Genomic DNA, 72089 nt, shown 5'->3' on the forward strand with positions numbered 1-72089 from the left:
AAGCGCATTGCAGGATTGCGCACTAACATGGTACATTAAGCATTTTAATGACCATCCAAATGCGGGGATCACAGATATCCAGGCTACGCTGAATAGGGAATTTAGCAGGCCAAAATCGGAGACACAATTGATTATCGGGTTTAAGGAAATTGTGATGCTTCCAGGCGAGACCCCATGGGATCTAGATCAGAGACTAAAGAGTATGATTCACGAAGCCAACATGACCTTGATGGATGGACATCACAACGCATGGTTTGTATCGTCACTAACGCCACATTTAAGGATGGTGCTGTAACAATAGAAGTTATCCACCCAGGCTGAAGCTTTGGAGATTGCAATGAGAATGCACGAGACCCCAATACAAGATCCTGGCCTGGGAGTCCAACAAATCCATGCACAACTGCAAAATTTGTGTTTGGAAATTTAGAGTTTGAACAGGACATGACAACTCACCCAGAAGCATGCGAGGAAGTATGGTGCATAAAATGCAAAGGCTAGGGGCATGACAAGGACCATTGTCTAGTATTTACAAACTACTTAGTGGCAGGAGGGCCAATGCCATTAAGACTAGAAGCACAAGTAGGGCCGAGCGCAGTGCCTGCATTATGGTGCGTGATTTGTCAGATAGGAGGCAAGCATGCTACGGATAGTTATCATCTATTACAGAAGTATACGCAGATGTCCCAACAATTATTCTGTAATTTCTGTAGGTCAGTAGGCCATGATGAACACACCTGTAGAAGTTATGAAATGATGATGGACCAGACTCCTGCCTACAGAGTGTAGACTGAAACACGAGCTCTCGATCCAAATGCAGGGATGGCTCGCGTTGGATTTCAGGGGCACAGATGAGGTCGAAGTGGAATGGACCAGGAAGGGGTCGTGGACATCTGATTTTTTACAATTGCGGAGGGCCAAGGCATTATGCTCGTGATTGTACAAATCCAATGAGAGCATCATGTTTATATTGTACTCATTTTGATCATGAGATGGAGAATTGCCCTACACTAATAGCAAGGATACGTGATAAAGGAATACTCCAGCCTCCCTCGACTCAGAATTTTCAAATGGCGAGGTTTGAGCCACACAAAGAGGATCCGAATGTAAACACCATGCTCCGAAGCGGTGTCACGATAGGAGATGACAAAGGTAAGGAGCCTGAAGAAAGTGCATGGGTTCGCAAGGCTCCTACAAAGGAACCTGAATTTGATTTGGAGCGTGCGAAGGAGACATTCATGGAAGTCGATCCGAATTGGATCCTAAAACACTCTCTATGTTTTCATGAACTCTATAAAATTCATGCCAAAGTTTCAAAGTCTTACAAAGAATGAGCTTATCAGAAATATCCTCGAAAGATTTGTAATTTGTGAACAGCGTGGAGCAACGGGGACCCTCATTCAAGCGCGTAGACCGTTGGCCCATGGTAACGTGCGCTATCACGAATTAGCAAAACAGGATGTCTTTTTGAGAAATGGGGGTGGTTTCTGATATGTGATTAGCGACAAGGAACCCCTCAGAGAAGTCGCTAATCACATATCGTCGGGAAAACCCCTTAGAGAAGGAAAAGCCCCAAGCGACCCAGACCTGAAAGGTTATAAACATAATGGATATCGCACCGATTTCATCAGAGGCGGGGTCCCACAAAACTGGCAGGATATTAGAAGGGCTTCGAGGCAATAAGTGGTTTCAACCAAGTCCCGCCTCATGCCACACAGCAAGTGACACGCATCCGATGGAAGAGAGAGAAAACTACTCACATCGGATGGGTAAACGTCTTGTCACTTACTCAACAGATATGAACGATGATCGTAGGATTTGGAGGCTCCAGAGCGATGGTGGAGACACAATACGATGGATGACCGAATTCAATGAGGTAAACATGTAGAGTTGTATAAGATTTGAAGTCCAACGTGGACGATGCGTTGGCAGAGGATCATGTTCACAGTGATTCTTGGAGTTAATGATAAAAATAGTCGTTTCAAAGAAATCCAAGAGAATTGACACTCAGTTCATTATGAAATAGGTGGCCACCTTCGTGTGAGGTGTTATACAATGATGGTGATGCAGAACAGAGGAATTCAAACGGACAGAGGCATGGGAACCGGAAAGCCGGGAAGTGGAAGCAAATAGTCAGAAAGCAGATTGGCTTTAAAGCCACAGACTGATAGAGAAAGGAAGAGGTGAGTTAGCAAGAGTTAGTTAGACACAGAAAGCTAAGAGCAGAGAAAAGAAACTGAGCTGACCTACAAAAGCAAAGGCAGCATTGAGCCAGACAGAGAGAGAGATTGTCAGAGAGTCTGTGTGCTCTAGAGAAGGCTTGAGAGGTTCAAGAAAACTCCTTTGTAAATACCTGTCATGTATTGAGTCTTAGATTGGGCTCCTACTACTATGACCAATAGAGGTCGAGTTTCAGTAAGAAGAGTTTGTGTACTCCAGAGACTTGGGGGATCCAAGTACAGTCTTACTGATTTATATCCACTAGGTGAGACTCATATTGAGCTCACTATTGTAAAAAATCTGCTTTGAAATAATTATAGAGAGGCCACCATTGAAGGCTAGACCAGGAGACGTAACCCCGGAGTGTTGGGTGAACTCCTTATTAAACTTGTTGTGTTCACATGTTTGCCTGTTATGTTTTCTCTAGCTGCTTCAGTGCCTGTGTATTTCGCAATCTTATCGATCCGTTACATAAAATAACGTAGGCACATCCATGCACATGAGTCTGTAATACCTTAATAATTTTTCTTAGATCAATTACAGATCAAGTGCTATCAGAGCTACTAGGTTACTAAGGTTAGACAAGCTTGTGTTGGATTCTTTTGTTGAATGATAACTAGATCAATGCTTAAATTAGGAGAAGGAGAGTTGGTCGAAGCTAACCCAGAAATCAGAAGAGTCTACCCTAAGAGGAAAATGTCAGAAGAAAATCCCTTGGAAACAGACTCCTAATTCATGGATAGTTTCATGACCATGAGAGCCATGGTTGAAGAAATGTATAGGGAATTTAAGAAAAGTAGAGAAGAAGATTCAAAAAACTCCAAAAAAGATAAAGGAGTAGAAGAATCTCTCCTCCATGACCATTGTAAAGGAAAAGGGAAAGAAGAACCTCTTCTAGTTGCCCACTCAGAAGGCAAAGGAAAAGAAGAGAAGCCCTCTCTACCATCTCCCCAATCATCACCTTCATCATCATCTTCTTCACACAAAGAAAGCCCTGAAAAGAAAAAGAAGAAATCTTGTTTGATTAAATTAGATGTGAATTTTGATTTGCCAGTTTATGACGAAGAATTGAATGTAAAAAAGCTAGATAACTGGATTAGACAAATCGATGTATATTGCAGAGTGCAAAACATTTATTCAGAAAGAAGAAAGATTCATCTGGCTAGCCTATACCTTGGAGGCACTGCCCTGATATGGTGGGAAGGCAGGACACAAGCTGATTTGAAGAAACATGGTAAAATTCTTTCTACCTAGCATGAATTTGTTTCTGCAATTAAAAAAAAATTCTATCCACTAGCATGCAACAAGCCATGATGAGTGAGCAAACTCTTCACCAATTGAAAGGGCAAAGTGTACAAAGCTACACCCAAGAATTTAGGAAAAGAGCTTTGATTCTAGGCATTTCTCTAGACTCACCTAAAACTTTGCTGAAGTATATAGGTGGTCTACATAGTTATTTAAGAAATAACATTCTCATGTTTAATCCCACTAGCATAGATGAGGTATCTATTCAGGCTACACATCTAGAGGCTAGAGGCAAGAATGTGAACCCAGAAGTTGGGGGATCATCAAAACCCACTGCAAGCAAAAACAAGGAAAAGAGAAAACAGAAATGGAAAGAGAGGAAGACAAATGTTGTACAAAAGACCAAGCCTTCATGCAATCACAGCAAGAAGGATGGACATGACGATGAACACTACTAGATTCTACATCCAAAGCTGATACCCAAGAAGCTCGATGGAAAAAAGAAGAAGACTGCTGCAGCTATTCAAAAGGATTTGGGGTCAGACTCAGGAAATGAAACAACAATCGCAGCCATAGGTATAAAAGGTAAAAATTCTGAAGCATCTACTAGTAATTCTGCACAATCTACTGATAATGAAGAAAATGAGAGGAAAAGACATGAGCTTTTTCATATTCGAGTTATTTCCAAGCATCAAAAGATTGGTACTTTGTTTGATAGTAGCTCAAAAGTAAATTTAATTTCTGAAGCAATTGTAAAAAAGCTAGGATTACTAACCACACCTCACAAGAAGCCATATCCATTAGGTTGGTTATGTTATAAAGAAAAGCTACAAGTGACTAGACAATGTATACTTAAGTTTTCTTTTGGGTTAGCATTTGTAGATGAGGTTGAGTTAGATATAGTTCCTTTGGATATATGTGGAATTGTTTTAGGAAGTCCTTACTTGTATGATAGGAAAGCTATTTTCTATAGAGATAAAAACAAGTATCAACTCGTTAAACATGGAATCAAATATATTGTAAGAGCTCATCAACTCAAAAATAATTATACTCTCATAAACTCAGGGCAGATGAAAAGAATTGTAAATTCATGCAAACAATTTTTACTGATGGTTGTAAAGGAAAAGAAACTTGATAAAACCAGTATATTTGAGGGTTGTAATGCTAAATAGCAAGGTGATTTAGAAAAAGTTGTTTCAGAATATGATATACTATTTCAAGAACCTAAAAGTCTACCACCCCAAAAGGAAATAGTACATGATATTAATTTGCAGTAAGATGCTCCATTGCCTAACATCGGAATGTACAGGTTGTTCGCTTTAGAGAATGCAGAAATCAAGAAGCAGGTACAAGAGCTGCTCGACAAAGGGAACATAAGACCTAGCACATCACCTTATGGGTCTCCAATTGTCTTGGTGAGAAAGAAAGATGGCTCATGGAGAATGTGCATTGATTACCGAACATTGAATAAGATAACGCTTGTGGGCCTCCAATTGTCTTGGTGAGAAAGAAAGATGGCTCATGGAGAATGTGCATTGATTACCGAGCACTGAATAAGATAACGATCAAAAATCGTTATCCCCTTCCTCGCATAGATGACCTATTAGTCCAGTTAAAAGAAGCTGTTTACTTTTCCAAGTTGGACTTGCATAATGGCTACCATCAAGTTAGAGTTACAGAGCAAGATGCATGGAAGACTACTTTCAAAACAAAGCAGGGATTGTATGAGTGGATATTTATGCCTTTTGCTGTAACTAATGCTCCTGCTACTTTCATGAGAGTAATGAATGATGTACTCAGACCTTTTATTGATGCTTTTTTCATTGTATATTTGGATGACATTCTTGTATTTAGTAAAACATGGGAAGAACATTTGAAGCATGTCAAGCAGATTCTAGATGTTTTGAAAAGAGAGATTCTCTATGTTAAGATCTCAAAATGTGAATTTGGCAAAACATCTTTGAATTATTTGGGTCATATTGCAGGGGGTGGTGAATTGAAGATAGATCATGTTGGAATTATGATTCAAGTGTTGTCCTTGATGGCAACTTACTCAGAAGTATGATACAAGTATTGTCCTTGAATGGAAACTCACTCATATGTCAAATCATAGTGTAGTAGGTCAAGAAAAAGATACACGCAGGTTGACCATGATGAAAGTGTGTATACACGCGGGTTAGCAGAGAAAAATGTGCGTATACGTACACACATAGGTTCGCTGAAGGAAAGGCGCGTACATGTAGGAAACCATGGTTTTGGTCCGTGGTATTTGGTCCATGGTATTTTGGTATTGGTCCATGGTATTTGGTCCGAAGTATCGACCCCTGGTATTGGGTCCAAGGTATTGGTTCTACATGGTTTTGGACCATGGTATTGAGAGAAGCCTAAACCTATATAAGGAGAAGATCATTAGGCCAAGAGGAGGGTGTGCATGTGATGAATATCTGATGAAGTGTAAGATCTAGATGCTGGTTATGGGTTGGTGATGCCTTACTTGATCTGAACCAAGGAGGCACTCATGTGAAGGATGATGAATGATGGATCGGGATCTTAAGGCTTGGAATTATTATCATTATATGGTTTTATTATGGATAGACTAGATCTATTGACACATGTTTATTGTATGAATATTATGATCTGGGTATGACTGATGTTTGGAATAGCTGCAATGTTATGAGTTAGAATTTGCAGATCTGTACGCGGGTTGTCTTTGGTAAAAGCACGTATACACGCAGGTTGGGTTCGTCCGAGTAGCGTATATAGTATGAAGTATGATATTTGAAGTTGCAGTTGGATCTGGTTGTTGTTGCAGAGTTATGTTGTATGTTCTGTGTTCTAGTGACTGTGTTGTTGACAGGGTTTCAGTATTGGGTGATTCAGAGATTGATGATACAGGTGTAGTTGATGATTGTATTGCAATGGTGATTGTTTTATGGATCCAGTATGAAAATGTATGAAATGTGGTCCATGGAAGATCGTAAAGTTTAGTAGGTTGACACCTACATACTGGTAAACATATTGGCCAATACAAGAGCCAGGGGGTTGTAGCTCCCTTCTAGGAGTAGCTGGAAAACAAGTGAAGGTTGGGTTGGCTAGTACAAGAGCTAAGAGGTTTGTAGCTCTCTGCAGGTTGCAGCCTGCGTGCTAGTAAAGGACTGCACCAATACATTGTAAAAGAAGTTTCTTATTGAAGGAAGATAGAAACAAATTGCAGCAGGTGGTTTTCACCCTCATTGGGTTTCCACCTTATATCATGGTGTTCATGTGTGTGGCTTATGTGTGATGATCTGTTCTGTTATATTGCTCCTGTTTACTATTAATATGGTTAATAACGTTCTGATGCATTCACTGAAGATAAACTAACTGAATCATAAGATTACTATCTGTACGCTAGTTTCATCTAACACAGTCGCGTATATACGCGGATATCCTGAACTGAAGCCGTGTATATGAATCTGAGTATGAAAATGAAAAAGTATCTGATTTTCTAATATTGATTCACCCCCCCATCTCAGTATTATTGCCAACAATTGGGATTGGAGAAGGTCCTTTGGTAGAAGCTTGATCGCTTGAAGGAGATCCGTAGAACAATGGGAAAGAAAGCGCGTCAAAAGAAGAAGACAACTCAAAAGAACAATGACAGCCTGCCGGTGAGTGGAAGTAAGTATTTAGATTCTGAATCACCTCAGATTGAAGATGGACAAGCAAATGAAGCATCAAATAAAATCATAGATCAAGAAGATCTACCTAGCAAAAGAGAGAGTGCCCTCAAAGAAAAAATTATCAGGTTAAAAGCTCAGTTGGAATGTGCCTCCAGAGTATGACAAATGTTGCAGGTGTTGAATGAAGAGCAAGAAAATGAGATTCTCAAACTAAGGCAGCAAGTGGAAGAAGGAAGAAAGTCTGAAGAAATTTTGAAGAAGCAATGTCTGGAAAAGGAAGAACATCATCAGGTTGAGGTAAATATTTTGAAAAGTAAATTAGAAGAAAAGGATAAACTATTGCGATTTCAAGATAGTATTAAGATCTTTGATGATATTCTTAGTAGTCAACGATCTTCTGCTATCAAAACTGGTCTTGGTTTTAATGAATCTGCTAAAGGTGAATCTAGCTCACAGGGTGAGGCAAGGAACTCTAATGAGAAATCAAAAATGATCAACAAGGAGATGAGAAGACAACCCCATCAACAGCCAAGGAAAGGAATTCCTCAAAGAAAATCTTTTGCTCCTAACTTTGGAAGTGATAGACGATTATTTCCTCCAATGAATAATGTTGAATGTTATGTATGTCATAATCTTGGACATGTTGTAGCCAGATGCAGAAGTAGAATGGTTCACGACCATCAAACAGAAAGATCATCACATTCCAGGTTCTTTAAGGGATATTGTTTTGTTTGCAATATGTTTGGTCACAAAGCCATTGACTATTTTAGGAGGAATATGAAACATGTAAGATGTTATGCATGCAACAAGCCTGGAAATATAGCAAAAGTATACAGGAGAAGATTGTGGACACCAAACCAAAAGAAGAAAACATCATCACAATTGAAGATATGGAAGAAAAAGGAAGTACAACCAGAAAGATGTGGCATAGCAGAGTACACAGACATGACAGATTTAGAGGAAGCTGGAAGTGTGGAACATCAGTGTTCTAAATCTCATACGCATGTTTCATGAAGACAAGTCGCGTATATACGCAAGTTATATGTTGCATAGTCGCATATATGATGTCCTGAAGAAAGGTAGCAACAGTACAGAAGTCTGATTCAGTCACTATTTTGATGGTGCAATGGCACAGGTTTAGGGGGAGCATATACTTCAAGTAATGCATTGTTGGCATTATGGTTAGAAGTCTTTGGTGATGATTCTTATTGACATATCTTGCTTGACCAAAAGAATGAATTGCAGGTTACAAGTCTGGATGCAAATGACAGATGCTTATGTGCAGATCATACATGGTGTATGTTAGATGTTGGTCTTGATTAGATTGCTGGTCTTTGTTTTGTTACCCCACTATGCATGGGATGGATAATGTAATGGTTCTTGTTGTTGAGTCATGTATAAACATTTGGTGTATTCCCACTTGATTGGGAGATTGATGTATGTATAGAGTCATGTTATGCTTTTGCAGACCTTGCATGTGCTCAGGGGGATCATGGACGGATTGGTACATCTTGGCATGTACAAAGGGGGAGCTCAATCAGAGATTTTAGCAGGTACTCAGGGGGAGTATGGACAGTAGATGGAGATCAAGAAGAGAATAGCTTGGTCCGCCCTTTGCCCTTGATATCAAAGGGGGGGAGTGACTTGGTGTGGTTGTTACCATCAAGTCCAAAGGGGGAGATTGTTGGCATTGTGATTCAAGTGTTGTCCTTGATGGCAACTTACTTAGAAGTATGATACAAGTATTGTCCTTGAATGGAAACTCACTCAGATGTCAAATCATAGTGCAGCAGTTCAAGAAAAAGATATACGCAGGTTGACCGTGATGAAAGTGCGTAGACATGCGAGTTAGTGGAGCAAAATGCGCGTATACATACACACGCAGGTTCGCTGAAGGAAAGGCGCGCACATGTCGGAAACCATGGTTTTGGTCCGTGGTATTTGGTCCATGGTATTTTGGTATTGGTCCATGGTATTTGGTCCGAAGTATCTACCCCTAGTATTGGGTCCAAGATATTGGTTCTACATGGTTTTGGACCATGGTATTGAGAGAAGCCTAAACCTATATAAGGAGAAGATCATTAGGCCAAGAGGAGGGTGTGCATGTGATGAATATCTGATGAAGTGTAAGATCTAGATGCTAGTTATGGGTTGGTGATGCCTTGCTTGATATGAACCAAGGAGGCACTCATGTGAAGGATGATGAATGATGGACCGAGATCTTAAGGCTTGGAATGATTATCATTATATGGTTTGATTATGGATAGACTAGATCTATTGACGCATGTTTATTGTATGAATGTTATGATCTGGGTATGACTGATGTTTGGAACAGTTGCAATGTTATGAGTTGGAATTTGCAGATCTTTACGCGGGTTTTCTTTGGTAAAAGTGCGTATACACGCAGGTTGGGTTTGTCCGAGTAGCATATACAGTATGAAGTATGATATTTGAAGTTACAGTTGGATCTGGTTGTTGTTGCAGAGTTATGTTGTCTGTTCTGTGTTCTGGTGACTGTGTTGTTGACAGGGTTTCAGTATTGGGTGATTTAGAGATTGATGATGCAGGTGTAGTTGATGATTGTATTGCAATGGTGATTGTTTTATGGATCCAGTATGAAAATGTATGAAACATGGTTTGTGGAAGATCGTAAAGTTCAGTAGGCCGGAACCTACGTACTGGTAAACATATCGGCCAGTACAAGAGCTAAGGGGTTGTAGCTCCCTTCCAGGAGCAACGGGAAAACAAGTGAAGGTTGGAGCCTTCAGTAGGTCGGTGCCTACGTACTAGTGAATGGATCGGCTAGTACAAGAGCTAAGAGGGTTGTAGCTCTTTGCAGGTTGCAGCCTGTGTGTTGGTAAAGGACTGCACCGGTACATTGTAAAAGGAGTTTCTTATTAAGGAAGATAGAAACAAATTGCAGTAGGTGGTTTTCACCCTCATTGGGTTTCCACCTTATATCATGGTGTTCATGTGTGTGGCTTATGTGTGATGATTTGTTATGTTACACTGCTCCTGTTTACTATTAATATGGTTAAGAATGTTCTGATGCATTCACTGAAGATAAACTAATTGAATCATAAGATTACTGTCTGTATGCTAGTTTCATCTAACAAAGTCGCATATATACACGGATATCCTGAACTGAAGCTGCGTATATGAATCTGAATATGAAAATGAAAAAGTATCTAATTTGCTAATATTGATTCACCCCCCCCCCCTCTCAGTATTATTTCCAACAGATCCCTCTAAGGTTGTAGTCATTGTAAACTGGCCTAAACCCAAATCTACTACAGAAGTTAGAAGCTTCCTATGAGCAGCACAGTATTAGAGAAAGTTTATTGCTAACTTTTCCTTGATTATAGCTAACTTACATGCTTTAACAGGATTGAACAAGGTGTTTTAGTGGGGAGGAAAACAACAGAAAGCCTTCGACACCTTAAAAGAAAAGATTAGTATAGCACTAGTACTAGAACTGCCTGATCTTCAAAGACCATTTGAGATTGAAACAGATGCCAGTGACTATGCCATGTTGTGTGTGGAGCATGATTGTTCAGAGGTCTTTGTTTCAGCCAGATGTAGACCCCAGGAAGTTTGTACGCCCCTCCACGTGGGGGGTCGCGGGGGGGGACTTGTCCCCCTCGCGGGGGTCCGAGGGGACTGATCCCCCCCAGCTGGGGGGTCCAAGGGCCAGCGGTCCCCCGACGGGGGCTCAGGGCCAACACCCCCGAAGCTAAAAACAGATGTAAAATTGCCTTGTAAAAGTATAGTAATTTCTAGTCAATCTGGGCTATTCATTAGGCGGATGATCTGATGGTAGAAATTATCTTTAGTTTAGGGTTTTTTGCCCTAGAAGGCAATCCCTCTCTTTGGATGAGGGCATTGTATTTGAGGCTGTGTAATAGATGTGTATTCTTTGAGCGAGAAATAGAGAGGTGAGACTGTGAGAGAAAATAGAGGATATTACAGCAGAACTGTTATAGGTTGTGTCTCTTCATTTTGCTGGATAATAGAAAGGAAGGACTGGCTATTCGGGGTGGACGTAGCCCAAACTGGGTGAACCACGTAAATCTGTGTCTCTCTTGTTTTATGTGTTTTCTGTGTTTATATTTTTGCAATATTTTATGTGTTCCATTGCTCCGTAATATATAATTTTCTAGCATGCCATGAGAGCAGTGTTGATGCAACACAGTAAACCCATACGTTATCATTCTGAGACATTTAATTTTGCAATAGTTAATTATCCCACATATGATAAGAAATTGTATGCATTAGTATAGAGTGTGAAAAAGTGGAAACATGATCTAATGTGCAAAGAGACAGTTATACATATTGATCATCAACCACTTCAATATTTACACTCACAAACTAAGTTGCAGCAATCAAGACACTATAGGTGGATGGGTTTTCTACAACAGTTTCATCTTGTGATAAGATATAAAAAGGGCATACACAATAAAGTTGCAGATATGTTGTCCAGACCAATCATAAATGCATCTACTATACTTAAGCATAATTCAGTATTGCATGAAAGCTACATTGAACAATATGCTGAAGATATATATTTTAAAGATGTATGCACAACTTTAAGTCATGGAAAACAAGTAGAAGAATTGGGTTATCATGTTAAGGACCAAATCTTGTATCATTTGGGAAAGTTATGCATTCCTCAAACCGAAAGAGTAAAGATAATTTGAGAAGCACACACTTCTATGATATCAGGTCATTGTGGTGTAAGTAAAACAGTTGCACAACTGCAACGATTTTGTTATTGGCCAAAAATGAATGCAACAATTTCTAGATATGTAAGAGGGTGTACTATGTGTGCTAAAAGCAAGCCCAGCAATAGAAAACTAGGCTTATACACTCCATTACCAGTTCCTTCTCATCCTTGGGAAAGTGTTTCCATGGACTTTGTTGGGGGACTGCCTAAATCTAGGAAAGGTCATGACTATTTATATGTTATTGTCGATAGGTTTAGCAAAACGTGTATTTTAATACCTTGTAACAAATAGATTATAGCTGGAAAACCTGCAAAGTTGTTCTTTCGACATGTATGAGTTCATTTTGGATTACCCACTTCCATTATATCTAATCAAGATACCCGATTTGTTGGGAAGTTTTGGTCAAGTCTGTGGGAATTGATGGACACTATACTGAAGAAGAGCATAGCCTTTCATCCACAAATAGATGGCCAAACAGAAGTGGTCAACAGGACAATGATCCAGTTGCTCAGAGGCTATTGTAGCAAGCATCCCAAGCTTTGGGATGAACATTTGTGTTATGTGCAGCATGCTTACAACCGAGCTAAACATTCTTCTACACAAAGATCTCCTTTTGAGACCTATTTTCGCTTCATACCAAGGTCTCCCTTGGATTTTGTCTTTGGTAAAGACATAGCGGTCAATGGACATAGTGATGTGGACAAGGAAACCAAGTTCATTGAACAAATCCAAGAGATTCGCCAAGCAGTACAGGAACAACTGGAAAAGAGCCAAGCCAAGTACAAGGCAATGCATGATAAGCATTTGACTGAGCATAGTTTCCAAGTTGGTGATCAAGTATGGTTGTATATCAGCAAAGACAGAATGAAAGGTGGAGGTAAGAAGCTGAAGCTGATAAGGTATGGACCTTTCAAGATACTTGAGAAAATCGGTGAGAATGATTTTCGCCTTGATTTACCAGCTTACATGCACATCTACTCAGTTGTCAATGCAGATACTTGAGACTATTTGAACCTTCATTGATTGAAGATCCCGAAGAGCAGAGTCACTTGCCTTCTATTGATGATCTGTTGCCTGAGTATCTCAATGAGTTGTAGGAAGATATAGTTTTGGACAAGAAGGTGAGAATTACTCGCAGAGGGGATGTTGAGTACCTTAGGATTGGGTTCAAAGGTTCGAAACCAAGAAGTGCAAAATGGATAGAAATTGGGCAAGCAAGGAATCTATACCCTCACTTGATTGATGCTTAAAAACCAAACTTTGGTGTTCCAAAAGATTTTTCAGTGAGAAGGCCGTGATCTGAATTGGATCCTAAAACACTCTCTAAATTTTCATAAACTCTGTAAAATTTATGCCAAAGTTTCAAAGTCTTACAAAGAATAATCTTATCAGAAATATCCTCGAAACAGTTAAAATTTTTTAAAAGCATAGAGTAACGAGGAGCCTTGGTCAAGCACGCAGACTGTTGGCCCGTGGTAACGCGCGCTATCATGAATTGGAAAAATGGGAGGTCTTTTTGAGAAACGAAGGTGGTTTTTGATATGTGATTAGCAACAAGGAATGCCTCAGAGAAGTCGCTAATCGCATATTGTCAGGAAAACCCCTCAAAGAAGGAAAAGCCCCTAGTGATCCAGACCTGAAAGGTTATAAGACATAATGGATATCACGCCGATTGCATCAGAGGTGGGGTCCCACAAAACTGGCAGGATATCAGAAGGGCTTCGAGGTGGTAAGTGGTTTCAACCAAGTCCCGCTTGATGCCACACAGGGAGTGACACGCGTCCAGTGGAAGAGAGAGAAAACCGCTCACATCGGACGAGTAAATGTCGTGTTACTTACTCGCCTGATATGAATGATGACCATAGGAACTGGAGGCTCTAGATCGATGGCAGAGACACAATCCGATGTATGAATGGATTCAACAGGGCAAACAGGCAAAGTTGTATAAGATTTGAAGTCCAACATGGACAATGCATTCACAGAGGATCATGTTCATGGGAATTCTTGAAGTTAACAGTAAAAACGATCATTTCAAAGACATCCAAGAGAACTAACACTCAGTTCTTTATGAAACAGGTGGCCACCTCCCTGTGAGGCATTATACAGTGATGATGACGAAGAACAGAGGAATTCAAACAGATAGAGGCAGGGGAACTGAAAAGCTGGGAAGTGGAAATTAACAGTCGAAAAGCAGATTGACTTTAAAGACACAGACTGATGGAGAAAGGAAGAGGTGAGTTAGCGAGAGTTAGTTAGATGTAGAAAGCTGAGAGCAGAGAGAAGAAGCTGAGCTGACCTACAGAAGCAAAGGCAACATCGAGCCAGATAGAAACAGAGAGAGTTAGAGAGTCTGTGTGCTCCAGAGAAGGCTTGAGAGGTTCAAGCAAACTCCTCTGTAAATACCTGTCATGTATTGAGTCTTAGATTGGGCTCATACTACTGTGACCAATAGAGGTTGAGTTTCAGTAAGGAGAGTTTGTGTACTCCAGAGACTTGGGGGATCCAAGTATAGTCTTATTGATTTATATCCGCTGGGTGAGACTCAAATTGAGCTCACTATTGTAAAAACTCTGCTTTGAAAACATAATAGAGAGGCCACCACTGAAGGCTGGACCAAGAGATGTAACCTAGGAGTGTTGGGTGAACTCCTTATTAAACTTGTTATGTTCACATGTTTGCCTATTATGTTTTCTCTAAATGCTTCAGTGCCTGTGTATTTCGCAATCTTATCAATCCGCAACATAAAATAACATAGGCACATCCATGCACATGAGTCTGTAATACCTTAATTATTTGTCTTAGATCAATTTTAGATCAGAAGCTAAGAAGAGCTTCATGGAAGCCTCCACTTCAGGTAGTAAGGATCAACTAGAGCTAGAGATGGATCCTTCAATGCTCACTACCTTTCTAGAGACATGCATGAAGTTGTTGTGCGATAGTAAGGCAGTGAAGGGACTGCAGGAACTTATCACTAGGTGTGTTGGGTCAAGAGAACCACGTGTAGTCTGGAATCACACATCGCGAACAGGAAGGGAAGTAAGGTTGACTGCGCAAATCGGAGAATATGAAATGGATCAAGTGATTCTAGATTTAGGATTATACGTGAATGTACTGCCAAAATAAACATGGGAGCACATGGGCAGGCCCACGTTACAATGGTCCCCTACCCAATTGCAAATGGAGAACCAACAGAAGATCCTGCCGATGGGAAGATTGCAGCGAATAACAGTAGACATCGAAGGTGCGAGCGCGCTTGCAGATTTTGAAGTGATACAGATTGTCAATGAAAGCAATCCCTATCCTATGCTACTGGGAATAGATTGGGCCACTGATATGAATAGAGTGATAAACCTGAAGAAGTGAAAAATGATTTTTGAGAAAAGGCACTGCGCGTAGTGGTACCTTTAGACCCAGTAGAAGGAGCACGCTACATAGAGCCACTGCACGACGACCAGAGCGATGATGAGCTAGACTTTATCTACAAGATAAACACTTGGGAATAGGATTGAGTTAATCCTACAACACATGACACGATTTCGTGGGAGCGTGAAAGCTCCTGCACATCAGATTCAGATGAGGAAATAGAACGATGGGATAACCAGTTACACGAGGTAACCACGCTCAATTGAAACATGATGGTAAGATCACTGCGCTACGTGACAATAGAGGTAAGGGATATGCCTATGTATGACAGGTTGACCATGGTGGATGAATTCCTGAATAAATTTGAAAGACAAGTGCCAGAACAAAAACATTTTGACGCTCTAAAATGGGCACTACGCACTACGCCTGCAAGGTGGTGGGGTATGCATCAAAGAATTTTTGAGGACTGGTGCGGATGTATAAGGATGATGCACCTACGATTTGGGAAACCATAGATATGGCTAGCCGAAAAGTATGATGGAAAAGATTATCCACGTACACACCTCACGAAATGGACCAAGGTCTACGGGGAAGAGCCACAACCTGAATGGGTGCATTTTTTCTGTCATACTCTGGATGTCCTACCCATGAATTGGTATATTAAGATGGAGCTTTGCCATGGCACGAGCGAATGGGACATCTTGCGTGAAGGATTCCTGCTAACCTTCACATTTGAATATTGTTGGTGGGATACTGTTGATGACACACTACAAGCAGTAAAAGCAGCTATCCTCAAAATACCCCAGGAACCAATGGAAGTGCTTCAGCCGGTATGGGCGACACAACCGAGCTACACACTGGAATGTTACAATGTAAATGTTGAGGAGGATGATGAGGACCCACGAAATATTAACATTCCAGAAACGGAAGGTTGTTGTGAGGTTCGAGGACCGTTGAATGAGGATCCCGACATCACTACGCTGCTAAAAATGAAGCAGGTAAACATTGGAATGGAGGCGGAACCAAAGTATGCAATGCTTGGAGACTATTGGGATGATGCCACGGTGGATAAGGTCACTGAGTTACTCTATGAATACCAAAGCTTATTCTTGACCAAAATTACGGATTTAAAAGGGATCGTTGGCGACTTAGGGATGATGAAGATTACACTAAAACCCGATGCGAAGCCGGTCAAGCAGAGCCCTTACTGCTTGAATCTAAAGTACAAGGAAAAGGTCTGCATAGAATTAGACAAAATGCTCGCAGCTAGAATTATTGAGCCAATGGAAGAATTCAACTGGGTCAGTCCTATGGTAGTATAGGAGAAAAAGCACAAGGGCGAAATAAGAATATGTGTGGACCTCAGGAAGTTGAACAATGCTTGTGTGCATGACCCATTCCCGAAACCATTCACAGATGAAGTATTGGAAAATGTTGGCGGAAAAGAAGCATACTCGTTCATGGATGGGTTCTCGGGGTACCACCAGATCAAGATCACGCCGGAAGACAGGAGCAAAACGACCTTCACAATGGAATGGGGCTGCTTTCAATACACCATTATGTCATTTGGATTGAAGAATGCACCAGCCATCGTTTCGTGTATCATTGTTGCCGCATTCAAGGAATACATCCACAAGTTCTTGGAGGTCTATCTGGATGATTGGACTATCTTCAGATTAGTTAAGCACCATGTAGCAAGTTTACGCTTGATGTTGGATACTTGCCGATGACACTAGATTGCGCTGAACCTTAAGAAGTGCACATTTGTCCTTCTCTTTGGAAACTTGTTGGGACATGTGGTCTGCAAGTAGGGACTAATGGTGGACCCTACAAAGATTGTTGTTATTCTAAATTTGGAAGCACCGCGAAGTGTCAAACAGCTACGTGCTACCTTGGGATACACCAGGTGTTACAGGGAAAAGTGTCTATATAGAACTGCTCTATCCCACTAAGGTGTGACAGCTGCCTTAGAAACAAATAGAGAAAAGCTACTTTCGTTTTTCTTTATGAATTATAGATAGAGAGGAACAGAAAGACCAACCTCTATCTTGCGCTAATATCCTGATTTGATTCCTCTCTTCTTTGATAGTCTTCAGCTACCTGCTCCCTTGCACGCCCAGCTTCACAATGTACCTGTAAGATCACAGAAGCATAGCACTATACAAAGACATGGATCTATAATCATAAACAATCTAGGACCAGATGTAAATTGTCCATACAAATGTAGCAAGCATCAATGACACAAAAGCATGGAGGAAAACTTGAATAGCTTTTATTGGTAAACAAGAAAAGAGCCAAGAGGAGTTACAACCAGTTGTTCTGACCCAGCATCAACCTCCCAGCAAAGAAGCCCCTCTTCACCTCAAACAAAGCTTAGATCACCCAACAATCTAATGTTTGTCTCAAGAAACCAACAACAATTCCTTACAATATGCAAAATTCCAGCCTCCGGATCTCTGGGATGAGGGATCCATATATAGATATCTGTAAGGGGGATGAGTTAGCTTGTGATTTGATTAGTGTCTTCCCTCTGATAGTTCTTGCTTCCACTTGGATATTGATGGTCTCTTACTCATCTTTGGTCGAATTCAGTGAGGCAAGTGTCACAGGAGAAGTTTCTGGAAGCTTCCATTGCCTCTCCACCTCGCGGAATGACACTGCCATTTGTCATTTCTCGCCCATCGCACCCCACAGAAGGGATTTTTGAAATGCAACGCACCCACACAGTGTATTTAGGTGAGATGCAACGCACTTAGCCAGTGGAGCAGCTGAAATGATCCTGTTTTGACCAATTCTGAGCAGTTTTTCATGGAGAACTTCTGGGAGAAGCTGTAATCTGTTGACCTTGTTCTTTTAGGGGTTAGAACAACACTTTTAGGGACTTAGGAGCCCTTGGCTTATGGACATTTCATGCTTGGGGTTGTAGGGCCCAAAAATGTCTATAACAGTTGTCCCCTAAAGCATGAGGCCGTTAATCTTTTGATGTCGGGTGAAATGCTTTATTATGAGGATCAGAAGTTCTTTCAATGCTAGGAGGAGACCTGTAATAAGATACAATACAATACATTATCTTCATAATATTTTCATGATCTAGCTGAGGCGGGCATTCCCATGCTCAGCATTATAAATTCATTTTCATGTACATAGGACAGACAATCGTCTGAGTGTAGACTGATGATTCTGATAGAGCCATCATCCTTTTGATTGGATGATTATCTGTGCAGCAATGATGTACATTTAATGTCTTTATTTCCCTGAATATATATCATAGCCCGGATGGATGAAACTAGATCCGGGGTCTTCAATCTCGTTCGATCTTCACTCGACGTACAAGTCGATCCATGTGAGAAATGCTCTGAAGTCGAACATGGAAAGACATCGCTTGATTACCAGTCAATGATGTAAACTGTTAACAAGCGCGAGAGGAATCACCGATAATGATAATGACCCTCAAGGTACTGCAGTACAATTCACGTGGTGTGAATAAAGGACTTGGCATCGAACACCACGTAAAATCTTTCGGTCGAAGGCCATTGATGTAAACCTGTCGCCGGAAGTGAGAAACTTGCCATTGAGGCATGCAAGCTTCAAAGTACTGAATGGGGTGTTCCTAGATCAACTTCTTGGATAATGAGTTGATGTTGACAAGAAGTGATCCATCACAGGAGGGCCTTAATGAATCCCACATCAATGACACGGAACGGAGCAAATGATTTTAATGGAGGTGAAAACCATCTGGTGATATAAGGTTCAGGGTGGCGGTCATGAAAGAATCGAGTATAAATGTATGGTAGTGGGTGAGACACAGGTGAATTCTCTGAATGAATTCTCTTGAACATATCGGCAACACTGATGTGATGGATTGGTAGAATTAACCCCAAATATGGATGGTATGATGGGACCATGGTGATGTGACCGGTGAATGAAACAACCCAACCCAACTCGGACGCGGAGTGGAAGTGTCATGTTCAAGAGCGACTTGCTACCAACAAAGTTTCTTCAAGTTTTCTTCCCCATTTTCCTCAGTCATTGCTGACCAGTACCTCTTTATTTTTGTCAAGATTGAGGAGGATAACATATGCTTGTTCTATAATTTTCCCTTCGGGCAAACCCATCGCTATGTTTTAACGAGCCTAGCGATAGTGAAACTCGTTCTCGTCTATAGACAAGTTTGTCGCTATTATACTTTTAACAAGTTTAACGACAAAGATAACTTGGTCCTTTTCAATTTTAGAGAGTCTGAAAAGAAACGTAAAGGTAACTCCAAAATTCCTTTTTCGTCATCTAATCCCTTAAGTCCGAAAAAGTATAAAACAATACAGAAGGGATGAATTTTTGATACTTTTAACGAGTCGAACAAAACAAGCGCTCGATCTTTTTGTGTAATAATCTCTCAGGTCCAAAAAGATTAAAATCTAGAGGAGAGATAGCACTTCCGGTCCCTTTAACGAGCTGGAGAGGCCAATGGCTCGGCAATCTTTTCATATTTTACGAGTCAGTTGAAAAGAGCTTAAAGGAGACTCGTCTTTATAGGAACAAGTGATAAAATGGGTAGCAACTGATTCCAGGTAAGGTTTGGAATTTTCCAATCACGGCAGTGTTACAAGAATGGCTAGTGAAATCACTCTTCACAACTGTTCCTCAAAATGGGTAAACAATCAAATGGGGGTGAATGATCGGCCAATGCAAAAGTGGAGGTGACGGTGCAAACACGACCAAGGCTTTAATGGCTGAAGTACTACATTCATGATGGTTATTTACCGGGGAATAGCTCATTTTTTAATGAGCTTAAATGCGGGGGGAAACATTTTCTCATGCCTTATGTTTATTTTTTAACGAGCTTGAACTATGTGCTAAAACTACTCGATTAATCCAGTCGTGTGATAAGAATGTCTCATATATAAAACGACAACTTTTAGAGTTTTGCCCCACATCCTTTCATTATGCAAGTTAGGAAATGACCCATCCTACGAGTTTAAAGGGTTAGAGGACCTACAAATTTAAAAAAAAAAAATAATCACTCTTCGCTTCCATGCCATAAGGTTTGCATGCCCCCAGGTATAAAACAGAGCTTCAAGGTCACCTTTTATTCGAGCTGACAAAACATTTGTTTTATCAGGAAAGGTATACCTCTTTCAGGTTACCAAAGATTGTTCTATTCACAACGCAAACAAAACACTTCTTTCGTGATGTCTACCGAAATAGACAAAGGTGAGTGAAGGAGGCTACCCCACTCACATAACTTTGACAAGAGAATCTTGTTCCAGAATAACCCCCTCTTCAAATCACGGATGGGAGTACAGACTAGTCATATTCTCTCGCGGAAACCTACCTTATACCTGAAGTTTTCCTGCTGAAGCAGACCAGGGTGCATGCCCCCTGGGTTTCAGTCATCTCTCCCCGAATCACTCGTGCTCATCGGGTGGATGGACTAGGGATTGAGACATTTCTTGCGTGAAAAGACCATTCAGGGATGGTATATGACTATTCGCTATGCGTGATTCGGGAAATGAAAGCTGGTCTACGAGCTTGAACACTCTTCCTTCATGCGGAAAGCACATCACTCTAAAGAGTGATGAGACAATGGCTCTCATGAAATAAATATAGTCTCGTCCAAGGAGTAGATTGTAATCCAGGGGTCCTTGAACTACCATTACGTTCATGTGAACGGTTTTCCCTCTCAATGTTATGGGCACATTGGGAAGGATCCCTAACGGTCGACTGGTTCCTTTATCAAAGCCCGTTAGATTTCTCATCTCAGGCAAAAGCGATGGCGAACCAAGCACTTTCCAAGCAGTTGAGGAAAGGATACTCACAAAAGCCCCTTCATCTATGATGGTACCAGCCATAACCATTCTATATATTTGAACAATGATTCGGAATGGTATACTAGCCGGTAAACGGGGTCTGCCTAGTTGATTCCGGTCGAAGGAGACAACTAGGTTGCTTGGAGGTGGGACCGAATAGACGGCCGGGTATGACTCTGACGAACTTCCTTCCTGCGGTAAAGGAATGGGTAAATTGCCCCCATGTTCGTTGGAGTCTGTGCTTATGAAAAGAATTTGGACGGTGTCATCCTTGTTCTCTTCGGTGATTGTATCATCTGAAGATGGAACCTCTGAAGGCAAGACCGGGTCAACTGCTGCCTCGACCTGTTGACTTTCATCTGGTATGGGATCAGATGGTTTGTCTTCAATGATAGATGCTTCTGCCGACCACCTGAGCGGGCCAGCCGGATTTTCAACTAGTGACAGACTTGGCAAGAGTTTTTTATATCCAGGAGGAAGTCGTAACGGTGAAACCGGACGATCATCCAAAACTCTTTTAGCCTCATCTAAGAAGGGACAATGGTGGACGGCATGATCTCCTTCGCACAGTTTACAAGGAAATCTATATTTTCCTTTTTGTCCTGGGGCTTCACTTTCACTAGTTTATGGTGCGTTTTCAACATGATCATCAGAGGTTGACGACACCGGGTTGTGCAAATGAGGAGACCAGTATCTTAAGATCCGAGGGATGCAAGGACAATATCTGTGATAGTGGTCTCCTTTGCAAATGACACATGGCGATTTAGGCCTGGTCAGTGCAGTGTGTGGATTTTTGCTAGATGACACTCGTTTGCCCCCATTCGCTTTTGGCTCCTTCTTCTTCTTCTCTTTCTTCTTCTTTTCCTTCTTCTCCTTAGGTACTTGAATTTTGGCTTTACCAACCCCATCAAGCGAAGAGGAAGGAGGAGAGGAAGAATTAGAGGAAGTAGAAGGTTGGTGGGTAACTCTGGACTCGTCTAGTTGTTGGTTCGATTGTTCAGGAATTGTGGTGTTCTGAACAACAGAGGTTGAGAAGAGCCATACAGGCAAACCGATTGTCAGTCCTGGAAGCGACAATGTGGCCATATGGGGTGCACCAACATCTCCCCAAGAGGAGAAGGGACTAGGATTTCCTCCAAGGGGAATTCTTGGTTGGTGGATTCCATTTTCTCAACCCAAGATCAACGTAGGAAAGGGGGTAATGAGTATTCCGTTTAAAATAAATTTTAGACGCTTTGACACAACTTGTTTTTTCAATTTTTAAGAGTCGAGAAAAAACAAAAGATGACTCTAGTCTCCTTCAATTTTTAATGAGCCTGAAGTGACAAGTGCTTATATGGACCTTTTCTGTTACGGAGTCTGAAAAGGAACGAAAGGGACTGCTCTTGAAATATAGGTAGAGGGATTACCAAACCAATCGCAAAATTGTAGAATACTTTTTACGGTACGGCAGTCAATCTTCCCAAATGCTGTGTTCAGTGCATTGCGATCGATAGGGCGGTAGACATGGCTTCCTATGGATAAAGGATTAAGCCTATTGGGGTCTCCCAAAATATACTCGACGGTACATGGGAGCACAAGTCCGTACTGGCACTTATCGTCTCAAAGTGGAGGAATCACCCAACCATGAGTGAGAACAACAGTTACCAGGCTTTACGACGTCGGAATACGTCTCTAGCCTAGACTTCTAAATGTTGTGCGTTAAGTTCCAAAGCATTGTTAGATTCATTGAATTTATTTTAAGTTGATCTTGTTTATGAAGTTTTCCTCTCAGGTTCACCACGAGATGTAGATGTAATTCCTAAAATGCAATCTAAGATGATAAACAAACTTTTTATCTTCTTTGTGCAATGAAAATCCTAGCTACTAAGGAAAAGAAAGACAGAATCTTTTCACAAAGAGCAAAGAGCACACTCTAAATGCACTTTCCTAAATCAAGCCAATCAGACTATATATATGCAAATTCACATGCATGTATTTGTTTTTGACTTTATTAGTATATGAATGCTAAAAAGAAAGTTGATGCACAAATCTGAATTTCTTTTCAAGTGACAATATCAACAAGTTTCTTTTCGAAATCAAAAATGGAGACGAACACAACACCTTAGGATTTTGAAATGAATACTTGTTCTTGACACTAGAAAATTACAAATTCAGACCAAAAGCAATAGTAACAGGATAATCGACCATCAACAGCAATCAAAATCTTTCCTACAATTGAAATCGACACTTGCAACAGTTTCAAATCAAAGGACGATAGTACGATTATGCTACTTTTGCAAAGGAGAACTGTAAATGACTCAACAAACACACAAAAACATCTGCAGTTCTTTTGTACAAAGGAGGTGGAATAATAGAAAGGAAAAGGGGTTTCAAAGAGACATATACTGATCACAGGCAGCAAAATTCAGGAATAGAAATGGAAAGAATGAATCACAGAAGCCAAAACTGCACAGAGCTAGTCTGATCAGCGCACCTGTAACACAGAGAATTTTAAATGCAGCACAGCTTGTCCACTCGGGAAGTGCGCTGAAATTCAAATTCTCTGAACAGTACCTGCGCTGGGCCAGAAATGAGACTCTGTTTGGGTTTCGGGTCACAGTTTGCAGTTCAGTTCTTGGGTTTTGGCCGAGCAAAAAGCAATTAGTAATGCAACAATCAGGGGTAGATCTAAGGAGGATCTAAGAGGTATCACAAGGGCAATCAGATAGTTTGTGAATCAGTTGTTTAAATCATAAACAGATCCAATAGATGGATTGAAGTAGCAGTTATCTACTTTGCATTTGCTATGGCAAGTGCAGTTCGAATGCTACCTGTAAGTTTATGAAATAGACAACAAAGAATGATAAACAAACTAACTAATTATCTCCCCAGTGGAGTCGCCATTTTGTTACAGGGAAAAGTGTCTATATAGAACTGCTCTATCCCACTAAGGTGTGACAGCTGCCTTAGAAACAAATAGAGAAAAGCTACTTTCGTTTTTCCTTTATGAATTATAGATAGAGAGGAATAGAAAGACCAACCTCTGTCTTGCGCTAATCTCCTGATTTGATTCCTCTCTTCTTTGATAGTCTTCAGCTACCTGCTCCCTTGCACGCCCAGCTTCACAAAGTACCTGTAAGATCACAGAAGCATAGCACTATACAAAGACATGGATCTATAATCATAAACAATCTAGGATTAGATGTAAATTGACCATACAAATGTAGCAAGCATCAATGACACAAAAGCATGGAGGAAAACTTGAATAACTTTTATTGATAAACAAGAAAAGAGCCAAGAGGAGTTACAACCAGTTGTTCTGACCCAGCATAAACCTCCCAGCAAAGAAGCCCCTCTTCACCTCAAACAAAGCTTAGATCACCCAACAATCTGATGTTTGTCTCAAGAAACCAACAACAATTCCTTACAATATGCAAAATTCCAGCATCCGGATCTCTGGGATGAGGGATCCATATATAGATATCTGTAAGGGGGATGATTCAGCTTGTGATTTGATTAGTGTCTTCCCTCTGATAGTTCTTGCTTCCACTTGGAGATTGATGGTCTCTTACTCATCTTTGGTCGAATTCAGTGAGGCAAGTGTCACAGGAGAAGTTTCTGGAAGCTTCCATTGCCTCTCCACCTCGCGGAATGACACTGCCATTTGTCATTTATCGCCCATCGCACCCCACAGAAGGGATTTTTGAAATGCAACGCACCCACACAGTGTATTTAGGTGAGATGCAATGCACTTAGCAAGTGGAGCAGCTAAAATGATCCTGTTTTGACCAATTCTGAGCAGTTTTTCATGGAGAACTTCTGGGAGAAGCTGTAATCTGTTGACCTTGTTCTTTTAGGGGTTAGAACAACACTTTTAGGGACTTAGGAGCCCTTGGTTTATGGACATTTCATTCTTGGGGTTGTAGGGCCCAAAAATGTCGATAACACCAGGTACTACAAATTTTTTATCAAAAGCTATGCCCAAATCACCACAACGATGGAAAAACTATTGAAAATGGATGTTACATTTTGCTGGAATGACAATTGCATGAAAAGTTTGGATGTCCTGGAGGGGAAATTGTCCTCCACTCCAATCCTAGTCTTCCCAAAATGGGATGTGGAGTTTCATGTTCATGTTGATGCATCATGTATTATGCTGGGAGCAGTGCTCACACAGGAGGGCAGGGAAGGCTTGGATCACCCTATTGTGTTTGCAAGTCAAAGGTTGTCCAAAGTAGAGAAGAACTATTCCACCACCGAGCGCGAGGGGTTGGCAATGGAGTACGTGCTCCAAAAATACCAACACTATTTGCTCGGAGGGTATTTCAAGATGTATATCGACCATTCCACGTTGAAATACCTGGTCAATAAGCCTATGTTGGGGGGGCACACATGCAGGTGGCTCTTATTGTTCCAAGAATATGATTTTGAGGTCATAGTAAAGCCGGGACACCTGAACACAGGACCAGATCACTTGTCATGCATTGAGATGGGCGAGGAACCAACTAATTTGGAGGAGGGACTACCTAACGATCAGCTTTTTGCTATGTGCGTCGTAGACGAAAACTTCGAAGATATAATCCACTTTCTAACCATACGGACCATGCCAAAGGAATACTCCGTCCAATTGAAAAAGGAATTGGTGGTGTGCACGGCATATTTTTCTGTCAACGCGGGGCACCTATACAAAATGGGAAATGATAAAATGTTGCGAAGATACGTACCTGAAGTTGAATGAAGTCAGATCCTCGCAGAAGCACATGGGGGTGCTGCAGGATGACACTATGCAGGATGCGCAACCATGCAAAAGATTCTTTGCACAGGGTTATGGTGGCCAACCCTTCACGAGGATTCAAAATCCTATTGTAAGGCTTGCGATATATGTCAAAGGACTGGAAAACCATTGCGAAGGGACGAAATGCCATTAAATCCAAAAATGACACTGCAACCATTCAAAAAATGGGCAATTGACTTTGTGGGACCGATCAAACCTCAGGGAAAGATGGACGCGTGCTACATCATCACCATAATGGAGTACCTGACATGATGGGCGGAGGTGCAGCTGGTCAAAGACTGCATGGCCGCTACCGCTGTGAAGTATTTGTTCGAAAATGTGTTGACCCGATTTGGCTATCTGAAAATCTTAATGAGTGATTGTGGAACACATTTCCTGAAGGAAACCATTAGCGCGCTCACAGAATAATTCCAGGTGTATCATCAAAAAAGTACATCGTACCACCCACAAGCCAAAGGGACTGTAGAAGCTTTCAACAAAATACTAGAGACTTTGCTGACCAAAGTGTGCAACGTGCAGTGCAACGATTGGGACCTACTCATACCTGTCGTGCTATGGGCTTAGAGGACAACATGCAAGAAACTGACGGGGTAGACACCTTCCGGTTAGTTTATGGCATGGAAGTTGTCATGCCGATGGAATATATCTTACCTAGTCTGCGAATAGTAGCACTCATAGGGATGAAAAACCACGAAGCTCTGGAGGAAAGGTTCGTGCAATTGGAAGAACTTGAGGAAGAACGGTTTTTGGTTGGGTTTCATCAGCAGGTCCGAAAGCAGTGGGAAAAATCCTGGCACGATTGCCATATCAAGTTGCGCACCTTCAAGGTAAATGACTTAGTGCTACTATATAACAGTAAATTTGAAAAATTTCCAAGAAAATTCAGAATGCATTGGATGGGACCATATGTGGTTAAGGAGGTCACAGATGGAGGCGTGGTCCAGCTAGTCAAACTAAATGGAGAACCCTTCCTAGGCAAAGTAAATCGCAGCTACTTGAAGCCCTACACAGGTGGGCCAACTATCTGACTAGCCAGACGAAGCACAGTCTTTGCGCTCCGAAGAGCCGGACAAAGGCGCAAAACTATAAACAAACACAGTAGATGCTGGTACGGATGTAAGGAAATAATTCAGACACAAAGGTCTCAGAAGAACGAATGCAACAGGTTCAACAAGTAGCAACTCAGTGCGCTGTCAACATCAGCATAGTTCGAGGACAATTGGAGGGACTCTGTGCCAAGTGTTGGCTTGTATGGGCCTGACCCAGGTTCAAAGGTAATTTAGCCAAGCGAATCCCAGTACTACTGTCCCATTCGATAATAGTCCATGGAGTGTGGACTAAGGTCTCACCCGAAGTAGTATGGGAGGGTGCTAGAACCAGGTTTCCACACCCTGGGGATGTCTGATGGGGTTCTAGAGGTTCGCAGTCCGACCCGTCACTACGCACACTTGCTATTCCTTCACAACCCGTGCTATTGTTTCCGTGCAGCCCTACTAGGGGCATGACCCGTATAATACCCAATTTCCTTGCTAATTAACCGATTACTTAACTTGTGTGTGTAAGATTTACAGTTATTACAGTATATTCAACAATCATATTAGTGCGTGCAATACATAAACTAATACAAACATAAAGAAGATAATGCACAACAAATACACAGAAATAAGAATCAACTTCTCTTAATTAATCTTCAATCCCGATTACAGATGCGACACCACACTACGCAGTTAGCTGCAGGGGTCTACGCAATTAGCTGCAAACTCTACTAGGCCTCTACGCACTCAGCTGCAGAGCCTCTTCCTACTACTATGACCCAATACACTTAGAATCCTACTCTAAGCCTGAACCATTCCTTCACTACTCACTCTATCATCAACTATCTTTTCAACTTAAAGCCTCGCTCTATTTATACAATCCCATGGTCCATGGACCATGGGTAGGCCAACATGACTTTACATTACATTACATTTCTTTAGGGCACACAACCCTATGACTTAACCTCTACTTTGCGCTCTGCGCCTGCGATTCGCGGGTTCTTACAAAACCTTTGACCAAAACTTGGGCTTTGAGCCCCAAAACCTACTGTGGGAAGATTCCATGCCCAACAGGCCCCTAACAAAATCATCATGACTCGTCCTAAGTCACTCTGCTGGTGCGGCGATCTTGGCACAGAGCCCCTCCAACTGTTCTTGTACTGCCCGGAGGTCCACGGTGCACTGTTCTGCAGTTTGCTAGACCTAGTGCATGCATTCCTTTGATGCTTCTTTGTGAGGATCCTCTATCTGCCTTAGCGCATACATCTCCTGTATTTGTGTGAGCTTTCCCTCAATCTCGATCATAATGGTGAAAGCCTGATCAATCCAAGGCTAGACGTGTGCTTTGAGAAGTGCCTCTTTCTGTCTTGCATTATTCACCTGTTCCTTTAGTGCCCTTGCTTGCTGCATCTTGGCCAGCCATTGGGTGATGACGACTATCTATGAAGTGCCCCTTACACTTTCATACTGCTCCTGCAGTTTGCGCGCCTCTGTTTCCAGGCGCTGCATATTGGAATCCTCCTGCAAGGATGTAAGGACATCAAAAGCTTGATCCAACATACCGGTATAGTCCTGCACTGCCCATCTGATTTCTTCCAATCCTGTTTGAATCGTGCTAACATGCTGCTCCCTAACTTCTGGAGGAGTGGAAAGCTGCGCCTTCATCCACTCTCCAATCTAGAGGTTCAGCTCCAGCTGCACTCGTGTTGTTTCCTCACGCATGCTGCGAACTCCACTTGCCAAACAATGGATCCGCATCTCGATTGGTAGGTGTGCGGGGATGGATAATTCTAGAACGCGCTGGCACGCTTCGTCCACTGTTTGTGTGATCTGTTGGTTATGTGACACTAGCTCGTCATGCTGCAAGTGAGTTGTTCGATGTTTATCTTCTTCTCGCTTAATACCTGGATTGCGCGGCCTTCCCATGTGCGTAGCTCTATTTTTATGTCGTCCTGCAATTGGTACAATGTGTCTCACAGAAGGGTAGCCAAATTTAAGCCAGGTCCCTTGATCCTGCCCACCACGGCTCTGTCCTCCTCGCTCTCCGTTGTTAGCGCTCCTTCTGATAGCACTATGGTGTTGGCCATTTTTCCTCATAGTAGCTGCTCCACTACTGATGTACTTGCAGTGCTGTAGGCGACTACTGTTCCTTCCTGTGGGGCCCGCACCTGAAGTTCCTGCAGCTACGCCCGTAGGGCCCCCAACACAATTTGTTGCTCCGTCATGGCTTCCTGGATTACTTCCCTAGTGACCTCGCAAATTGTGTCGCTGATGTCATAGAGGTCGCCTTTGGTCAGTGTAATTGGTTCAAAGTCTTGTTTAGATGCTTTGACCTTATTTCATGGACCTAATCTCTTCGTGACATGCGATCGTTTCAGCTGGGTGGACATTTTGCTCGGGTCCACTCCTTCTGTTGTATCTAGTCCATGTCCTGTAGACACATTCTAGCCCCCTTCCTCCTGCATCGTGGTGGCCCCTGTTGCCTATGTTGCTGCTACATTTTTGGTGGCCTTTGCCTATTTTGCAGCTGCCTTTGCTACTTCACTGGTAGCCCTTAACTCCATGGCCGCTTGTTCGTTGCGCCTCTACTGGGCCAACTTCGTGACACACAACTTTTTTGCATCCTTCTAATTTTGTGCTATTGTTCTTTCCTTCTTTGCCAGATATGGGGTGCGCCACTCGGGAGGCCATGATTCCAACACAGAGAAGATCGCATCATCAATAACGATGAAGGGGAGCTAGGTCTAGTTCTGTGCCAGATCTTTATGCGCCTCCATATACACATTATGCATATCTTCCTTGAAGTTTGCAAAGCTTCGCAGACTATTGTACATGGTGGGGGACAGGCGCGACCTCCTGTTGATCCACATCTAGATGCTTTCCTCCATGAGAACCCAGAATATATTTGTTTTGTGGATCCGTGTGGCGTCCTTCGTAGCCTAGAGCGACACATACTTTACGGCTTCTGGTAAGTCCTATTCAATATTAGGGAACTGACTGTCCTTAGACAGTTCCCCTATTACCATCAAAATCAATAAGAGCAACCACGCGTAGTAGAAGGTCTTGCCCTACTCCTGGGCTTCTTTGTAGTTAGTTAAAAACTCATCACAGAGTTGGACCCCCTCCACGCATTGTTCTACCAGTGCGACTACCAGTGCTGATACCTCATCTTTGCAGCATTTTTGCATTACCTTCTTGGCTAGGAGTTGGGTGGCTACGCGCACCCCTTTATCTTGAATGTTGATGATTGCATAACCCCTCTTCTTCTTTTCCATTTTGTATTTCTTCTTCATGGCCTCTGCGAGCACCCAATCTTTGCTTTTTCCAGCTATCTCCGTGGGGTCCTTTCCCTTACATGGGAGCTGAGAAATCCTGTGTATAAGATCCGTCGTGATGGGAATAGGCTCCTCTAGCCATAAGTACCCATTGTGCACTAGGCAAAGCAGCTGCCTTATGATGAAAATTGTGATAGGTGCGCAGTGAAAGTGTAGAATCCATAGTAGGTGGAGTAGTCTGGCCTTCTCCACACTACGCAGCCATTTCTGCGGCTCTAGTGTTGTAACTAACCCCCCCGTGCTTTGCTTCATGAGGTTCTTAGTTTCTAAATGTGGGAACTTCTCACTATCCACGAGGTCCCTATCTTCAAAATTCATTATGGGAACGTGGCCCAGGGCTGAGCCCTCAAACACAATTCCATCGGGGAGGAGTGGGGTTTGGAGTGTGCTCTTAGCAGCATCCAAATCCTTGGGTACCTTAGCTTTCCCTTTTCGCAGAGGAACGTACTTGGGTAATTTCCCTACAGCGCACACCAGCTGGATGTCTTCCACGTCTTCTACTACTTCTATCTCATCTATGAGAGCCTGTAGGTCCTCCTCCTCATCATCTGTCTTAATGGTGATAGGCTTGCCCATTTCTTCCATGGATGGTTTACCAAACCGTGGATTCTGCGGGGACATGTGGATTGGTCCCACTGCCTGCTTATCATTCTTGGGCCTCGGTATCTGAGGCGATTTTCGTATTTTCGTCATGACCCTAGTGTTTCCGGGAACATTATGCACTGTGGGGTTCAGTGCAGCTTCGTTAGTGGTTTCTTCTACATAGCCCAAACCTATCCTGGTAGCCGTCATCTTGCTTGAGCTGTCTATGGTTGTTTGCGAACTTTGGGGCTCAAACCTTGCTTGGCGCTCAACACTCTGTTCTCTATTTAATTGCTCAAATCTCAAATGAACAAGTTTTGTCTCGTGTCTAGCCCTTGGAGTTTTATAGCACCTTTTGAGTTCAAATCTGACCGTTTCCCCCAATTTTGAGCCATCAATGCTTTCTTGGCAGCAGATTTCCCTAAATCTAGCTCTTAATTTGTGTCTTAATTTCCCGCCACCTGCTCCCTTTTGCCTTAAATTAGACATCTCGTCAGGAACAGTGACATCGATGGTTACTTCCCAGCCTACCCACGTGGCAGCGCAGTCCCCCATGCATGGGCGCAAACCTTGTGTCATGTTGTTTTTGCACGCACCTCCCTCATCGCGTAGCCCCCAAACAGATTCTTTTAGAGTCCCACGCTCGCTTTCAACTGTCTGGAGTGCTGAGACTATGCTCCCTACAGCTAGTTAGGTGGTCGCACCACCTGTGCGAGACTTCACCTCACTTGCCAGCAGAGTCCGCGAAAATGCCTCACTTGCCTACGTGACCACTGGCGCTGTGCATTCTACTATATGTAGTGTGCTCCCCTGGTTACTGCGTTTGGTGAGGTGCGTTCATAGCCATGGCAATAAAGTCATAAATTCTCGACGACATTCTTCTAACGCAGTGGTACGATCACCTGTATCTTGCCTTGTCATCCTTGGTTTATCGGCGAGACATGCGTGTGTGATCTTGTTTTCTAGCCTCTTGATCTCAGTGTCCATCAAAATGCTTCTCTTCCTCAATCGTACCCGGTCCTTTTCGAGTGTGCAAAGTCTAAGGTTCCCTCGCCAGATGGATTCGTGAATCCTTATATGTTCTACCTCGTGTAGATGTGTGATTTCTTCCTTCGGGTCATCGCACACTATCACTACTATAGGGTCTAGCACGTGTGGATTCCTATTTGTGTTTTCTTCAGTAATTACGTTTCCATTCTGTTCCGTTCCTTTGGAATCGTCTTCGCATTCAAGGTTTTACACATGGTCCGGTAGGCCCATGGAACTACTGGCAGGTGTAAGTCCCAATCATTTTGTCTCACTTGGTGATCCTTGTTTAGTACTTTGCACACCCTATCGAAGGCTTCGTCGCAGAGAACTAGTAGAGCGCGTTGCCTTTCCTGCTACTGCGCTTTTCTCCGATTCGTTATTCTGGGGTTGGTGTGCACTTGTGCAGGTTTTACAACATATGTTTGTACCCATCGAGAAAGGTGGGTGTGCAAGTTGTTCTACCCCTGATGACTGACTTACATTTGAAGCTAGGGTTTTCTAAACAGTAGGTGCATCATCTGCATCTAAGCCAATCCTCGACATTTCCTTGATGCATACCCCACCACTGTGTGGGTGTTGCACATAGTGCCTATTTTAGTGCATTCAACCGCTGCTGCTCTGGTACTACGCTTTCAAATTTTCTTAGAAATCCATCAACTGTTGTTAATTCATCATATGTCAATAACTCCCTTGCCTCTGTTATCACACAGCGCAATGATCTAACCATCATGTTGCAGTTCAGCACTGTTACTTCATGCAGCCAATTCTACCATTGCTCTATCTCTTCATCTGAATCCGAAGTGTAGGAGCTTTTGCACTCCCAAGAAATCCTTCCATCTACAATCGGATTCACCCAATCATCTCCTTATGTAGTTATATTATAGATATAGTCGAGATTGTCATCACTATCATTGTCGCGCACTGGTTCAGTGTATCACGCTCCTTTGGATGGGTCTAGCGGTACTACCACGCGTAGTGACTTTTTCTCAAAGATAATTTTGTGCTTCTTCAAATTTATGACTCCATTCATATCGGTAGCCCAGTCTATTCCTAGTAGCATGGGATAGGGATTGTTGTGATTGATAATCTCTATTACTTCAAAATCTGCCTGCACGCTCATGCCTTCAATATCGACTGTCACCCCTTGCAATCATCCCATGGGAAAAATGTTCTGTTGGTTTTCCATTTGTAACTGAATAGGGGACCATTATAACGCAGGTCTACCCATGGGCTCCCATTTTTTCTTTGGTAGTACATTCGCATCTGAACCCAGATCCAGGATTACCTAATCCATTTCACACTCACCTATTTGTGCAGTCAACATCATTTCCCTTCCTATGGGCAATGCATTCTTTCCAAGTTTATGGACCAAGCGCAGTTCTCCTAACCTCGTGCACCTAGTGATGAGTTCTTGTAGCCCTTTGACTGCCTTTTTGTCGCGAAGTAGTTTCATGTATGTCTCCAGAAAGGTATTGAGCATTGAAGGATCCATCCCTGGTTCTAGTTGATCCTGGCTACGTGAAGTGGAGGCCTCTATGAAGCTATTCTTAGCCCATGAATGTCTCCTTCATGCGTTCTAAGTCAAACTCATGTTCCTTTGTAGAAGCCTTGCGAACCCACACACTTTCTTCTAGTTGCTTCCCTTTATCATCTCCCATGTTCATATCACTCCTGAGCATCATGTTTACATTTGGGTCTTCTTTACGCGGTTTAGACCTCATCATTTGTAAATTCTGGGTTGAAGGGGGCTGGAGTACCCCCTTTTTGCGCATCCTCACTATCAGTGAAGGGAAATCTGCTACCTCATGATCAAACTAATTATAGTACCAACATGATATCCTAGTTGGGTTTGTACAATCGCGGGCATAATGCCCTAGCCCTTCGCAATTGTAACAAATTGTTTAGTCATGACCCTTTCCTGGTCCCATTCCGCCTTGACCCTGACTGCGCCCTTGAAACCCAGCACGCGCCATCCCTACATTTGGGTTGAGGTCTCGTGTTTCGGCTTGCACCCTATAGGCAGGAGTCTAATCCATCATTAGTTCGTAGCTTTGGTAGGTGCGTTCGTCATGGCCTACTGACCTGCAAAAATTACAAAACAATTGCTAGGATGTCTGCGTATACTTCTGCAATAGATGACAATTATCCATGGTGTGTTTCCCTCCTATCTAGCAGATTGTGCACCATAATGTAGACACTACGATCGGTCTTACCTGTGCCTCTGGTCTTAATGGTATTGGCCCTCCTCCTGCCAAGTATTTCATGAACACTGGACAGTGGTCCTTATCATGCCCTTGGCCTTTGTATTTTATGCACCATACTTCCTCACGCACCTCCAGCCGAGGTGTGTTGTCCAGTTTCAAACTTTGTATTTCCAGACACAAATTCTGCAGTTGCATGTGAATTTGTTGGACTCCCAACCGAGGGTCTTGTATAGGGGTCTCATGCAATCTCATTGCCATATCCAATGATTTAGCCTGGGTGGAAAGTTTTTGCTGTGACAGTGCCATCCTTAAGTGTGGTGTAAGTGAGGCCACAAGCCATGCACAATGTTGTGCATCTGTTAACATCATATTGGCTTCACGGATCATACTCTTCAGCCTTTGGTCTAGATCCCAGGGGGTCTCGCTCAGGAGCATCATGATCTCCTTAAACCCGATGATTGATTTTGTTTTTGATTTTGGCCTGCTAAATTCCCTGTTTAGCATGGCCTAGATCTCTACAATTCCTGCATTCAGGTTGTCATTGTAATGCTTTATATACCATGTTAATTCGTGATCCTGCAGTGCGCTCACCAATGTAGCCTTTTTAATATTATCATCTACGATGCCCTGTGCTTCCCATACTACCCTTACCATGAACCAAAATTGGTCCAGATGTTCATTTCCTACTCCTCTGAACACTAGCAGTTTGATCGCACTCGCCATACTAAACTGCGGTAGTGGCGGAGGCGGAGTGGGTAGAGATGGAGGTGAGGGGGTTGAAACAGGTGGCGATGTGGGTGGAGGTGGTAAACTGACTGCACTTCTCAGAGAAACTTTCGCGAGCTCCTCCTCGCCTTCCTGCGAGGGTGAAATGAAGGGACTGTTTTCCAACTCTTCACTACTTTCGCTTCTGTAGATCTTCCCACTTCGTGTAGCCCAAACATTAATTATTCGCATAACCCGCTTTTTACACAATAACATCTTAATCCAAGCATTCAAAGATTTAATATAATTACCTTGTGGTCCCTTGAGAAAACGTCACTCTGCCTCACTGTAGCTGATGTTCGTGCCTACCGTGAACTCAGTGATAAATACTCCTATTATTCGGTTGAGCCAGTGGTTCACAGCTCACGCTATCTTATCTTCTGATGCTTCTAGTCTATGCACTAGTTCTGAAGTCCACACTATTGGTTTGTCGAGCCTACACCTTCCTTGACTATCTACTAACTTCGCGATCCGCTCATACAACTCAGACGGAAAAGATGCAAAGAAAATTTCGTGGATTTCCATATATAAGTAGTGCTCCAACCAGTGTTCCTTAGATACTCGCGGATTTCTATTCTCCTATGCCGCGAACTGGAGAATCTTCTCGTCCAACCACTCTTCAATTTCTTTCTTTGTTGGATTCCAATGGCATGACATCAGACATCCTTTATGCAGATCCTGGTCCTAGCAACGAAACCATTTGTTGGCTTGTATGGGCCTGACCCAGGTTCAGAGGTGATTTAGCCAAGCAAATCCTAGTACTACTTGCCCTTTTTGCAACATTACGTGGAGCGTGAACTAAGATCTCACCTAAAGTGGTATGGGAGGGTGCTAGAACCAGGTTTCCGCACCCTGGAGATGTCTGATGGGCTTCTAGAGGTTCTCGGTCTGACCCATTGCTACGCGCACTTGCTATTCCTTCACAACCCATGCTACTGTTTCCGCATAGCCGTTCTCAAGGTGTGACCCATATAATACCCAAGTTCCTTGTTAATTAACTGATTACTTAACCATTGTGTGTAAGATTTACAGTTATTACAACATATTCAGCGATCATATCAGTGCGCACAATTCATAAACTAATACAAACATAAAGAATATAATGCATAACAAATACATAGAAATAAGAATCAACTTCTCTTTATTAATCTTCAATCTCGATTACAGACTCGACACCTCCCTGCGCACTTAGTTGCAAGGGTCCGCGCACTCAGCTGGGAACTCTACAAGGCCTCTACGCACTCAGCTGTAGAGCCTCTTCCTACTACTATGACCCAATACACTTAGAATCCTACTCTAAGCCTAAACCATTCCTTCGCTACTCACTCTATCATCAACTATCTTTTCAACTTAGAGCCTCGCTCTATTTATACAATACCGTGGTCTATGGACCATGGGTAGGTTGACATGACTTTACATTACATTACATTACTTTAGGGTGGATAGCCCTATGACTTAACCTCTACTTCACACTCCACGCCCGCGATTCGCAGAGTTTGACAAAACCTTTGACCAAAACTTCGACTTTGAGCCCCAAAACTTGCTGTGGGGGGATTCCATGCCCAACACCAAGATCGCCACACCAACAGAGTGACTTGAGGGCGAGTCACAATGTTTGTGTTGGGGGCCTATTTGGCATGGAATCCCCCCACAACATGTTTTGGGGCTCAAAGACCAAGTGTTGAGTTGATATTGTTGTAAAGCTCTGTGAATTGCGGGCGCAAAATGTATGTTAGAGTCATAGGGCTACTCGCCCTAACATTTGAATGTAATGTTGGCCTACCCATGGTCCATGAACCATGGGATTTTATAAATAGAGCGAGGCTCTAAGTTGTAAACACATCTAATTGGATCGAATAAAGGATAGACATGAAAGGTATTAGAGATTAAGTCGAAGTGCGAAGTGTGTCTTGGGTCGTAGAGTAGGAGAAGGCTCTATAGCTAAGTGCATAGAGGCCTAGTAGAGTCTGTAGTTGAGTGCACGGACCCCTGCAGCTAAGTGCACAGGGCAGAATAGAGTCTATAACCGAAGGAAGAGAATAATAAAGAGAAGTTTTATCTAAATTTTGCGTATCTATTCTTGAGTTATTACATGTTTGATATCAATTTCTAATGTACTATTTATTTACTGTGTGCACCTGTGTGAATGATTTATATTGCGAAGTATACTTTACACATGCAAGTAAGCTAAGTTAATCAATATCGGGTTACTAGTAAGGATTTGGGTAATAACCTTGTTCGGCCCCCCGAGTAGGGTTGCGCGAAGACAGCATCACAGGCTGCGGGGAACGGGTAAGTGCGCATAGCGACGTGCATGCCACGGACCATTTGAAACCACCAGACATCTCCAAGGTGCAGAAACCTAGTTCTAGCACCCTCCCATACTACTTTGGGCGAGACCTTAGTTCACGCTTCGTGGACTGATGCCAAAAGGGCCAGTAGTACCGGGATTTGTTTGGCTAAATCACCTCTGAACCTGGGTCAATCCCAAACAATCCAACAGGAAGTCCAAAGGACACACATGAATATGAAGAGTCATGTAAGTGGAAAAGACATAGGAAGTTGAACAATCATGAGGGTAGTTAAAGAGTCACAAGGGAGAAGCATCACCCCTTGGTTATATATACCTCCTATTAGTAGCAGACTTTTCACCTAGGCTCTTCCTACAAGGAATTAGTGAGATGAACTAGTTCTTTGAGGAGGAAGGAGTGGCTCCAATGTCCCACTATTAGGGCTAGTGCTTTAGATTGTAAACATGTTTCTTGGAACTTTTTCTTAATAACGGAAGCCTTTTAAGGCCAACACATTCTTCATGCATGGACTATGAATGTTTGTAAAACTATTCTATGGATGTTTTTGTTTTATGTTTTCTTTCACTGAACTATTTAGGTTATATTAGTGCTTATATTATTGAGAATGTGTTGTAATGGTTGTTATTGACATCCCATCCTTGTGGATTATTCTACGGGATACTAAACAAATATTTCCTTGTTTGTTTTTCATAATGACCATCGCATCCACTATGGACTATTCTGCAGGATGTTAGAAAGATCCTTCTCATTCATGTGTTTCTCTTCCTAGGTGGTAATATTACCACTCACTTAGAGGCTCACTTTTCTCCCCCCTTTGCAGTAGAAGAACCATGACACAGTTACAACCGCACACTCACAAGGCACACCTCCCTTTATTTTTGAAGACACCATTGCTTCACTCTCCTATGTTGACAGCTAGGGGCAAGGAAAATATTTAAGGATTTGGAAACTGGGCCTTTATACCAGATGTGAATCCTACACCTAATGGTGTGAGGTTTGATTGGGACTTCATATCAGGGAGATCCCCTTGGTTGACATATTTCTAGCACTGTCAACAAATGGTGCTAGAATGAGGGCTAGATGATAGGTTATGCCCATTGAGTCTGGCTTGAATATCTTATTCAAAATGGCTCTTCCCTAAATCATAATCCTAGGATGTTTTTATAAAGAGCTTAATTATACCATCCCTCGGGAAGTTATTCATAACTTATCCGAATTCAAGTTCGATGGTGAGGGTGAATCAAATTTTTGTGAACATTTGTTTCAACTTGTCCATATTTGTCTTTCTAATGGACTATATTGAAAATATGTCATGGCTAGATTACTCACCCTCACATTCGAAGGTTGTGTTAGTCGATGGTATCATACATTACCCATTGCTTCTATCCATTCATTCGAATAGCTTGCTAAGAAGTTTCATAAATCCTTCGACAAGTATAAATACCAAGATGTTTGTACAAGAATCAATCTTTTAAGAATGATGCCTGATGAATCAGTTAAGTATCTTTCTGATCGATTCCTTCACCTATGTTATGAAATTCCTGAAAAAAATCTGAACTAGGATTTCTTGAAATAAGAGTTTGAGCACTTGGTTCTTGTCTCTTCATATAGTGAACCTGAAACCCTTCATGTTCCTACTCCCCCAAATCTTGCGAATCATGAGACACCTCAAATTTCAGAGGAGAAACTTACTTCCCCTTTTGTTCTTTGTCATCCTCCTTTTTCGGTATCGATGTGGGTGCCTCATTGCAGTGGTTGTAAAATTTGGAAATATGTGAATCAAATCTGCAATCTATATTCTCATTCTTCTTCTTTTCACGATTCATATTCAATGGAGAAAATTACAGAATGGCTCATGAAGCCTACAGTGGTGACTGAATCTTCCATTTCACTAGATGTTGTCACCGTTCACAAATCTAGTCTCCAAGATTATCTCGATTTATGTCATCCTCTATCATCCATAGGCAATGACTCTTTGTACCATGATCTGCTCAATTCATCTTTTCCACCAGCTAGTTTTACACACTGTCTTGGTTTTAAATATGCTATTCCAAACTGTGAGTAGGTACAAGGAAGTCACATTACATAGGTAGAGGATTAGAAAGGTGAAAATTCTTTCAATATTTCCTCCTTTTTTCAGAATCTTCCATGTTAAAACAATGCCTTTCTATTCTTGGATAATTCTCAATCTACTAATCTCGCTAGAGAATCTAATGCAATCAATTATTTTGATCAACCCCTACCCTTGGCAGTAATTATTCCAATGATCATGAATCTATTTCCATATGCCGTGAGGAATTCCCAAGCACATCATATGATCTTTGGGTTTCTCATGGAAATTTTAATTTATATCTAGAATCTGGTTTGGACAAAGAAGTTGTTCATATCAAAACTTTCACTTCACTTGACTATCCCTTGTGTCCTACTCTTTTCAATGCATCTACTTGTGACAGAGATACTCCATTCTCTTCAGTTTCTTCATCTAATCAGTTATCCCCTCGATTGATACAAGGCGGTGAGGTTATCCAAGATTAAATTGAAAACAAACAAATCATAGAGTACCCTTCCTAGCCCTCACCATCTCTTCTCTTGTATGAAGACAACTCTTCAAATAATCTTGCTCATGAGATCTCACTGATTCATTTATCTTTGAATTTGCGATTAGAAGATTCTTCTGACTTGAGAAATATGATTGTTGAAGTAGAAAAATCCAGTAAAATCTGTGATAGAGATGGCTTATATTTGATGAGTAGTGGCCTTACTAAAACCAGCAATAACAGCTATCCCCAAACCATGCACGATTTGGTTGAGGCTTCAAAATTTGATTTTAATATTCTGAAAAGTTTCGGGACCTGCCAAGGAGTCAAGGAACTTCAACTTCCATTGATGCTTATGTCAGTATCTTGCGACTTTAGTAAGCCCCCCAAACTAAGTCAGATTTTGTTTCTCTCGCACAATTCCTCTCTATGCATGGTTTCACTCGATGCAAATTTCCTTGTGAAAAATGTTTGGTATTTCAGGTGTGACCTTTCAAATTTTCAAGATTTTACTTCTTACTGAATTCAAGAATCTGTTACAGTTCATTCATCTTTATGCAAATCTCTCGCGTCAAACTCGGGTTTGGTATGTGCATATCTCATAGAGTCATGGAATTATGAAGTTGATTATTCCAAGGACTACCTTTTCTTGAAGGAATCATGCTTATTGAGTTCATCCATTAATGGTTAGATACTGGGTCTTCTTGTGAATTTTATGTTGCAAATTTGTCCTCTCATCGCACCAGAAATCCTCTTGAGTGATAATGAATGCATAATTTGTCATGCAAATCAAGTTCTTCTCCATTCACCACGTCCCAACTGGTCTCATGTATTTATGGTGCTATCATCCTTTTCAAAATATTTTAATGAATATGATGCTTGTACAATTTTTCACCGATTGCAGGAAAATGGTCTATCATATTTGTGTCACACGGAACTTGGTTCGATTGTTCAGAGCATTCGCGAGACTATTCAAATTTCTTTTTCTTCGTCTATTGCAAACTAGGAATCTGAAGCTTTAATTAACTCATCTGATCATTTTTTTGTCTTTGGTGACTGTCATTCAACTTATCATTTTCCCATCAGCACATCCAATGATATTTGTTTCACATCCCTTGATCTTCATTGTTCAACATCTCTCTATTCATATTTTTGTCAAGCAAACGAGGCACTTTAGCCTTTGCTTATGGTTATAGAAGGTCCTCACTGTCTTGACATGAATTTTGAGTATGATTAGATTTATTTTTCCTCACAATATTCCCATCATGATCTCGCTCCTCTAATTGAAAATTCACCTTTTCCAAGATTTCAGGGTTTTCAAGAGGGCCATCATGAATTTTACGATCCAATTGCTGGATGGATGAAACAATCTTACCTGGAAAGATCCGTAGAAAATAACAATTTTCGATATTTCCTCGTGCTTGCTAAGGAGCTCAGTGTAGATGAAGACACATCCATAAGAAGCTTCCGAGGTTTGTTGAAAAATAGTGTTCATCGAAAAGGTAAGCATGTGAATTGGATGAAAGTAGTGGTTGTGACACACCTTTCCACCCACAAGAAATACCTTCCTTTTCTTGTGAAATTTATTCAAGTTCTTATTTTTTCTGTTGCACATCACTTTATATTTGTTTTAATTATTTGTATCTTTGTGAATGTAGGTCGGGAACAGATATGGTCTCTTCACTGGAAATTTCAGACCTTCTAGTTGTTAGGTTAGGAGTAGGATTAACTGTATCCTAGTTTTCCCTTCGTTACACTCATCTTGCACTAGTTCCCTGGAGTCTGTGTTGGTTTTGTTATTCTGGTTCTACATTTTTTTTTGTAGCCATTTTCTTTCTTCTCTTTTGTTTGTGCGTTGTCTTTCCTTACGTCTTGTTTTCCTTTCTTGTTGAGTTTATCCTTTTTTTTCATTAAGTGAATAAGCGTTGTGCCTGGACATGTTGTGGTTTCTTAGTATGTATGTGGCCGAACTATAAAGAGTATTGTGACACTTTAGCATTTGGATAACCTTTTATCCATGTCCCTTGTGTTGGTTACATATTTTGGACGATGAAGTTCTGATGGAAAATAAGATCCTTCCATAATGAGATTTTTAGTCCAACCATTAACCCATGTCTAGTCCAGAAACCTCATGCCTATAATCATGTTTTTCTGCTTTGGTGTTCTCAAGCTTATCCAACTAGTAGAAATAGATAAGGGGAAAAATATAAATGGGAAAACCTAAATCAGAGGTCTCTATATGCTTCTCTGAAGGAACAACCTCTTCTGCTCTCAATAAGTCGAGATCCCTCTTCTGCCCCAAAATAAATAAGGTCCAATGCACAATTCTCTTTAAATAAATAAAGAAAGTTGAAAAAAGAGAAATGCTTCATGTCTAGAGAGGTGAAGCAAGAAACTTTGTCAGGGTACTGTCTAGGTTTGCTGGTAGTGGAGCAGTGTTTGTGTTCCTGCATGACTTTGTTGGTATATTGCCCATGCCTTCTAGTAGTGGGGCAACATCACAGATGAAAAATTATACTCCGAAAATCTTAAGCTCGCGAGCTACACTACCCTTACCAACTTGAAACATTGTGATTATGTTGAATCTTATGTTGTGTTCAACTAGGAAGGTATAGAGGGGACCATGTGTGTTTGTGGGGTAAGTGGAAAGGCCAAGGTAATCTGCACAATGAATCAATACTCCTTAAAGAACCAAGGCCCTGCATGAAAGAAGTTAACCAAGACAAAGAAGATAGAGTTTAACTAGTGTGTCACCAAGTGTTGTAGCTACTACAACACCCTCCAAAATTCTGGCTTACACTCAAATTTCAAAGCCTTCCATGGTATTTTACATTATTTTTCCAAACAATAGAGCTCATTTGATGAGCTTTCTCACAGTTCTTTGATACCTTTTGCATGTTGGGCTAATTGTCGTCTTTTTGCATGTTGACTATTGTATAATGTTTTCAAGCCTTTTATGGTGGTTTTCAAGGTCATTCTTTGTGTATATGAGTTTTCCCAACCATGTAAACATTCGTTTCATTTATACACAAAGTCCTCAGCACTATCGCATAGCTGTCATCACGGTCGTCCTAAAGTCTATCTTAAGTGTCACACTTATCATATCTTGTCATGAGGCAGTAAAACATAGGGGAATTCTTTGTTTGTGTGTTATGATGGTCTATGTTGTCATGTCATCAAAGTATGTTAAGTGTGTGATCACAATTGAAGTTATCACAAGCCCATCCCCCTTCCTCCACTTAGCCATTTTCGGAAAATCTTCCCGACTGGAAAACTTAGCTTCACCAGGCCCCGACTGAAATATGCACTACGCAATCCCTACCCTTTAGGGCTACTGTTTTGTGCAATTATGGAGTCCAACATCTTCCCTTGTCCTCCAAAATTGCGCAGTTTTTCCTCCCAATCTGCCTTGAACTATGCACTTCACATCTTCAACCCTCAACCCTTTTCCTTTCCTATTGGAACTGCATAATGCATAGAATCCCAACCTCCCTTGGCCTCTAAAACTACGCAAATGCTTACTCCAATGTCCTTCCTTCAGCTGGAGCCCACTCCCTCTAGTGTCCTTCCCTCAGCTAGAGCCCACTCCCTCCAAAAACTACGTAGTTATTCTCTTCAAGCCTCTCAACTACCAAGTCCCCCTTGCCTCTTAAAAATACATAGTTTTTCCTCCTAGGACCCCATTTCATAGCTTCCACTGCCTTCCTGAACTGCACAATTTTGTCCCTCAGTGGGCACTATGCAATTTTTCCCCTCAGTGAGGATTGTGTAGAAATATCCCTCAGTATAGCCTGAGCTATGCACTACGTAGTCTCAGTGATCAAGGTCTCCCCCTGTCTACTGGAACTACATAATGCATAATCAATGGGACCTTTCTCCTAGTCTGTGACTTGTCCCACTCTCAGTTCATGGATAAGAATGAATCATCTTAGACAAGGGGGTTTTCGGATTGATGTTGTCCCATCATGAGTAAATTGCAGGAACATGTACACTATCAAGTCATGGTGAGATGATAAATAATGAGAAGAATGAGGGGAGCATACCTAGAGACTCTCTTGAAGTTGAACTCACAAGTAGACCTATCAAGAGGAAGCAAAGGGACACAAGTTTGCAACTACCATCCAAGACTTAAGATCATTGAATACTCCGCATTACCAAGCCATGCAAAGGAGAAGAGAAAGCATATCCAAGGAGACATCTAGTACTCAACAACAATAGTGACCTAAAATTTCCACATCATCAAGAATCCCATGTCAATAGTGTCATGTCATGTCATGTCATGAGTAGTCACATGCCACATCACTATTATGGACCATGTGTATTGTATTCAAATGTATTGTAAAGTGGAAGTTCAAAGGACACATATGAATATGAAGAATCATGTAAATTGAAAAACCATAGGAAGTTGAACAATCATGAACGTAATCAAAGAGTCACAAGTGATAAGCATCACCCCTTGGTTATATATACCCCCTCATTATATGAGCAACGAAATTTTCACCTTTTCTCCTTCCACAAGGAATTAGAGAGATTAGTTAGTTCTTTGAGGAGAAAGGAGTACCTCCAATGTCCCACTATTGGGGCCAATGATGTACACTGTAAACATGTAAATTGAAAGTTTTTCTTAATAACATAATCCTTTTAAGGTTAACACATTTTTCATGCATGGACTAGGAATGTTTGTAATACTATTATGTGGATGTTTATTTCATGTTTTCTTTCACATGTACTAAGATTTTTAAACTATTTTCAGTTATTTTAGTGTTTATCTGATCGAGAATGTGTTGTAATGTTTTTTATTTCTATCCCATCCTTGTCGATTATTCCACGGGATACTAGACAAATATTTCCTTGTTTGTTGGTTGTAACGATGATCGCATCTGATATGGACTATTCTACAGAATGATAGACAGAGCCTTCTAGTTCATGTGTGTCTCTTCTTGGGTGGTACTATTACCTCTCACTTAGAGGCTCACTTTTCTCCCCCTTTCCAGTAGAATAACCTTGACACAGTTGCAACTGCACACTCACCAAGTACACCTCGCTTTCTTTTCGAAGACACCATTGCATCACTCTCCTGTTTTGAAAGCTAGAGGCAAGGAAAATATTTAGGGATTTGGAAATCAACCCTTTATACCAGATGTGACTCCTACACCAAATGGTGTGAGGTATAATTGGGACTTCATATTGGGGAGATCCCCTTAGATGACGGATTTCAAGCACCATCAATAATATTATAAACATAGAAGCTACATGTCATGAATGCATATTTGATCATGATCATCTTAAATTCATTAGAGAGTCATCAAGAAGGCTCAATGCCATCTCGATCAAGCTATAACAACACTCGTTAGCCTATAAAATCATCAACCATTCAATAACTTATCAATCATGAACAAGATCCATAGCAAGATCACATCGTAAAACCATGCATATAGCCAAGACATAACCAACGTAGAATCCATGAAAATTTAGCCATAAGATCATACAATAACCAATACATGTCCTCATAAATCATAATCAGGAAAATAACTTATATTAACATATGTAAAAGCCAACCAACTCGGGGACTTCCATGTACCACTTGACCATAGACTAGATTGAACCAAATCTCTCATTCAACCAATCAACCTCGTGCCATATTCCAAGCATGAATGTGGGATCATATGGGTTAAACCAAAATTAAACCAACTAGGGATTCCATAGGCCAAACCACCTCAACCCTCAAGCATAGTGATTTCACCTGAATAATCCATCCATCCGTCGAGAGTTATGGGAGAAAGCGTATCTCCACCCTCAACCCTTGGGAATTTCCTGAGACCACCTCACCCGGATCCAAATTATACAATCCATCTAAAGCTTAAAATAATACAAGGTACCCACAACACCATGACTATCTAGGAAATGGCAAGGCAAGGAAAAAACCACTATAAATTTAAGTAAAGCTTATGCCAATGATAGAAAAATAATGAAAGAACCACATGCAAGTACCATGCATCTAGAAACCAACAAGGAAATCACACATGCAACCTGTTACCTACAAAGTATTCATGTTATACCTTCTGATCCAACGTTCTTTTCTGCTATCCTCAAATTCCTTGCTTTCTTTCTCCAATCCAAGTGAAATACTAGAATGTTCCAAGAATGCTCTAAGTTTGAAAGAGTGTAAGAGTATGGAGGAAGAGAGCCAAAACTAAACTAACAAAAGCTATGAAGTAACTGAAATATGCGAACTATTTCTTTGATGCCTTTTTATCATTGTTGTCTCCTTTTCTTCAGTTTCCTTCTAATGTCCCTTGCATGCAAATTTGTGTCTCTTCACCTTCCTTTTCTCCTATTTTCCTTATTTCTCATAATTAAATGCCAATTGTTTCCTCTTTTTCTTTACCAATGCCTTTGGAAATTTCGATAACCATTAATAAACCACAAGTGATGCCCACTATAATGTTTTCCCAACATTCAACTTGGAATACATGTCTCATGACTTTGGTCTTATTTTTATTTACATGGAAAAATCAACTAGGGGCTATTACAAACCTGTCCATCTTGGGGAAAACCCTCTCGGTGTTGATGATGTTTATAACCAACAAAACATACTTCCCATGCAGCTTTATAATACAACTCGATGTTTTATTTACAATAAACAACTGATCCAAACCATGAACAACATGACAAACATGAAAATAATACTGCTTGTTTGAGCTTTATAACACAACTTGATGCGATATTTACAATCACACACACACACACACACACATATATAGACACACACACAAAAAAAAAAAAAAACTCACACGATATATCTTCTCAACCATAAAACAAGGAAGGATACAAAGTCTGCATCTGATCAACCATCTCCCATGTAGCTTCATCAGGCAAAAAATGCTTCCATTACACTTTATCTTGCTCTATTTTTCTATTTTAGAGCATAATATGTTTCTGATGCAATATGCTTTCGCTTTGGCTAGAACTCTCCCTCTAGTTCCACTTGCAATACATACCAATCAATCACATGATAAACATCTTTTACATATCTCTTAATCAATGAAACATGCAGAATATCATGGAATTTCACTGTTGGAGACAATGCAAGTCTATAGGCCACTGGTATAATTATCTCAAGGATCTCAGAGGGCCCACAATACGAGGGTGCCAACTTGGCACATGATCCAATCCTTAAGGAGATCCTCTTCAGCTTGATGTGCAAGTACACATGATCCCCAACATGAAAATCATTGAATGCTCTATGTTAGTATGCATAACTCTTCTTCATGTCCTGCACTACCTTAAAATTCCTTCTAATAACCTACATCTCCTGCTCCATCTCAACCAACATATCTAGTCCAATCAATACCTTGTTCACTAGATCACTCCAACTAATAGGAGTATTAAAGCTCCACCCTTAAAGAGTCTCAAATAGACTCATCCTCAAGGAATATTGATACCTGTTATTATATGCAAAGTCTACTAGTGGAAGATAATCCTCCCACTTCCTTTACTGATGCATGACATACATCCTCAACATATCCTCAAGAATCATATTAAACCTCTCTATCTATCCATTTGTCTGCAGATGATAAGCTATATTGAAACCTAACTATATCCCCAAGCCTGCAAACAAATCCTTCCAAAATTTGGAAATGAACTTGGCATGTCTATATAATACAATCTTCTTGGGAAATATGTGTGACCTCATTATCTCTCTGATGGAGATATGAGCTACCTCACTAGCTGAATTAGTAGACTTCACTACAATGAACTAAGCTATCTTGCTCAACCTGTCAATAAAACAATGATAGAATCATGTTATCTCGATGTCATCAACAAACATGTAATGAATTCCATGGAAATGACCTCCCATTTCCATTCTATAATCGTAACAGGGTGTAAGAAACCAGTTGGATGCTTGCATTAAAATTTTACCTACAAACAATCCAATCATCTTGAAGCAAACTCAACCACCTCTTTCTTGAAGTTTGGCCAATAATAGAAGTTCTTAACAACTGTCAAAGTCTTATGATATCCTGGGTGGCATGAATATGGATTGACATTAAACACACTCAATATAAGCTTTTGATCTCATTATTATCTCACACATAAATCCTATTCTTGAATGTCACCAAGCCATCTACCATGAGGTGATACTCTTAATCCATATCACCTTCACCCTGCTACTGCAATATTTTCTTCAGCTACTAATATCTCTCATCATTCTACCCTACCTACAAGATCCACTCATGCAAATATGTCCCATAAGAGCTCACAACTAAAATATGATTCACCTACACTCTCCTACTGAGAGCATCTACAACTCGATTCTCCTTACCTTTAATGTACTTGATATCAAAGTCAAACTCGTTGAGGGTATCCAACCATCTAGCTTGCCTTACATTCATATTAGGTTGGTCAAAAAGATACTTCATTCGACTATGATCACTCATCAAGACAAATGTCCTGCCAAGGAGATACTATCTCCATATATGCAATGCATGAATGATACCTGCCAACTCAAGATCATGAGTCACATAGTTCTTCTCATGCTCATTCAACTTCCTTGACTCATAGCATACGACCTACCCTTCCTGTATCAAGACTCCACCAAGTCCTTCCTTTCAAGCATTTGTACATACCATGGAGTCCTCATCAAGATCTGCAATCTTCAAAACTGGAGAATTTGTAAGCAATACTTCAACTACACAAAACTAGTTTTACTCCTCAATCCATTCAAACTTCTTCTCTTTCCTCTGCAAACATGTATTTGGATAGCCAATCCTTGATAATTTCTTGATGAACCACATGTAATAACTTGCTAGTCCCACAATTGATATGACCTCATCCACATTCCTAGGAGTTGGAAACTCCATGATAGCTTTAACATTTTATGGGTCCACTACTATCCCTTCCTTGGAAACAACATGTACCAAGTAGTGAATTTGAGTCTAAAAGAAACTACACTTGCTGAGATTGGCATACAATTGATGCTCTTTCAACAATATCAACACTTTTTCCAGGTTCTCTACATGATCTTATCCATTCTTGGAATATATCAATATATTATCAATAAACACTATAGCAAACTTGTCTAGGTAAGGGCACAAAACATTTTTTATCAAACACATGAAGGTGGTTGGAGCATTGGTAATACGAAAAGGAACCACCACAAACTCATAATTCTCATACTACGAAATTTAGTCTTGTAAATACCTTCTTCTTTGATGTGCACCTGAGGGTATACAAATCTCAAATCAATCTTTAAAAACACTACTGCTCCCTTCAACTAATCAAACAAGTCATCAATTTGTGACAATGAACGCCTGTTCTTAATGGACACCTTGTTCAACTTCCTATATTCAATTCACAATATAAGAGTACCATCATTCTTCCTGACAAACAAGACTGGTGCACCCCAAGGTGACACATTTTTCCTTATGTATCCTTTATCAACCATTTCCTTAAGCTGCAACTTCGATTCCACCAACTCTAGAGTACTCATCCTGTACAGTGCCTTAGATGATGGTGTTTCTCCTAACATTGACTCAATAGAAAAGTCCACTTCCCCATTATGTGGTAACTTTGGAATCTCTACAGGAAACACATCTTGAAACTATTGCAAAACAAGGTACCTCTTTAGGACTTCATCATCCTTAACATCCTTCGCTTTATCACTAGAAATATGAACTACAAATAATAAGAATCCTTTCCTATGGCTACAATTTTTTGGCTATTGATGGAAATGGATCCCACCAACATATATGGGATCTCCCTGATATGAAGTCCCAATTAGACCTCACACTATTTGGTATAGGAGTCCCATCCAGAAATATGGCATGACTACCATTTACTTAGAGATTTTCCTTGGCTTAAATAATTAGCATCAAAGAGTAGTGTGAATGTTCTTTTGAATGAGCAAGAGAGCATGCTTATGAAATGTTCAATAATAAATGTATTAAGTCACTTTTACTACAAGGAAAAAAAGTGAGTCTCTAAAAGAAGAGTAATAATACTAATCTAGTAAATACAAACACACATAATATGGAAGAATCGTTAGTCATCAAGCGAAATAGTTCACATAAATGCCACAGTCATTATAACAATTACAACACATTTCCAACAAGTTGAGCACAAAAGCCACTGAAATAGTTCAATTTATTTAGTACCTATGTAAGACAACATATACTAGAAAAAATTGAAGAGTAGTCTCAAAACATTTATGATCCATGCATGAAAATGTGTTGGGAAAATGGCTTCAAGTATTAAGAAAAAGTTCCAAGATACATGAGTACAATGAACACCACTAGCTCCAATAGTGGAGCGTTAGAACCACTACTTGTTCTCTAAAAGAACTATCTCTATCTTTCTAATGCCTTGTGGGAGAATCCAAGGTGAAAATTCATTTTCTTGAGTGATGATGCTTCTTTTATAACTAGAGGAATGACCTTTCATATCCTCATGACTCTTGAGTATCTCATATGACTTTTCCCCTTCTTATGACCTTTGGAATTCCATACAACTCTTGGACTTCTAAATGACTTTTGAACTAATTTATAACTTTTGGAATTACATGTGTCTTTTGGACTTTTGCATATGGCTCTTTTTTCCATATATGACTCTTAGACTCCCACATTTTGTCTTTACAATAATTACTTGTTTACGTTATTGTTTCCACATCATCATCAGGTTACAACATGGCAAGTCACTAACAATAACAACTTGGAGTCATAGTGACTGATGACATGGAATTTCTTGAGAGTTGACAATGCTGCCACTTGATTCTTCAATCTTATATGAAACTTTCATGTTGTTGTTTCCTTTACCCTCAAAAAGGTGTTAGATCATATGGAGTCTTTATGAGATACTTTGGTCATCAAGATTCCAATGTTCTTCATCTTGTGTCATTATGTGTTCTTCGATCTTAAGTAATTACTCAAGATGCTTCCTTTGACAAATCTACTAATGTACCCTTTCCATTCTATTTTGGAACACCTACAACTAAGATCACTCATGGAAATCAAACATCATCCTGAAAACCTCTTATTATAACATGTTTCATGCAAATTTTCTGATCATAGTCCATTAGTGTAGGAAAAGAGGAGAAATATCTATAAAGGGACAAGTACTTGAGGCTTGTAGATGCGATGTGCACTCAAATAATAAGATCAATATTGATAGAGAGCACAATGGAAAAGATGAAGAGGGCTCAATGATACTTGTTGATTTGCAATGCACTCAATTGGAAAAGGCTAAGTCACAAGGGGGCACAGGGCACAATGTGAAGGTTGAAGGATGCTCAATTTTCATTGCTGATGCGCCATTCACGTTGTTGAGGGATTGGTAATGGAATAGGGTGCATCTCGAAGAGGAAAGTAATCCTTAACTATGATTGATAATGCACCATGTGCTTGGATGAGAGAGAGGCATTCTTTAGGGTGTAATTTGGAAAGGAAAGGAGGGGTTATTTCTTGGGAGTGTGCTATGCACTTTGGAAGAGTGCAAGGAACAATTTTAGTAAGGATGGAGTCTTGACTAGGCGTTAAGAGTGCACTATGTGCTCTCTTAGCCCTGGTGGTCCAGCTTGTGCAAACTAAAATTTGTCTTAAGTCTGAAGGATAGGACAAGAGGAAAACATAATGAGTTAGGCATAAAATAAAGTGCAACACATGAAAACTCATCAATAAAACATAGATAGAATAAAATATTGAGAAATACATATCGAAATGTCAATTTACAAACACTCTACAAGTACAATAGACAAACTATGTATGAGTGTGACCAAAAGTGTAATTTTATGACTAACCGGTTGGTTATAACCATGAAGTACACCATAGATGTTCTAAAATATGTGACGACGCTTAGGAGTGAACAAGAAAACTTGAAACATGTAAAATGACATGAAGTGACACTTCACAACCAATATGGCACTTGATACGATACTTAGGTAGGCTCTAAAATTTGAATGTAGTGAAATTTTGGAGGGTGTTGTGGTGACGAAAACACTTGGCAACAAACTGGGAAAAATTAAGCTTCTCCTCTAGGAATAAATTTCATTTAGAGGGTTAGCCCTTCATGAATTATTTAGTCACCAATTAGATTTCCTTGACTTCTCCTTTTGGCCCAGTTATATGTATATCACCGTACATTTCTCTCCTTGGTTCAAAACATGAGAGACTATGCCATATCACAATTGTTCCAATGTAGGAAAGGGTAATATATAACAATGAGTTTTAATATATTCAAAGTAAAAGTTTCATCTCTGGTGTTACTCAGCTACTTGCATGCCTAGACAGTACCCCGACAGAGTCACTACAAGAGCACAAGTGTTGCTTCGCTACCAATGAGCCTGAACAATACCTCGACAAAGTCTCTTGCTTTATCTCCCCGTGGAGGAAGCCTTTCTCTTCTTTTACCCTTTATTTATTTATTTAGTAGATCTATGTTTCAACACTTATTATTTTAATGGGGTGGAAGAGGGATCCCAACTTATTGAGAGTAGGAGAGCTTACCCCTTCAAGGAAGTATTTATATAACCTCTCACATTGTTTTTCTCGCTATACATTTTCCCCTTATCCTTTCTCTGCTCGATTGGATAAGCATGTAAAACAACAAGTAGATTCAATACCCAGTTGAGGAGTTGGGATACTAGAATAGATACAAGTTTCATGGGTTCACTCAAGGTTCTTTTCTTGTATGTATCATATTTTCCATCCAGACCTGACTCAACCTAAGGAATCTTCCCAAACAAAGAAGAATAACCAACAGATAGCCAAACGTTGTGGTTGTCACATTCCCCATTTATTTCACCACATGCCTCTTTAAATCGATGCACGCTTTCACACAATCGTTTATTTATGTACAATAACCAAAACACAAAACACTAGGCCGAACATGACTTGAAATGACATACATACGACATATGACAGACAACAAGGAAAGAAAATTATACAAGGAATGCAACTTAGAGGTGCTACTGAAAATAGTGCTTCAAATCCCGAACATTAGTGGGAAGAGGGTCAATCCTTCCATCTAAGGATTTTATCATGAAAGCATAATGACCAAGTTTCTCTTCGATGGTGTAAGGGCCTATCCATAGAGATTGAAGCTTCATGTGTTTTCCTTTCTTTTCTTGGTATTTATCCCACTTAAATACTAAGTGACTCACATCGAAACTATTAGTCCTTTCAGATTTCCTATTGAACCAACTCTTAATATGGTTTTGGTGTATGAAAAATATTTCCTTAGCTTTGAGCCTTTCATCCTCGAGTTTAAGCTATCTATCCTACTTTGAAATAGAAGGAATGATTTTCCTTGGGACTCTTGGGGGAGCTCGAAATCAAGGAGATACAAGTTAGGTGGAAAGATAACTTCTATAGTGTGTATGAGGAAGTATAGTGAAGTTTTAAGAGAGGGTTTGGGTGTTAAACAGTCAGCCCATAATGTGATTACGAAAGAATTATGTCAGTTCCTTTTTTTAGAGAATAAGGTTTTCTTAATTATGAAAATATGATTCTTATTAGTTGATTCTCATAAACCTATGCCTCATGTGTAATAATTTTATGCATGCTTTAAGAAAATACCATATCCCAATGCAAACTCATAAAGTCTTAACAAGGAAAAATAAGTTGCATTGTCAAAGACGAGGTACATTGGAAAGCCAAACTTGGTTATGTTGTTTTTCTTTAGAAATTGGATGACTTCCTGGACATTGACTTTCCTTAAAGGAACTAATTTAGTCCACTGAGTGAAATAATATATTGTTGTTAAGATGTATAGATGTTTATTTGATGAGTGTGGGAAGGTCTCACCCATAATATCTAGTTTCCACTATTGGAAAGGTTCCTCAACTATTATTGGTAGCAGTAGAGTGGTTGATTTTCGGTCTTGACTGACACATTTATGAAAAGCTATGAACTTTAAGGCATAAGAATGACAATCCTTAAATAAGGTGGGCTAATAGTAACCAACCCTCATTACTTTGTGTGCAGTTTTATCACCCACAAAGTGTCCACCTATTAGTCCATCGTGAAAATATCTTAGTACCTTTTCTGTGTCTTGAGGCTTTAAGAATATTACAAGACACCATATGTTTCTTTTTCAAAAACACTCCATGAACGAGTTGATAATATAGAGCTTCAAGGTGAATTTCTCTTTGTTTGTTTGATAAATGTGCATGAAAGGATTTATGCTCTAAGCATTTCGATATATCTGAATACCAAGGCACTACTGAGCTTGTTGTAGGGGCTTGTTCAATTTTATGGATCTCTATTTCCCACTCCCATCCTAAAATATCTTTCTTTGGAGCATCCCTTACCTCTACTACGAGTTGATAGAGGTTGTGACCCTTAATAGTGTGAACTAGCTTAAAATCCAAATCATATTCTTGCAAACAAGTCATCCAATTTTCCCTCTTCTCACCTAGATCTCATTGCACAAAGAGAGTTCTAACTGCTAGATCAAACACATATATAATTGTGTGAGATTCAAGGAGGTTGAGTTTGAAATGCTTAACTACCTTATATACTGCATACACTTGTTTATCAATGGTAGGGTAGTTCAATTCTCACCCTTGTAAACCAACACTCATGAAAGGAATAGGTCGTTCATTTCCTTCACTATCCTTTTGCGTCAATACAACGGCAATAGATGAATATGAGGCAAAGGTATAAAGCAAGAAATCCTTGTTATAATTAAGACTAAATAATTCAAGCACAAAAACAATAGCTTGTTTGATTTGAGAAAAATCATCCTATTCCCTTTTATCCCATTTATATATGCACTCGAATCAACAAAACAATTATGCACATTATAATTAAATATTTCGAAAGTTAACAAGAATAGGAGCAAAGAGTGTTAGTATTTAATTGACAACACTAACTACAAATTCAATCATTCCAAGAGAATTACCATAAATCGTTTGTGAAGTAGAATATTTATCACCTGACGAGGGCTAAGATGAAAAGGCTTGGACAAGAAACTCCCACTAGCCTGCTATCTTTGTGACCTCAAAGATGGAAATTTTAGCATGAGCTCTTTTCATGTCCTCAATGATGTTATAGTTAATAGTGTCATTTCTAACAAGAAGTGTTGAAGTGTCTAGAGTTGCAACTTTATTTGAAGCTTCCAGATTGTTGGAATTTATTTTGTTGCGAGTGGAAGTGTTCTTAGAAGCAGTAGTATTTCCATACTTGTTTTGTGCATTCTGAGCAAGATGAGTTAGTGGTAGGATCCTGAACAATTGTTTCTTCAACTCTTGTCTTTTCAATTCATTTTTAGAAATGGGAACTTTTCTCCTCAAATTGTAACGACTAGTTGACTGCTGATGAGGAGCTTCACTTTCTAGTGGTTCTTCAACACTTCTCTTATCATCATTGAAAATGATATCAAAGACATTAACTGAGTGACCAATACTTGAACTTTCTTCAACTACAATAGACTCATTTGTTTCCTCTATCTACTTGGTCTAATCACTTGCTAATAGAGTATCAACAATATGGGTTTCCATAACATTCATATTGTGATTTCGTTATGGGCGTGTTTTCTACAAATTCCTCTGCAGATGGAAAGTGCAATAGTTGTCCATGCCTAAGCTTTCAATATTTAACACAACATTTCAACTTTGATCAGATTTGGTAGGAGGTTGATTACCACTATTTCTTCTTAGTAAAAATTACTTAAGGGAACTGACGCTAGTAGATTCCTCGCTTGACTTCCTCTTTAATTTAGATACTTCATTAGTAAGTGACTTCGAAGATTTTTTCAATCTTTCAATATCAAAAGAATCATTTTCTTTAGCTTTATTTGAAGAAGTTTGTTTTTTCTTACCAACATCTTTAGAGTCTTTAGAATCATCATGGTCTTCAATTATCCAAACTTAAACAGGAATGCAACAACTTACAAATATAAGCATAAACACAGAGATGAAGCAGAAAAACACTTCATTTCATTAATAGAAAAATATTGAACTATGTTTACAAACATAATGGAAATAAGATAACTTGGACGATGGTAGCTTATCTATGGGAAGCGATGTGGTAGCTACATGCCTCTGAACTATGTTACAATGAGGCTCAAGGACCTATTTATTATAGGAAAACATGAGAAAACCATAAACAACCAAACCTTAACCTCAAGAGATGTAACACCAAGAGTTTGTGGGCCTCGATGGGGTTAGTTGGGAAACCAAATTCTCGGGGTTGTAGCCTGGCCATATTATCTTCGTTTTGCATGTATGATGCCTTGTTGCAAAGGTCTCTCTGCATGCTACATGTTTTGCATGCCGCGGACCCCAAAAATATGTCATTTAGGGGGTCAAAACTGCTCTCGAAGTTCAAGACCCGAAAAACTGCTAAAAATAGTAAATGTTGAAACGACAGTGCACATAGGAGAGCAATCAAAAGTTATTGAATAGTTTAGAAGGAATAAATGCACAAAGGATAATATAAGCAAGTTGGGTAAATAGACTAGAACACTGAAAAATCACATAAAGACAAAGTAAAGGAAGGAGGAAGAAATGAAGTCTTTGATGCAATGTATGGATTGATCGAACAGAGCAAAGTCATTGAACAGTCAAGTTGCGCATGGAAGATCAACAGTGTAGAAAGAATTAATCTGCAAGGAACAAGAGCCATTGGATCAGTTAGATCAACGGACAGAATGGATGGAAGGTGAGTGGCGGAGATCTTACCGTGAAAACTAAAGTGAAGAAGTGAAGGGATTGGATTAAGCCAAGTGTTAGCAGAAGGACAGAGTGGTCTTCAAAGGTGGTAAGTAGTTTCTTGCGCGCCCTCAAAGCAAAAAATGGTATTTCTACGAGTTCACGTGATTAACCTTATGGGTTGACACGTAGCACCCGGAGGAAAGAGAAAACCACTTTTCTCGCGTGGTCTCGGTCTAATATCAGTTGTGCATGTAATCTGCGTGAGATTACGTGAGCACCATTGGATTGAGATAGGAGAGATAAACGGTGGAGATTATTTGGGTAAGTTGATGATCGAGTGATATGATGACTGTCATATTAAGGAATAACATTGACAGCGGAGGTTGAACACGGTAAAGGTTGAGCGTTGGGAAAGGCGTAAAGTCATGTGAATCAATGGAAAGGTAAGGTTTATGTATTATATGAAATATTTCTATTATATAAGAGTTATAATAGAAATAAGTGGAATAATGTATTATGGTCTAAGTTGAGTTAACCAAAGTCTAAATCCGTGGTATGGTAAATATATGCGGGTAATAAGAATTAAATAAAGGTTATGAAGGGTTGAATAAGGTTCCGCTAAAGGTTATTAAAGTTTAGACTTTGGAGAGTCAAATCAAATATTCCGCTTAACGAATTAAACTTTGATAAAGCAGGTTTTTATCAGATAAAATATTTCTGCTGGTTAAACCTTTATTTGTGAGGGTTTCCCTATGTATGAAATTTTAGAATTCCTGGGACACATGTAGATGACATGAAATTTTATTTGCATAGTGGGTATATGTGGGTTTGGCTGCATCATTATGATGTTTTCAGCTTAGGTTGGCATCATTTGGTATCAGAGCAAAATAAAGAAATTTTGTGTATAATAATTCTTTGAGAGAACTCTGTTCTAAGAGTTATGTTTTGAAGGTGTGTATGTAAGCAGGAGGAGATTAGATTTTAAATCTGACAAACAGTAGACACACAGAGATAAAGTGTAGCAGAATATTGGGAGAATTTGCAGATGTAAAGGAAATAGATAACAATCCATTCAAAGTGCAGATGAATGGGGGAACAAGATCATGCAGAGATATTGAAGGTGATATGATATGTTTTTGTTTTAATTTGGTTTGAAGATTGTGGTTGCAGAGTTCAGGTTGTAGATGAAAGAATGTATCTCAGCAAAGAAGTAGTAATGAAGAAAGTTTGTAAGAATTTCTGAGTGAAAGAAGAGGTGGCCAGAACCTAGTATTTCGTTTGTGATTGAAATACAAGAGGACAATTTTGTTCTTAAAAGGTGCAGATGAGTTGAAGCCTAGAAGGAGTAGAGAAGTGCTCAAAGAGGTTCTATAGATAGATAACCAAGTGCTTGCCAAAAGACAAAGTACAGAGGAAAGCTTGGTGAGGTAAGTGGCAGCAGGGAGGACTTCTTGTTGCAGAGACTTTAATGAATCTCATAGTAAGTGAGTGAAGAGCTCATGAAGATAGAGGAGAAAATGGCTACTGATAGTCATAGTAAAGGTTCTGAGGAAGACCACAATAGAAGATAGGTGAAGAAATAGGATGCCAAGGAAAATGGCATATAGAGACAACTAAGTGAAGAAGAATATGAGAGGGAGAAGGTTGAGATTGTAGTCCATCTTGAGTTATTGATGGGGATGTTGTAGATGAATAAAGAAGACTAGAAGAATGGCTATGTCATGAGGAAGAAGGTAAAGTGGCATAGGCTACAAGAGAAGAGAAATCAACAGGTGCATATGCAGTTAGCAGAAGAGCTTAAGAACCTTGAATAGATAATGAGTGTTCAATTGAGATCTGAAGAACTCAGAGAAGCTAAGTTGAAAATGGAAGTTTCCTTTTGTGAAGCAGAACAAGGTGAAGTTCTAGATGAAGATGAAGACTGGAGATCTGTGAAAGATCTTGAGAATTCAAGACAACAAGAAATTTACTTTGCTAAGGAAGGAATTATTGATGATTTTCTGAACTGTTGGAAAAATTTAGATCAACAAGAGGATATGAAACCTTGTATATTTGAATCTAATAATTTTGATGTGATTACAAGTTTTGAAAAGGATGAGCAGTCTTTTGAAGCTGTCAAAATTATGGAAGAGTATCTTTCAGAAGATGAATACTATGAAGTAAAGAAGGATGGAGAATGTCTCTTGAATGAGGAAAATATTGAATTGTTGCAGCAATAAATAAATAAATAAAAATAAAAATAAAAAATAAAAAATAAAAATAAAAATAAAAAAAAATAAAAAAAAAAAAAAAAAAAAAATTATTTATGACTTGATATTTGGAGTTGTTATGAAATAAGGACAATTTCTTGTGAAAGTAGATGAGATTCAGTCTAAAGAACTGATATGTGAAGCAAATTTTGAACCTTGTAATTCTCAAACTGATCAATTGTGTATAAATGCAAGAATTATAAGTGATGATGAAGCACTGATGAAGTGTCACAGAGAACTTGAATTGTTGGAGTATTTGCTGGAAAACTCAGAGTATGACAGTGTGATTGCAGAAGAAGGAGTTCATTACAGTGTACAAGAGTAGAAAGACATCATTGAAGCAGATGGTGTGGAAGAGAAACTCGCTGATAGTTTTGAGAGTCCTTTGGAGGATTCTTTAGAGAGGTTGAATCAGCATACTGATGTGCTGATAGAGGAGGAAAAATTAGAGCAACATACTGAAATGTTGCCAAAGGAAGAAGAGGCACATAGACCTTATGTTTTTAATTTTAATAATTGTTTTGTGAGTGTAGGTTTTGTTACAGATGCTGGAGGAAATTTGGAATATATGAGAAGCCAAGTAAAGATGGAAGAGGAATATTATGTGGAAGTATTTAATCCATGGAACAAAGATATTGCGTTGCTAGAAAGAATGCTAGAGAATCAGGATTTGATGCAGAAAGAGATAATCATGAAAGAGGGTAAGGATGAAAGGGTGGTAGTAAGAATTCGACAACTTCAAAGAGAAGATAATGAACAACAGGTTGAAGAGCTAGTGGACAACAACAACAAATTGAAGCAAAGAGAAAGAGGTAGCAGTAAATGGCAGAGTATGTACCAACTCAAGGATATGCTGGAGATAGACATTGAAGAATTATGGAAGTTAATGATGAAGCAATCCAGATGGAGGAGATTGACAACAACAAGAAGAGTGATCAGTCAGAATTTGAACCTAATTGACAAGAAGAGGAAGATGAAATAGAAGACAACAGACATACAACAACAACAAAGGAACAAAGCATTTAGATAACTACAAACTAAAGTTTGGGGCCCTGGAGGTTTTCTATCAACATATGATAACACATGATCTGGAGATCATGAATGTTTTCAACCTTAGGAGTCTGATGCAGGAGCATTCGGCTCAAAAATATCATTGTATTTTAGTAGACATAGGGGTTCTTGTGTTTTCAAGGAAGTTGGTTTCCTATGTATCAAATTAATGTCATTGTTAAGGTTTTGAGTGATTTTAATGAGGGAAACTAGAATAGGGATTAATTAAGTATTGTGAGGCATATTTGTAAATGTTCTCGAATGTTGGGGAACATGAGAGAAGTAGGATAGTTGAGAGATTGAGAGATTTGGGAATTAATTGTAAATATTAGATTAGGAATTAGTTCATGATTTTGTGGATTAGAGAGGATCCTTAGAGATAAAGAAGACATTTTAGGATTTTGTTGAGAATGTTATGGATCTAAACTAGGAATTGGTTATAGAATCCTTTTGTATAAATGTAAGCCTAAAAGGCATATAAGAGGGTTAGCTAGTTAGAGAGTTACTAGTTAGTTAGTTAGAGAGTTTGATTGTAAGCCTACGGGCAGGAAAGGAAAAGGCCACTGATAGTGAGGATCGGGCCAGAAAGGAATCCTTTTGTAATTATTTGTTTATATATACACAGAGACTTTGATTCCTGAGTGTGTGATGTGTGTGAATTGATGGATTGATAAATAGTATGTGAATTAGAGTAGTTCTGCATAGTATATATATGCAGGTGGAATTAAGCAGAACATAGAGAATAAGTGGATGATGAGGGATCGTGATCTGATCATTTGAATCCGTTTGAAGGATCAAAGTTGAAGCTCAGGAGTGACAATGTTTAAGAGTACGCGGAGGTAAGTTCAGGAGGAAGTTGTGTTGTAGAACAACCAAAGACCAGAAACCCTGGAGAAAACCTAAACCACAGAAGAACAGAGAGGATAGTGCACAGAGGAGAGAAATCGGAAGTGATTGAATAGTTTAGAAGGAATAAACACACAAAGGATAATATAGGCGAGTCGGGTAAATATACCAGAACACTAAGAAATCACATAAAGACGAAGTAAAGGAAGGAGGAAGAAATGAAGTCTTTGATGCAATGTATGGATTGATCAAATGGAGCAAAGTCATTGAACAATCAAGTCGTGCAAGGAAGATCAACAGCATAGAAAGAATTAATTAGCAAGGAACATGAGTTGTTGGATCAATTAGATCAACGGACAGAACGAATGGAAGGTGAGCAGTGAGATCTTATCGCGCAAACTAAAGTGAAGAAGTGAAGGGATCAGATTAAGCCACATGTTAGCAAAAGGACAGAGTGGTCTTCATAGGCGGTAAGTTGTTTCTCACGCACCCTCAAAGCAGGAAATGGTATTTCTATGAGTTCACGCAATTAAACTTATGGGTTGACATGTAGCACTCGGAGGAAAGAGAAAACCACTTTTCTCGCATGGTCTCAATTTAATATTGATCGTGCATGTAATCTGCACAAGATTATGTGAGCACCGTTGGATTGAGATAGGAGAGATAAATGGTGGAGATCGTCCAGGTAAGTTGATGATTGGGCGATGAGATGACCATTGGATTAAGAAATGAGACTGACGGTGGAGGTTGAACATGCTAAAGGTTGAGCCTCGGGAAAGGTGTAATGTCATGTGAATCAATGGAAAGGTAAGGTTTAAGTGTTATATGAAATATTCCTATTATACAAGAGTTATAATAGAAATAAGCGGAATAATGTATTATGGTCTAAGTTGAGTTAACCAAAGTCTAAATCCATGGTATGGTAAATATACGTGGGTAATAAGAATTAACTAAAGGTTATGAAGGGTCGAATAAGGTTCCACTAAAGGGTTATTAAAGTTTAGAATTTGCAGTGTGAAATGAAATATTTCCACTTAAGGAATTAAACTTTGATAAAGTGGGTTTTTATCAAATAAAATATTACCACTGGTTAAACCTTGATTTGTGAAGTTTTCCCTAAGTATGGAATTTTAGAATTCCTGGGACACATGTAGATGACATAAAATTTTATTTGCATAGTAGGTATATGCAGCTTAGGCTGCATCATTATGATTTTTGTAGCTTAGGCTAGCATCAATGGGGCATAATGGCTGCAATCCCTACCTGAAAGGGGTTGTGGCCTGTTGAGCTATGGAGAGCTCTTTTGTAGCTATGTTGGACATAGGGGAGACTTTCATCCCACGTGCATGGATTCTTCAAGTTACACATGCACAAAATGTGTACAATCATCCCGTTGACAACCTCTGTTTGGCCATTAGTTTGGGGATGGAAATCCACCGACTTAGTAAGTTTTTTATCCAGCATCGACCAAAGAATTGAACAAAATGCACTCAGGAATATTTTGTCCTAATTTGAGACAACAGAAAATGGGATCCCAAAGTGTACCCATACTTGCTCAAAGAAGAGCTTAGTAGTGGCCTCTACTATGATACTCTTCTTGCATGTCGCCGTGATGGCTATCTTAGAGAATTTGTCGACAACCATGAAAATTCAATCATTGTCGTGCTTATTAGAAGGAAGGCCCGACATGTAATCCATGGAGACAGATTTGCAAGGCTGACTAGGAGTAGGTAGAGGAGTATACATGCCTTGGTTCTGGATTGTTTGTTTGAAAATGGCACAGGCGGTGCCGAATCTAACGTACTTCCCAACATCCTAACGAAGTTTTGGCCAATAAAAATACTTTTGCAATACTGCCACTATTTTCTCTACTTCGAAATGTCCAGCGATTCGACTGTAGTGCTCCTCCCAAATCATCTTGGCATGCTCACTTGAGGGATCACAGATGTGTCCCAAGTGGGATAATAGTGCATGCTAAAGGTGAAAATTTTAGAACTCGCTTCCCTTCCAGGAGTATCTGGTATATTTTGCCAAATTCTAGGTTTCTCTTGTAAAGATGTGGCTACCCCGATGTCTTGTGTCCATAGGAACCAAGCACAGTGATCAACGCCATGACTAGTGGTTGGCTGAGGCAATCACCAACATTATTGGTGCTACCCTTATATTTAATTTTCAAATGGAGTTGTTGCAAATAGTGGGACCATTTCTAATGGTGATCATTCTGTAACTTCCCTTGTGTGTGTATGAATTGTAGAGGTCGGTGGTCTATGTGGATGACTCTATCTTTCCCCATAATGTAATGCCTCCGTTGGCGGTAGGCCTGCACAATGGAATAATTATCTTTGCCATAAGTGCGGTACTTTATAACTGTGTCTGAAAGTGTCCGATTGTGGTAAGCCATTGGGTACCCTTTCTGAGTAAAACTGCACCAATAGCATAGTCATAGGCATTTATCTCAATCTCAAATGGTTGTTACAGGTATGGTAATGTGAACACTACTGCAAAAAAAAGGTGATTCTTCAACTCAGAGAACGCTTGTTGTTGGGTTTCCGACCAATTTTTTTTCTTTCACTCTGCCCTTGGTGACTTGACTTAAATTCCAAGTGATATGCAAGAACCCCAACATGAACCTACAGTAGAAACTAGCAAGGAACAAAAATTTGCAGAGCGTGGTTGGGGATGCAATCTCGAGTGGCTTGTATCTTGGATGCATCCACATGTACACCCTGCTCATCAATGATGTACCCCAAATATTAAACCTGGGTCAAGCCAAAGGTGAATTTCTCCAAGTTAGCAAAGAGCTTGTGTTCGTGTAGGATTTGAAGAACCTGTTGAAAATGGTGGAGGTGCTCTTCCCAACTCTGGTTGAAGAACAAGATGTCATCTAAATACACCACAATGAATGCATTGGTGAAGGGTTGCAAGATGTCTTCCATCAATCTCATGGGAGTTTTAGGGGTGTTATTCAATTTGAATGGCATGAAAACACATTTTAAAAGGCCCTCCTAGGATTTTAAGGTAGTCTTCCACACATCAGAGGGTTTGATAGGCACCTGGTGATAACCTGACTTGAGGTCAATCTTGCTGAAATATTTTGCCCCCTTGAGATATTCCATAAGGTCATCAATCTGTGGGATTGGGTACCTATTCCAGATAGTGATCTTGTTCATCACCCCATAGTCAATACATAGCCTCCAAGTCCCATCCTTCTTCTGTACCAATACAATCGGGATCCCACAAGGTGATGAGCTTGGCCTAATGTTCCCTTTTTGCAATAGTTCCTGAATCCTCCTCTTGATATCATCTTTCTCCAGAACAGAGCATCGATAGACCAATCCATTGGGTAGCAACGCGCCAGAGGTCAGATCGATGGAGTGCTTGTCCTGACAATGTAGAGGAACCCCTTTGGGTGAGGTGAAAATATCTCTCTACTCCTCCACGACCTTGTCCTTTTTTTTGCTATTGTGCAGAGGAGCCTTGCCTGGAAGCTGTGGCCATAACCTTCTTCTTGCCCTGGGGGTGAATCATAAGGAAAACAAATTCTTGGTATAGGAAATGATCTTACTGCATTGGTTTTCTGTGATCAAAGAGATGGTGGTAGGCGAGGCTACCTCGAGTATCCTATACAACTTATTATCCAAAGTAATAATCACAGAGTACAGTCTAGACTCATATACAACATGTCTCTTCCACAAGTATGGTTCTCCTAACAATACATCATAAAGTTAAAGAGGAGCAACATCACACAATACCTCATCTGTGAAGGGCTTGATGTTGTAGGGAAGGTGACATTTCTGGCTGACACGAAGATATCATCCTTGGTGAAGCCACCCGATGTTGTATGACTGTGGATGTGATATAGTCTTTAGGCCCAACCGCTTCACGACATCTACTAAAATTAGGTTCTTTTGGTTCTTGTTGTCAACAATGAACTGTAGGAGAGAACCCTTCACCCACTTCTATGAGTGGAAAAGGGATTCCCCCTCCTCTGGATCTTCAGGCTCAATCTTCTAGATCTTGGTGGTGGCCAAGGTGGCACTGGGATCTACATCAATGATCTGCTTCCCTTTGTCAGTTCCCTTATCGGGTTCTTATTCAGAGTCAAGACCTGCATCCGATTTGTAAGCCTTCAGCTCAGCCACTAGTGACTGCTTGGCCCGACACTCACTTGTACTGTGAGTGGAGCTCTTATGGAACTCACACCATTTTCCCATGTCCTTCTTCATCTTCAAGGTGGTGTTATTTGCTTGCGGCTTTGGTAGGCTGCCTTTGGTAGCACCGCATTGGCTTGGTCCTTTGTTTTGTGGTTTGGTGACACCTTTTCCTTGCTTTGGATTCATAGATCCAAAGTATCGCTTCTTCTATTTAAACTTCTGCTCAATCTTGACAGCATACCAGTACACTGTGCCGAGCATGGAAATGTCCAAGAACTCCATCTCTTATTGGATGTACTTAGGTAGAGAACCACGGTACTTGAGCACCAAGTTTCACTCAGTATCCTTGATACCTAGCTTCGTGTGAAGGGTATGGAAAGTATTTCTAAACTCTAGCACATCTTGGACCCTTCCCTATTGTAGTGTGGTCCACTTTATGCATTTGTCTTCATATCTCTCAACAGGGTAATATTGTTCGTTGATCGAATCTCGGAAATAATTCCAAATTGGTACGGCTGAAAACAACGAGGGTTCACTCTCGTCCTTTTGTTCATAATAGGTTTCCCACCAATCCTTGACATGTGGGGTGACTTGAAGAAGTGAAAAAGTAATCTTTTCTTGATTGGAAAAGCCGTGAACTAAAAAATATCCTTCCAATATATCTAAGAATTTATCTACAGTGTCTACATCTATTAGGTCTTCGAATATGGGAATATCGAAGTTAACTTGTACCTTAAAAGGAGTGGCGCCTCCAAAGTGGTTGTTGGATGAAGATGCATTGCCTGTATAAAGCCATTGAAGGATATGGGCAAAGTTATCCATCATCGCATCCCTTTGTCGCTCGAGGGCTTCCTTGAGCAACATTATGCAAGGATCTCTTGCTGCCTCATCTTTATTTTCTTCCTCCATGGGAGGTTGTCAAGTTTTATGAGGCTGATATTGCAATGGTTCAACCAGATCAAGCCCTAGCTCATACCCTAACCTCGTTGGGGACATGCAACGAAAACTGAGAAAGAGAAGACCGCTCTGATATCACTAATCTAAACTAACAAAAACACAAAAAATATAGATATAATCATAAGCACAGAGATGCAGAAGAAAAATACTTCATTTCATTAATAGAAAAATACTAAATTATGCTTACAAACATAATACAAATAAGATAGCTCGAGCGATGGTAGCTTATCTCTAGGAAGAGATGTGGCGGCTACATGCCTCTGAAATGTTTTACAATGAGGTTGAATGGCCTAATTATTATTGGAAAACATGAGAAAACCTTAAACAACCAAAACCCTAACCCCAGGATATGTAACACTAAGAGTTTGTGGGCCCTATTGGGGTTACTTGGGCATCCAACTTCCTAAGGTCGTAACTTGGTCATATTATCTATGTTTGGCATCTATGATACCTTGTTGGAAAGGTCTCTCTAAGTACTACAGGTTTTGCTACAGGTGCATGCCTATGGCCATGGGCCTGCCTTGAACCCCAAAAAAACACCGTTTAGGGGGTCAAAACTGCTCCGAAAGTTCAGGACCCGAAAAACTGCTAAAAATAGTATATGATGAAATGAACAAGGAAACAAATGAAACTGACTGGGGGGTCTAGGTTGAATAGGAGGGTGGCCACTAATATCCACCTGGAACATTAAATCACTCCAATGGAGCATAGGTCCTTTTCAACCACAATGGCTTCTGTAAAACTTAAAGCCAAAGTCTCCTTTTTAGCTCTCTTGAAAAATACAGAAATGTTTGTGGGAAAGGAAATTGTGTAATAATCCTTCGTATTAGAATCATGTGGTTGAACATAAATGGTGAACTTGTTTAATATGCAAATGAATCTTTGATTGAAATACTTTACTTTCTATTTCTTCTCCATATTGATGTTCTCGAGTTCTTTCAGTAGCATGGCGGGAGTTTCATCATCCACAAATTTCTCTAGGAACAATTTCATAAAATCCCTCCAATTGTGAATTGAATTTGCTAGAAGACTATGACACCATACAAACACCCTACCTTCTAAAGTGTATGGAAAAAATCTACAAGAAACATCGTCAAAGTGTGCCTCAAGAATTCTTAAATGCATGTAAAAGTCATCTATATCATCTTGAGCTTTAGTTTTCTTATCAGGATCAAACTTAGATGACAACTTCTCCTGATGTTTTTTCATTTTACGAAGATTTTCAAGAGGAACAAGTGGCCCTTGGGCTATCCAATCCAAGTCTTTATCAACCATATATTCTCCTCCTTCTTCCTCCTCCTATTCTAAATAAGGAGAGTCTTCTTCTTCATTGTTCAAGTCTTTGTTATGCCTAGGCCGTTCCTTGCCAGAAAATTGAAAAACTCCCTTGTCATCTTCTATTCCTTCTTGAATAGGTGGGAGGTCCCCTTGTTGAAATGTTTCTTTCGAGGGTTCTATTAACTCTTTAAGGGTGCGAAAAATAAAATATTGTACCAATGGAACCAATACACTAGTGCAAGTTCTTTCTTTCTTTTTTGGATTATGAGGAAGATTATAAGAAATAGGAAGTAATCCAAGAGATTTTTCAAACTAACAAGTAATGGGTCTGATTTTCCATAGCTGATCATCAGTAAATTCAAAAGTCTCTCCCGGACCTAAGTGAGAATATTCTCCAATTTTAGGAATAGGAGTTGGAGTAGAACTCAAACCATTACTTCCTTGTACAGATGCTTCGTTGTTAGGGTGAGATGAATTATCAACCATAAAATGGTGAATTCCCTCCTTCTAGTGCCAGAATGTTGATGGTATTGGATCCCACCAACATTCATGGGATCTCCCCAATATGAAGTCCTAATTAGAACTCATGCCATTTGGTATAGGAGTACCATCCAAAAATATATCCTGATTGCCATCTACTTAGAGATTATCCTTGGCTTAAACAATTAGCATGAGAGAGTAGTGTGCATGTGATTTTGAATGAGCAAGAGGGTATGCCTTGTGAAATGCTCAATGGTAAATGTATCAACGTTCCCTTACTACAAGGAAAAAAATTGAGTCTCTAAAAGAAGATTAATAGTACTATCTAGTGAAAATGCACACAGATAATATGGAAGAATCGTTAGTCATCAAGCGAAATAGTTCACATAGATGCAATGATCATTATAAGAATCATAACACATTTCCAACAATTTGAGCACTAAAGCCACCAAAAGAGTTCAATTTCTTTAGTACATATGTAATCCAACATAAACTACAAACATTCGAAGAGTAGTCTCAAAATATCTATGATCTATGCATGAAAATTTCCTGTCCAAATGGCTTCAAGTATTAAGAAAAAATTCCAAGATACATGAGCACAATGAACACCACTAGCTCCAATAGTGGAGTGTTAGAGCCACTACTTGCTCTTCAAAAGAACTATCTATATCTCTCTAATGCATTGTGGGAGAAGCCAATGTGAAAACTCCCTTTCTTGCATAATGAGGCTTCTTTTATAACTAGATGCATGAAATTTCATATTGTATGTTTTAACCCCATATAGAAATTACTTGCATACGAATTCTAAAACATAGAAAATGAACAATGCGAGAGCATAACACATAAAACACATATACACAAAGATTTTCCCCTAGATCCCAAAACCTGGACTACCATCTTGATTTTTCATTATTTTCCTTTCAATTTTATAATACATATTTATACATGCTGAAGCATCCAATACCATGGACCGAAAACCATCGCGTCTAATACCATGGGCCGAAAACCATTGCGTCCAAAAAACATGTGTGAAAATCATGCACAAAACCATAGGTAGGTCCACCCAACCTAACATAGGGTCCAAAACCAAAATTTTTCGGGGCGCTGCCCCGGACTCCATAAAGTGTGGTTACAGGTGCCCCTCAAACCCCCTGTTAACTACGTGGAAATAATATAACACAACCCAACATTCTCCCACTTGTTGTTTTCTTTCCACAGGGGGCCACAAGAGAGCTTAGTCATTTTTCCAGCTCTAAAATGCCCATTGTCTCTCTACACCAAGAGAACTTCTCAGAGCTCACAGATTTTGTCAATGCATCTGCAGTATTCTTCAAAGTGTCCACCTTTACCAGCAACACCTTTTTGTCTTCTATCATATCCCTCACAAAGTGATACTGAACATCAATGTGCTTTGTCTTTGAATGATATGTAGGGTTCTTTGCCAAGAAAATTGCACTTTGGTTGTCACAGTCTATCCTTATATCTTCCTATACTAACCCCATACTTGAACACAATCTCTGCAACCAAACTGCTTCCTTGATTGCATGAGTGGCTACCATGTATTCTGCCTCTGTAGTTGATAGTGCCACTACAGATTGTTTCTTACTCATCCAACTGACTGCACCTCCAAATACGTTAAACACATACCCACTTGTAGATCTTCTTTGATCCAGATCTCTTGCCCAGTCTGCATCAACAAAGCCACTAATATCCAACACTCTATCCAATCCTGGTCTTCCTTGGTAGCACATACCATAATCACTAATGCCATGCAAATACCTGAAAACCCGCTTCACTGTTGTCCAATGCTCCTTTCCTGGTTTTGACATAAACCTGCTCAATACTCCCATTGCATATGCAGTGTCTGGTTTAGTACAGACCATTTCATACATCAGGCTACCGACTGCACTTGCATATGGAACACGGGACATGTCCTCTTCCTCTTCTTATGTCTTGGGACATTGTTCAGTAGATAACCTCACACCTACAAGAATAGGAACCTTCACCAATTTAGTATCCTGCATATTAAACCTCTGCAATATTGTCTTGACATACTTCCTCTGGTTTAACCAAAGCTTCCTCTTTGTATGATCTCTTTTAATTTCCATGCCCAAAATATAGTTTGCAGCACTAAGATCTTTCATGTCGAATTTGGAGGACAATTGGGTCTTCAAATATTGGATAATTTCTTTGTCATTTCCAACCAACAACATATCATCCACATACAAGACTAGATAAATAACATGATCACCAATTAATTGAAAATACACAGAGTGATCTGCTTTGCTTCTGATGAAGCCAAGTCCTCGTATAAATGTATCAAATTTCTAATACCACATCGTTGGTGACTATTTTAACCGATACAAATACTTCTTTAACTTGCATACTAGTTATTTCTTACCCTTCACCACAAAGCCTTTTAAGGTTGCTTCATGTAGATCTCCTCTTCCAAATCATCGTGAGGAAATGCTATCTTTGTTGGCATTATGATACAAGTGTTGTCCTTGATGGCAACTCACTCAGAGACAGGTACAAGTGATGGCAACTTGATCAGAGGACAGATCTCAGTACAGCAGGACAAGAAAGCTATATACGCAGTTTCAGTAAGGAAAATCAGCGTGTACACGCAGGTTGGCTTCAGGAAAAGCACGTACATGTGAAAACGTACCTTTGGTCCATGGCGGTTAGTCCTTGGAAGTTGTGCCTATGGTTTTGGACCATGGCGTCTCGACGGACGTGTTGATCCCTAGTTTTGAAGTTGATGATATTGTGTTACTATGGTTTTGGACCGTGGTATTGTAAAGGGCCTAAGGCTATATAAGGAGAAGATCATTAGGCAAATAGAGTAAGCAAGGAGCAAGAGTGTGTGAGTGATGAAGATCTGAGGAAGTGTGAGATCCAAGTGCTGGTTATGGGTTGGTGATCTGAACCAAGGTTTCACTCATGTGGAGGATGACGAATGATGGAACGAGATCTCAAGGTTTGGAATGATTATCTTCATATGGTATGACTGTGAATAGATCAGATCTATTGACGCATGGTTATTGTTATGATCTGGGTATGTTTTGATGTCTGATATAGCTGCGGAGTTATAAGTTAGAATTTGCAGATCTGTACGCGGGTTGGTTTTAGTAAAAGAGCATATACACGTAGGTTGGGTTCATCCAAGTAGCGTATACAATGTGAAGTATGATATTTGAAGATGAAGTTGGATCTGGCTGTTGTTATGTTGTCTGGTTGTTGTTGACAGGGTTACAATGATTCAGAATTGGGTGTTTCAGTGATTGATGATGCAGGTTGTACTACAATGGTGATTGACTTATGGATCCAGTATGAAAATGTATGAAACGTGGTCCCGGGAAGATCGTAGGCCGGCACCTACGTACTGGTAAACATATCAGCCAGTACAATAGCCAAGGGGGTTGTAGCTCCCTTCCAGGAGCAGCTGGAAAACGAGTGAAGGTTGTAGCCTTCTGTAGGGTTGGCACCTACGTACTAGTAAATGGATCGGCTAGTACAAGAGCTATGAGGGTTGTAGCCCTCTGCAGGTTGCAGCCTGCGTGCTGGTAAAGGACTGCACCAGTACATTGTAGAAGAAGTTTCTTATTAAAGAGAAAGAGACGAATTGCAGCAGGTGGTTTTCACCCACATTGGGTTTCCACCTTATATCATGGTGTTTATGTGTGTGGCTCTTGTGTGATGTTCTGTTCTGTTATTCTGCACCTGTTTACTGTTAATATGCTTAATAATGATCTGATGCATTTACTAAAGATTAAGCTAACTGAATTATAAGATCTCTGAATATACGCGAGTTTCATTAGACACAGTAGCGTGTACACGCGGGTTAACTTAACTGAAGTTGCGTATATGTTTCTGAGTATGAAATTAGAAAAAGTTTGATTGATCTGATAATACTGATTCACCCCCCCCTCTCAGTATTATTTCCAACACTTGGTATCAGAGCAGGTCCTTCAGAGAAGCTTGATCGCTTGAAGGAGATTCGTAGAACAATGGGGAAGAAAGCACGTCAGAAGAAGAAGACAGCTCAAAGGAACAATGACAACCTGCCGTTGAGTGGAAGTAAGAATTCAGATCCTGAATCACCTCAGAATGAAGATGGACAAACAAATGAAGCATCAGATCAAACCATAGATCAGCAAGATCTACCTAGCAAAAAGGAGAATGCCCTCAAAGAAGAAATCATCAAATTAGAAGATCTGTTGGAATGTGCCTCCAGAACTCGACAAATGCTGCTAGCACTGAATAAAGAGCAAGAAAACGAGATCCTCAAACTAAGGCATCAGTTGGATGAAGGAAAGCTGAAGAGACCTTGAAGAAGCAATGTCTAGACAAAGAAGAACAACATCAAGTTGAGGTAAATATCTTGAAAAGTAAATTAGAAGAAAAGGATAAACTATTACGATTTCAAGATAGTACTAAGATCTTGGATGATATTCTTAGTAGTCAAAGGTCCCCTGCTATCAAAACTGGTCTTGGTTTTCATGAGTCTATTGAAGGTGAATCTGGTTCACAAAGTAAGACAAGAATCTCTAATGCAAAATCTGAAAGGCTCTACAAGGAAATGAAAGGTCAACCTCATCAACAATCAAGGAAAGAGACTCCTCAAAGAAAATCTTTTACTCCTCCCATGAATAATGTTGAATGTTATGTATGTCATAATCTTGGACATATTGCAGCCATATGTAGAAGAAGAAGGTTTCAAGACCATCATGCAGAAAGATCATCACATTCAAGGTACTTTAATGGATATTGCTTTTCTTGCAATATATTTGGCCACAAAGCTGCTGATTGCTATAAGAGGAATATGAAA

Source organism: Pinus tabuliformis, chromosome Q (assembly GCF_031772625.1).
Source record: "Pinus tabuliformis cultivar Carrire ecotype Pingquan chromosome Q, CPIR1, whole genome shotgun sequence".
Lineage (NCBI taxonomy): Eukaryota > Viridiplantae > Streptophyta > Pinopsida > Pinales > Pinaceae > Pinus > Pinus tabuliformis.